At 34.4% G+C, this 68,141-nt stretch overlaps 2 protein-coding genes across 2 annotated transcripts in view; one reads left to right on the top strand and one right to left on the bottom strand.

The window, feature by feature from the left end:
• The window catches only part of LOC136033906 (ribonuclease H2 subunit A-like), a 21,309-nt gene extending 19,504 nt beyond the window's left edge, over positions 1–1,805 (top strand). The window contains exon 7 of the mRNA XM_065714909.1: positions 1,612–1,805. Coding sequence (XP_065570981.1) covers positions 1,612–1,759 — 148 coding nt within the window. The 3' untranslated portion in view covers positions 1,760–1,805. The remainder of the gene's footprint in view (positions 1–1,611) is intronic.
• A 6,151-nt stretch (positions 1,806–7,956) lies between these two features.
• LOC136033905 (CD63 antigen-like) lies at positions 7,957–61,408 on the bottom strand. The gene is made up of 5 exons (XM_065714908.1): positions 61,141–61,408; positions 55,847–56,035; positions 45,289–45,465; positions 12,359–12,598; positions 7,957–8,243 (listed from the first exon to the last, which is right to left on the bottom strand). The coding sequence occupies exons 1-5, from the start codon at positions 61,198–61,200 to the stop codon at positions 8,178–8,180; spliced, it is 732 nt and encodes a 243-aa protein (XP_065570980.1). The 5' UTR covers positions 61,201–61,408; the 3' UTR covers positions 7,957–8,177.
• Positions 61,409–68,141: the final 6,733 nt, after the last annotated feature.

The raw sequence follows: 68,141 nt of genomic DNA, 5'->3' as shown, positions 1-68,141 counted from the left end.
ATTTCTGTTAAAGAAAATATTTAATAAGAATATTTCCTTAATTATAATTATATGGAGTATATCGAATATATTCTGTATGCTGAAGAAAGTGTGCTGTTACATAAAATTTGGATAATTTGGGATGACCGAATGTCATGAGCTTTTATTTTAGAATTCTTTGTAACAGTGTTTGGTAGTGTTTCCTGTATTTCTGTTAAAGAAAATATTTAATAAGAATATTTCCTATATTAATTATAATTATATGGAGTATATCAAATATATTCTGTATGCTGAAGAAAGTGTGCTGTTACATAAAATTTGGATAATTGGGATGACCGAATGTCATGAGTTTTTGTTTTAGAATTCTTTGTAACAGTGTTTGGTAGTGTTTCCTGTATTTCTGTTAAAGAAAATATTTAATAAGAATATTTTCTATATTAATTATAATTATATGGAGTATATCAAATATATTCTGTATGCTGAAGAAAGTGTGCTGTTACATAAAATTTGGATAATTTGGGATGACCGAATATCATGAGCTTTTATTTTAGAATTCTTTGTAACAGTGTTTGGTAGTGTTTCCTGTATTTTTGTTAAAGAAAATATTTAATAAGAATATTTCCTATATTAATTATAATTATATGGAGTATATCAAATATATTCTGCATGCTGAAGAAAGTGTGCTGTTACATAAAATTTGGATAATTTGGGATGACCGAATGTCATGAGCTTTTATTTTAGAATTCTTTGTAACAGTGTTTGGTAGTGTTTCCTGTATTTCTGTTAAAGACAATATTTAATAAGAATATTTCCTATATTAATTATAATTATATGGAGTATATCAAATATATTCTGTATGCTGAAGAAAGTGTGCTGTTACATAAAATTCGGATAATTCGGGATGACCGAATGTCATGAGCTTTTATTTTGGAATTTTTTGTAACTGTGTTCGGTAGTGTGTCTTGTATTTCTGTATTTTTGTTAAAGAGAATATTTAATAAGAATATTTCATATATTAATTATAGTTATATTAAATATATCGAATATATTCTGTATGTTGAAGAAAGTGTGCTGTAGCATTTACAGCAATTGCTGAACTTACTAAACTAGTTTACTCTTTTGTTGCTGATTATTCTTTACTGTAATTAATAGTACAGAAGAGGAGTCTTTTGCCAACTGGGAAAATTTTCGTGCTATGATGAAAAAACTTTCAGGAATAGGTCCACAAGCCAAGTTAGGAAGCGGGATATGTTGTCAAATTCCGTCCTCCATTCCTTCTCTAGTTTTAAGCCTTGACAGGTTGTTTGAAGACAGTTCTGAATCTGTATTATATCTGCACAACAAAATGTCTGGGATTTGAGCTAAATTATTATCATTTTTTCATGATAGGACCTCACAGGATCTTTTAAGGCTTATAGGTTGCAAAAGTGGGAGATTTCATTCAATTTCATTCATCTAGTGGAATTTTCCTATCTGTGAGAGTTCAGTGTTCTAAATGGAAAATAAGCGAGATATTAGCTCTAGAACATTTGCCGTCTCTAATTCGGGTTGTTGACCCATTCCTGAAAGTTTCATTCACGTCGCAAATCAATTGGAAGATTTTCTGTATTTTCACTTATTCTTTTTCTTCAGGGAGAAAGAAGAAGAAACTGTAGAATCAACGCCGTCTGTGAAGAATTTTTTCCTCAAAAGGCCAGCACCAGGAACTTCAAATGGAGCACCAAAAAAACGACACCGTTTCTTTACGGAACGTAGCCTTGAATTTCTTACATGTCTTTGATATTGTCAATTATAAGTTTTGGATAAATTTATTTTCTACTCTTTTATATTTGTTATTCTTACTTATAGTCAGTGTAAAAATTTCGATAGTGAAACTCGCTATATCTGGGATAGAGCTCCATCCTTCATCCCCCCCAACAAAAAATGAGAAAAAACTATTATATAGCCCATGTCCCTTGACTATCCATATATAGACCCCTCTTTCCCCCCCCCCCTCGATAAAAATGCTGGAACTACTCCGTTGCATAAGACCAAAGGTTTTCAACGGTGTTTGCAGAAAAACTTTTCCTAAAAATTTTAATACGAAAACCACCTGCAAAAATTACAATATGCAGCTGAATGGGGTCTAAATAAGCTTAGGAACTTGTATATAATATTATGGGCTGGTAGTCTCCAGGTCGGGAGGCAGTAATGCAAAGGGTTGTACAATTGTAATAGATTCAGCAGTTTCCTCTGACCTGTACATGAGATACTTACTTTTCTTATCCAGCTCTTAATTTTCTTTTAACGGGATTCCCTTTTTAGATATAATGAAAGCGTGTTTTTTGTTTTTTTTTACAGTTATGACAAATTTCTGGTCTAGGTTATCAATTAGAAAGGAATATGGAGTGCTCTGAAAGCACAGGTATATGGAAGCAGACTATTGGATACGGAATGTTCATAGCTTTTTCTTTAAATCTGAAATTCAGTACAATTTTGTTGACAAATTCATTTTTGAATTTTTTCCGATGCAAATTAATAAAATTTGCTTCAATATTTAGCGATTTTTTTCGGTAGCCAGGATTCGGACCTTCATCGTTTATTGTTGCATAAATGCTGATGTCCCGCGACATAGTCATCTCTTCTTTTTGCGACTTTTAAGTGACTACAGATTTTGCTCAGACATTCCTTTTCAACTTTAAAGTTTCACACCTTTCAGAAAATCCGCATCAAATTAAAAATTCAAAACTGCGGTCCATTATTCTATGCCTGATTAAGCAAGAAAAACATAGGAAAGAAAAAGGAAGGAGATTGTACATTTTGTAAATGGTATCACTCGAAGCGAGATTCGCGCAACACGCGCTAAAACTTATATTTGGTACAAATCTTACCATCGCAATGCTGGTTGAAGGCGCTGAAGCATTTTTTGTGAATCAAAATCTGTCCTATTTCTAAGAGGTAAGCTGTATCCCTAGAAACTTTTCTATGTATAAAGACCTATTAAACTAAAGGACTCTTAGGAGACAATAAATGAAGGTGTTTTGAAGAAGGTATTGAAGGTCATCTTTCAATAAAATTATGGTCTACTTCCGTTGTTCCTTTATTGTGCAACAAAATTTTGCTATTAGATAATAATGAATTGGTATTCCTTATCGGATTTGTTCTGGTGACTTCATATCTATTTACACAATTTTTATTACCTATGTCGTATTTTTATTACCTAGTTGTATTTTTCTGTTGTTTTTTTTTTTTTTTTTTTACTATCGTTAGTTTTACAAGCAAATTGTTTTTAACTTAAAAAAAAACTAATTATATAATATGCAACTATATTCAACAATGTAAGTTTTTATGGGTATTTCAAATTCATAAAATAATGTTTAATCTAATGCTCACAGGTTTTCTATTATTATTTTCTAGCTTCTTTCACCAGAAACACCAAAAATTCCTCCCCCAAACAGGAAAATGTTATCATGACAAAACGACTAGTGGCGACAAATTGCAAGATAGCTCTTGGATTTAGGAGAAAATAATATTTTATATTTAAAAAATTGCTGCTAAACTTTATTATCACATTCGAGGTCATGGAGGAGAATCTTCGGTCCGACCTACATCGCCAAGATCCATTATTTTAATTCCAGGAACAAAAACTAAAAGCCAAAATGTCGGGTCCAGGACAAAAAAAAAAAAATAAGAAGTCACTTTTTTACGTTGGCCCCCGAATTTTAACAGTTTTCGAAACGAACATAAGATACAACCTCACGTTTTGGACATGACTAGGTACCTACCATGGAGAGTGGAAGATAGGGAGCGTAACCCCTCTGCCGAAAAAAATGTTTTCGGACTGCTAAAGAATGAAGAAATTTAAGTCTTTTCCTAATTCTTATCTTTATTTTGACAAGAAATCCCGGTAATTACAAATTGGCTCCTTGAAAATGTGTATTTCTGTTATTATTGAAAATTTTGCACCTAAGAAATTTTTATAAATATATTTGAAAACTTCACAGTAGAATGTACTCCTAGAACATAATGTAATAGAATGTACTCCTCCACTCAAAAAGAAAGGGTCGTAGGTTTTTAAAGCTAGAAAATAAGGCTTGAAGATAGCTTTAAAGGTATCTATGCTTGTTCTATGTGAAAAAGAAGTAAACAGCAACATTTTTGAAGACCAAAAAGCTCTTTTTACAGGTAGGAAGACCTTTTTAATAGCGTGTCTAAAGTTGTCGGTAAAGGTTCAGAAGTATAAATAGCTGGGAAAGGGCTGGATCACTGGTCCGTTCAAAGAAAGTTGGATATTTTTAGAGCGCTTGACATACATTATGGCCGATCCAAAATTCAGAATTTGATTCGTCAACGCATTGAAAAATTTGGCTTGAGCTATGCTGGGGCTAGGTTAAGAAAAGGTTAAAAAATAGACTTAACTTATTTTAGATGAAATTTTTAGCAGTGCCTAGACTTGCAAAACTCGGTTTTAAAGGACTGAAATAAACTTTGTTTATTTGCCTTATTGTTCCGTGCATTATCTGTAGTTTATGACCCGATTAGTTTTATTAATTATTTTATGCTAGAAAAGGGAAATATTATGCAAAAAGTTAATAATAATAGAACTCGCACAACAGAGTTAGCATTTATCTACTGCGAGAACAAACAAACCGTTCAGAGCCTAAGTCGATCTATCCGACTGGTAGGACAGTATTTGGGCCATTGAATGATAAATGCGTTTTATAGAATCTATTGTGACTGGCTACATCCATAAAGGTACTAAAACATTCTTCATAACACTCTATAATTCGTTTTATAGACTTCATATTTGGCAAATAAGCCGCTCAGATTTTGTAGGTATGATTGGTTACCCCAATAAAACGTAAATATTTTTCGTTGTGTTTTGTGATAAAATACGGGAAAGAAATAAGTTAATTAGAAATAAATTAAAAACAAGAAAGCAAATCAGATATATGCTGGATTTTGTAAGCAAAATTATGGCTTAAGTCAATTGTGTTGCGAGACTAACACTTTGGTTTTGTCCCGTTTTTTTTTTTTTTTTCCTATGCCGCCGATCTCAGCTTATTCCTGGAAACTGGTAAGGGTCTAACCTTTGCGGTTGTTACGGAAAGTGTGAACCTCAGGCCGGATTGATGAATATGACATTACATTTGGAAAGCTCCGCAGAACTCTTGCCTGGGGCCAAAAGGGATGGTTTTTGCTTGTCCACGAGCCAGAGCCTATGGTGTGCGAAGTGAAGTGGAGCTATATAGTCTATGTCAGAGAGGAGTATCTGAAGTTGTGCAGCCAAGCTTTCTTTTCATCAAAGCATGTTTCTGTTTTCGAGTGGAAAGCTCCGTTCTAGCAGGCAGGCACCACTTTCAAATTGAAGATGGACTAAAATCTATTAGTGTTAAATATATGCGGCAGTTACCCGGCCCCACAGCCAATATATCTTCTTTAAGTGATAAATAGAAAAATTTACAGAAGCAAAAATGTGGCATTTTCCCACGGGTCCGAAAGTACTGCCGTGATTTCGGCTGGATTTATCATTTGTTTTTTCTGACTTGGGATTGAGGTAGAGAAATACTATCAGATTTACCTCTTAAACTTTAAAAGTTCTGTCATTGCTAAAGAAATTGGAGCTTATCCTTTGCTCCTGTCTAAGTGGTGACGTTAGAAAGTTGGCCTATGGCAAAAAAAATCAACTTTTGAACTAAGACAGATAGAATTTTTTTTTTCGACGGCAATCGATAGCTCTTGATGAGCTGATCAAAGTATATGTCATCCTTTTTTTGGGACAAAAATTCCTTCATGTGATATACTAGTTTGAAAGTTTCAAGGGGTTGACAACTTCAGTAGTAGGGTACACACTGAAACCAAAAATAGGCCGACACCAATTGTGAGACATGTAGGGAACTTGTAAGGAAAGGTCGGCTGTTAGCTCATAATCATCTTCGTCAGTGAGGGGTTGGCAAATTTTGCTATTTGGTGTACCTATAATTTGTTTCCAGTGTATTTGATTGTAAGACCGAGTTGGTTCCAGCGGTAAGACATGTAGAGGACTTGTAAGTAATAATCGTCTGTTAGGCTACAATCATCTTTAGTGAAGAGGGGTTTGTAACTTTTGCTAGTTGGTGTAGCCTACCGATACTCACTGTAACCTAGAATTAACTGTTTACGCAACGGGTACAAACGATGATGTAAAACAACAAGGCAGTTTCGTAATAATCAATAGAGTGTCATCTATGGTATTTTGATCCTGAAAATTACGGATAGCGTTATAATACCAACTACATCATATAAGATAATGTTTCAAGTTTTCATCCGTCATGATGTCTACGATTGATAAGGATAACGCTCAACTGGCTACAAAGTCAATTTAGTCCCTTCTTTCGACATTCTTTTGTTATTGTTGTTTTTTCAACGCTGAGGAATAGCCTTTGATCATGTGATTACTGATCGCGTTCTTCTTTGAACATGACGTTTTAAAAGCTTCGATAGGCTGACAACTTCAGCGTTTAACCGATAGCAAAGAAACAAAACCAAAGTGTTGCTCTCGCAACACTTTATTCGGCGAAGCCGGACAAAGGTTGCCGCAACACTTCACGTTGCTCTGGCAACGTAGGTCTAGTTATATATTGTCTTATACCTTCAATAAATCAATACTGAAGGTATTTTTTAAGACCCCAAGATAGAACCTGTCAACGCCGATATAAAGTCCATCCTCCTTACACAAGTAAAAGAATAGGCCGCCGCACGATGTCTCACAGAATTTACAAATTTCAGTCTACTAATAGAAACACTTGAAAAAATAACATTATATTCATCCCTTCTTTAACACAGAAATAAGTTTATTTGATATCATAGTGCAACCAGTAAAGTGAAAAAAAAATACGTGTAATCTGACAAGCTATGAGCTTGCTAGTCTTTTGTGCAACATTGCCATTCATATGAAAAACTAATTCAATCCTGAAATATAGACTGCGCTCCTCTTTTGGTTCATTTCTGCTGATTCTCGTACAGCTGAAACCTCGTTTAACTGAACCTCTTGCAACTGAACCTCAACGCCCGTTTAGCGCCCCCCCCCCCGTGCAACTCAATCCCGTTAAAGTCAAGCCCCGAGTAATTCAACCTAACTGAACTTTCATTTAACTAAACCTCCGTGCAATTCAGCCCTTAGGTTAGGTTATATTGAGTTAAATATTAGATCTTCGTATTCTCTCCTTTGGAGATAATTCAAATAATCAAGACATCCTACATAGAAATGCGCATATTCTGCAATGCAATATAAGAACCTCTTAGAAGCCGACAACCATGTTTAAAATTGTTTGGTGTTAGCCTCAGAGCATTTACTCGACAATTTCGTAGCGGACTTTATTCTTGGAAATATGATTGCGGTTGTCTATAGTTAAGAGACTTGGAAAAAAAGACTGAAAAAGACTTGGAAGCTCTATCTCTGTGAACTTGATTCTTGACGCGTTTCTTAGGTTCAGTTTAGAAAGGAATTAGTTAAATTGACTTTTTTGAATTGAATTGAGAAATATAGATCTTTCCTACAGAAGGATTAACAACAAAAAGAAGCTTTGTTGTTGTTGCTAAATCAGTTTTAAATGCTCCTTCTAAACTCCTTTGAATAATACTCGTATTCCCAAACACATAAATAAGCACATTGTTATTTGAAAAGTATCACCAACAGATGATTGGTACGCAAGAACAAAACCATGTAGGGGTTTGAACAATCTCTACGGTCCATATATTGAACTTGCTCAAAATGGCCACTGTACATGTTCATCTAGAAGTCGTAGGTTCCCAAAACATACTAGGAAGAAAGGAAAATGCTACTGGGAAGGTTATGCGGGACAATGACAATTTTTAATAAGGATTCATTAATTGTTAAGACAACTGATTCTAAAAAATTTGAACTCATGAGCAGATCCTAAAAAGTTGTATTTCAAAGATTGTGATGGTTCTAAAAGATTGGGAACCTATGCTATAAGCAATACAAGATTAACTAGATCAAATATTAAATGTTTTAATTAATAATTGTTATATAAGCTCTTACATAATCAAAACGAAAAAATCACTTCAAAGTTAACATATTTGCGCCAAGAAGAAAATACTTCATATCTTTAAAGAGCGATTGATTGAAAAATAGGCGAAAATCAGTTTTCATAATAACACACTTTGAAAAGTTCATATTGAGCCATTGGCACCATATTGCAAATTTCCTGGTCACTTCAAACCGTCTCGTAGGTTTTTCGAATTTCCTGCGCCAGAAAGCACGCCAAAAAAATCCCAACGGCCTGCAAATAATATGAATAATTACTAATTAAGCACCTTCATAGATTCTGACACTGTTCTTTATGGATATGGTGGTTTGATTCTACTCAGCATGGATGCAAACATGCCAAACCCGTGAGGGATCCCATGGCTTTTTCTGGAATGTCGTAAACACGAAAAAGGTATATTTTTCTCTGCATTTTTCAATCTGTCGTAGAGCGGGAAGAGGGGATCAATATATCAGTTACCCTGCTCTAAGTCCAGTATACCACTGAAGATGTGTATTATAAAAGAGTAGTCTAAGACACTTGTATGCGTCATTAGGACGAACCTGTGTACCAAGAACTGATTTTTTAACTAGACTACAAGTGAAATGATAAAAAGACTGGTGCTGGCGGTTCCAGGGGGCCGGAGGAGTCCAGGTCCCCCAAGATTTTTTCTGGCACCCTCACTCCTTGGTTTTTCTATTTTTCACTCTTTTTTTAAAATAATTTTGTCAATTATTGGTGCCCTTGTCACACTACCACCCCTAGGATTTTGCTCTAGATCCACCTTTGAAGGCTGGGATTAGACTGTGATGAGATTATCAGACATTGCCTGTAATCTTTCGAAGCTTTTTGAAGTGTGTCCCAACAGGGATTTTAACCATTGTGACATAGAGGAGCCATTGTTCAGCCTCAGATTGCTTAATACTTAGAAGAATTCATAGCAATCGCGAGCTTTTTCCATATTATTTTACATTGTTTTTATGTTAGTCAGAATCACTGTCCGACTTTCGAAAATAACCTTGTAAAATAACCCGGAGCAATAGCAAGTTTTTTCCATATTATTTTACTTTGTTTTTATGTTAGTCAGAATCACTATCCGACTTTCGAAAATATCCTTGTAAAATAACCCAAAAACAAGTACCAAGCCTCAAAAACCATTGGCTCACATAAAAACACAAAAAGCCGACAAATCCTTCCTAGAAAGTATAGTAGAAATATAAAAAATATCGGAACAAATTATCATAAAGACGGATAATAACAGAACTCAAACCCTTCCTGTATTCACAGATTGAAAACATTCAACTTTCCGGAGAAACATTGATATTTAGAATAAAATAAGTGTTTGGATTCTAAAGACCTGGTCTTGAGTGGTCTTGGCCATGTTGTTGGAAAGATTCATGTCAATAATGCAGCCGGAGTTCATTCTAAGATAACGACTGAATATCAGAATAATTGTTTGTTGTTTCTGGGTGGGAGAGGGGCGGGGTCTGGGGGGAAACAACCCACTTTTGGTTCTGGCTGGGCTAAAATTTTAAAAGAAGAATTATCCTCATAAGAAAAGCAGAATGTAAAGCAAAATTTGGAAAAAAATGTGGGGGTGAAGATTCTTGACGTATTTCTTGAATATTTTAAGAAAGACTGAGTGATAGATTTTCAAGGAGTATCATTGGGAGGGAGAGTACACAAATAATGATGAATGGGGAAGGGTTCTAAGTAAGGAAAAGCGAATCAACATTTTGACTATGATTTGACCGAAACAACAAGGCTTTAAAAGGCGAAATTCAAATCCCAGGAATTCAAGTTCCTTTCAGGATCACTAATTATGTTTCTGGTACTTTTGAAAGGATTTACCAGCAATTTCAGATCTCAAACGACTTTAAATTACTCAAGTCTAAGCCATATTGAATTTTACATTAATGAGTGGTTTACTCGAGGCAACCTCTGAAACTTTCCACTGAAATTGTCGCTTTATGTCTTTGAAAGTTGACTAATAGATTTAAATTATTTCCCTCAATCAGTTTAATGAAATTGGTACCTTATCCCTATATTTCAGAATAAACTGAACTAGGATATTAAAACTACTTGTATGTTATTTTAAACGTTAGATTTTTCTTCTTTAACACAGCTGACTCTGTTTCTAAATAATAAACTTTTAATTTGATTAAAACGCGTCCAGTATTACTTCGTCTTTCTAAAAATCACTAAGTGTAAAACTTTACTAGTGATTAAAAGTCTTTACCAAATTCCAAAATAAATGCGTAATGCTATTTTAAAGGACTTAAAGGCAATATATAATTATATGCAATCGATTAAAAAGAGTCGTCTTTCTAAAAACGACTAGGTGTAAAACTTTACTAGTGATTAAAAGTCTTTACCAACTTCCAAAATAATTGCTTAATTTTCTTAAAAAAAAAAAAAAAAAAAAATCAAAGTAATCTTACAACCCCATAAACCACATAAAACCTCTGAAATTAACCAAAAATATTGTTAGCTTATATTGATAGATAAATACTATAAGAATTTTCTATCTGTAAAAGAATAAATTATAGCTTACTGAAGTCTGAAGGACAATAAGCATGCATAAGTTTAGATAAGTGCTTTTGAACGCGATTCAATAACTGCAATTGCCTATTTGAATGCCAAAAATTACAAAAATCGATTGCGACAAGCATATTGAACGTGGAGCAAGACATTGGAACAAAGCGTTTGCAGAAAAAGCAGTTAAGTCGCTTGTTTTTGCCCTTTTTTAGGGGTTTTCAATAAACTTATTGATACATAAGCACTAGAAATCAATCGCAGTCTCGTCGTATCAGAAGCAAATGTTGTATTTATTCGTTTTCATAAAATAAGTTACTGCGCATACAAGAGTCCTGATGCGAATCTTCTGCATATGGCACATTTCCAGAGGCACATTAAGGTTTCAGTTTCCACAGCTCAAAGACTACGTTATGGAATTTAATGGCATTATTATACCAAATTGGGGCACACATCATTCAGCTAAAAGTCTTGTTTTAACACAAGATTTGAAGAGTTCCGTGTAAAAAGTCGATTAATTAATAAATAAACATCAACCACGAGTGCTGCCAGGAAATTTTCTCAGTGGAAAGTGTGTGTTTGTGTGTGTGTGGGGGGGGGGGGGTGTCAAATGTGTTCTTACCAGGATATGAATTTTTTTCTAATTTTTGCTCTTTTGGCATGTTTTTAAATATTTTTTTTGTTTCCTAGGAGGGAGGGGCGTATCAGTCCCCCGGCAGCGCACTTATATCAAATGTAGAACATCCCGTTCCATTGCCATAATTTTACTCTCAAGTAAATAATGAAAAATGTTGGGTGCCCCTTTTAGTTCTGGAGAAAGTATATTGTAACTTAAATAATTTCACAACTCAGCCTGATACATTTATCCATAATTTATAGTAACCATTAAAATGCAATTAAATTTCGGGTATATCAGCACCGTATATGTAAATATCATTTACGACCATAAATTTACTCAGCATGTCAGTATTACAAAAGTATCAAAGAGTTAAAATCACGGCAAACAAGATGACACATAATTTTCCAAAAAGTTTTCTAATGGTTTCCATATAAAAACACCTCTTAGAGAGTGGTATTCAAAATACAAACATTTCCTCTGTGGTAATATCAAACTAGAAATGAAAATACTAAAAGCTTTTAAGCAAAACCAAGGATTTATTATTTATTTCTATCAAAACGCTGCTATTATCTTGGACTTTTGCACTAAAGTCAAGAAAATACGATGTGAAAACGTCATTCCTAAAACACGGCTTAATGGAAGTTATCTGTAATACTGAAAAGATCACGAGGCATACCTTTTTTTAATATAATTCTTTTGCTATATTATATTTTTATAATCAATGTCAGTAGATAGCATTACAAAAGCTATGAAAGAAGAGGAAACTTCGGAGTAAATCTCTCCATGATGTTTCATGACCATGAGGTGCAGTAAAGAGGACTTGAATATTAGATAGCTCTCATGAAACCTCGCTAGATCTAAAAAATTGCAATTAAGCATTCTTTTGGCTTCCTACAATAATAAGTTCGAAAATATTGACCACTGGTATAATTTAGTCAAGGTAATTAAGCGCTTTGAAAAAAAAATAATAGTTGGGATTGACAGCTTCTTTCTGTGGGTTTTCTCCTTTTTCCAAATAAATACAGATAGCGAGTGCGCGAGTGCGCCTTTTCACCAAGTACCAAAAATGCCTTGACGATGGCTGTTTCGACGCAAATACGCTGATCTCGAGACACACCCCTTCCCTGTAGACCCCATACCTTTACCCAATAAAGGGGGATTAGAGGGGGTATAAAGCATGCTTGATGTCAATAGCTGTTAAATTAAGGTTCTTTACCTGAATAACTGCAACACCGATTCCAACACCAGCGATAATTCCAGCATTACTTTGTATCGACTCTTGAAGTTTGACAGCACAGCCGTCAGTAAATATCGTATCATTCGGTCTCGGGGCAGTGATCATATTCTCCCCACAGTGTTGAGTGATAGTTTTGCAACAGCTGTCTGGGACATTCACCTTATTCATAACGTCTATACTTCCCCAATCATTGAAACCGGCAACACCACAACAACGGAACTGCAATTAAGATTGTTTCAATACATGATGAATAAAAACTTCACTTAGGCTACGCTTAGAATTCCAAAAATGTCTAGGCTTAACTAAATATACAAAAACACTAGATAATACATAGTTCAAAACATTTTGAAAATTTATGAATAGACCAAATTTCCGTTAAATATAGTCTCATTTATATTAGCTAATGTATAGGAAGATTTAGATTGGATTGTTCACCAGATGATAGTTTATATACCCCAGATGCTAAATTTGTATTGGGAGGCAAACTTCATGCCTAGCAATCGAGAAAGGAAGTGGGAAAGTATGGTCTCCCTAAAATAAGTCCTGAGTACCTTCCCCCACCTCCAATAAAAACTGAAATACTTCGAAATAAAACTGCGACTCCTTGACCTCCCCCCTAAGAGACGTCGGATCTATGTGTAAATATTTCGAAAAAGCCACAACAAAAATCCAAAGTTGGAAACAAAATAAAGTTAGACAACAAAAAAACAAACCAACAATTTATTACGAAAATGATACGAAAAAAAAGGGTTAAGAAAGCTTCGAGGTGATAGTGGAACATCTGCAAATATCAGGATTGTACATTCCAATACATGGTCTGTTTTTTACATGAAACTCTAGCACTCCACTGAATTCGGTCTCGTATCCTTTCTATAAGAGTATCAAGGAATACTAGTTTGCGTACTTCATTATTATAAATTATGTATTAAATAAAGTGGATGCCAGTACAAATAAATTGGGTCTAGTAGCCCAGATTTTTTTCCTCATAGGGGGGACTCTGGTAAATCCTATTTTTAAACTAGGGCTGTAGATATGCATGGGAAATGGTAGAGATCAGATCACTATTACTAGTACCATATTGGGCGAGCTCATTGCTATCTATTTCTGCAAAAAAAAAAAATAATTCCCTTAACTGAGGAGACATGTCATTGATTCATACAGTATGAAACCAATCATCTCAGGGTAAACAATCACTTTCCGGACAAACTTCCTTCGATATTGTAAAGATAGGCAACTGAGTCATACGAATGGATTTTAGATATTTGCATAGCTTTATACTTTCAATTTTTACTCACCTGGATCTACTATGTTTTTAAAATATTAAAGAAGTTTGTTCAAAAAGTGATAGTTCAATCTCAATAAAAACAGCGATGAACTAAGCAGTCCAATTTCCCTTTAGTATCAGAAGGAAATTCACTTCCAAGGAAACCGTTTGTTAAAACGATACAATTTCAAAAAAATTAATGCGACCACTTGTGCTTGATTTCTGTGTATTGAGTATAAAAGTTGCAATCGAGGTTCTTTTGTTTTAATCATCAACTTGTTCACGAAACTAGAAAACTAGAAAGTAATTTTGAACAAGTTCATTTTATCATCAGAAAAAAAATACAATAGATTTTCCTTATAAATTTGACATTGACAGATATAAAATGAAACCAATAAACTTAAATGGAAAAGAAAAGTGGAATCGTTAACAATAAAAATGCTCAAAACTCATCTAAAAAGCAGTTTGGTGTCCCTTATTGATTGTTCCATCTTAACCATCAGATTGTCTAGTCCGTGAAAGAAAATAAAAAGAAACAATTTGCCTAGACAATTTTTCAAGCTTAGCGCTTGGATCTGTCAAAATGTGAACCTTGCAGTTACAATGTGATTTTCACACTAAGATGTGGATATGCCACCATCTTTGCAACTCTTTTCTTGCACATATTTCAAATTTTCACTCGTGACCAAAGCCATATTTCCTCAGCTTTTGTCGCAGTCGGCTTGTAAAGAACAGAATTCCTTCACGAGCCCTGAATCATAAGAGAACAAAATATAATCTCCATCGTAGAGGTAACAAAAGGAATACTTGTAAAAAGTCTTGTTACTTAAACCTTTTTTGCTTTGTTTGCTGTTTTAAACATTTCAAACAGGGGCACAGAAAAAATCTATCAATCGGTTTTCCAATTGGAAAAAATAACCTGAAAGCCGAAAATTGAAAGTGAAAATGATGCATACTTCGGATAAGAGTTTCCATCAAATTATAAATAAAACAGCTAGAATAAAACTAATATCAACAGCTTTACCTTATGAATATAAAGGGATCAGTTCAGTTTATTAACATCAAAATAAATGGACAACAATAACTTTCTACCCCTACAAGGCTCCATAACCCATTACATAGGGGTTAAAACAAAAATAAATACCAAATAAAGAGTCTCATAGTCAACTCCGTATCCACGGGGGTAAGAGATTTAAGCTTCCCCTTCCCCATTCGAAATTGTGGTCTAGCTCGTAAAAAGTAACAAACAACACATATATACAAATTTTTGATACGTTAAAAAAAATTATGTACTAGCATTATTGCTAGGTAGTATTACCTAGGTAGTTCTACCTAGTATAATACTAGGTAGTATTACCTAGTATTTACTTAGCTAGTAAATTCAGCTGATAGATCCCCATAAAATGCAGAGGTTTCTTAATAAATTAGGAATATAGCAAGGAACAAATAACTAATATAATAAAAGATATCCTCCGGACCAACAATGTAATAAAGAATATTGGAACCTATTTCTAAAAGCTATAATTATGCTTTGAATTCGTTATAATACATGAAGTGTTAACTGTCGCATTTTTAATTGATTGTCCTACCAGATGGAAGGGAGCATTGAGCGCAATGCGCATAGACAGGAAGGTTAAAGAAGATCAACAGGGAAATAAAGTGTCTTCGGATGAAGTGATTTTGCTAAGAGTGTTTTTGCTGAGTGACATGCGAGGATCATACCCATCGTTAAACTGGGACTATCGCCACCACCTACCTGTGTCCCTGGAATAAATTCCGGTCAGACGGGGAACAATCCCTCTCTACTTGGAACTCCCTTTTAATTTTTGGTGGAAAAAAAAAAATAATTCAGATTAGTGATGTTACGATGAAGATTTGAAGGGGGTTAGGAGATGAAGATCTGAAGAGGGTTTGAAGAAGAAGAAAAAGACGTACACCTTTTGACAGAAGTTTTGACTATATAAAAGGCCTTGAAAATTTGAAGAAAGTGAAAATATATCTTACCAGAAGAAGTTAAATGTTCCAGTTGATTAATAATGATGATATTATTTGTATTAGGTCAAGATTTACATACAAAAGGGAGCTTTTAAAATGCATTACATAAGCCCTAATGCATCATGAAATTGTAATGTAAAAATTTTGCCAGAATTTACGTTAAGAAAAAGGAAAAAACTGTATGAGCCCCCAAACCAATTTATTACAAAACTTATAAAGAGGCATGCCATGAAAGTTTTGTAATTAATCTACAAACTCTTTTGTGTGCTACTAACGGAGAAGAGAATATCTAAATATGAGATTCATATTTTCCCTGAAGTGAAGCAGTTCTTACAACGCCAAAACTTCCCATACGACTTACTTCTAAAATAAAGCCTTGAATTTCTACTGGAAGAGAATTCTAGTGCAACTGAATTAGTAATCTAGTACTTTAATCTAGTTATGTAAGCAAGGGTCAATTTAGATTCTTTTCGCCAAGCATTTCATTTCAAATTTGAATATTTATGAATCGATTATGGTTCCTACAAAAACTATTTGCTTCAAAAACATGTATTTCGCCACTTTGAGTTGCCAAATATTAAAACTTAAATGGAAAGACTAGTCCCAAGACTAATTTGTTTTGACTAAAGTTTATGAATAGTAATAAAAAAGAGTTGAGTCAACATAATTTTAGAGACGGGAGGAGACTAGGATTAATTCACTTGGTGTGAATGAACAATATTATTTCCTGAGGGATCAAAAAGCAATCAATCAGCACGACTGACCTTCTCCAAAAACTGGTATCTACACACAAATTCAATCTTCAGCTAAGGATGGACCTGCACCAATACCGAACTCGAAACGGTGAGTCCGATGGTGCAGACATAATTTGTCTATTTGTCAACTTTCTGAGATGTGTCCTAGTATCTACAGGCATAAAACAGATTTTCGCGGTTTTTGATGGCCATAACCTAGCGTGGAGATAGTAGAATTACAACCCCTGTATCCATGACCTATAGAAAAGGGAGTGACATAAGCAAGAAGAAAATTCAAATTAAATCTTCATGTACATCTCCTGTTCCAAAAATAAACAAACTAATGCGTAAGTTTCGAGGAACAAGGCTTGGGCATGCTCAGCCGGGCTATTTGCCTATCACTAAGCAGACACTTGAAACAAACACATTATCTTTAGAACAGTTAAATCTACTGAAAGGGACAGTGCCTTTGATTACCGTTTTTGTTGAAATACTTCAAAAGACGTTTTGGGACATTTTCTGTAAAAATGTATTTATATACCACTCTATTAAACTGATTGTTAGACTGATTGGCTTCATTCAAGTTTCTACACATTATTTGCGTGTACCGAAAATTAGCGGCTTCTACTTTTTCCTTACATCTCCTTTCCTAAAATGTAGAGTCGAAATAAGGAACTTGGCAACATGTTAGCCTTACCCTAAAGGCTAGATAAAAAAAAAAAATGTACAACAGAGGCTCATCAAAAACAATCAGAAGCCCAAAACTTACAGAAAGAACGCATTTGAACACCCAAATTATCTAACGCCCCATAAGACTTAAGATAAATATAGGAAGGAGTATGGGAAGGGGCAGGAATTAATCTCTCATCTGCTTTAATTTAGAGTAAGCCTGAATAAGAGTGCTGCGGGGTGATACCTCCCTTCTTATTGCAGAAAAATGTTTCTGAAATTTATTTAAAAGCTCCATTTAACTAAATTAATGTTCTTCTTATTTCGTAAAATTATATACAATGATGCGTAAGCGTGTATCTGCTATTATAAAGAAGGGGCGATAAACCATTTTGTAGGCGTGGAAGGGAGGAGAAATCTCAAGAATGTGCTTTAATGTCCAAATATCGAAACTCTCATTGAGCCTCTCATTCAGATAAATATAGAATGAGTTTTAGGAAAGGGAAGGTGGGGGGGTGGGGTATTCATATACAATTTCTCTTGATTCCTTGATTTATGTCTATGGCTTTTTATTGGTGCTATGAGGAGGGGGGTAATAGTACCCCTCCAACTGCAACAATCTTTTTCTATGTAGCAAAAATTACTATATTCATATACCCGCCAGAACAGAGATGGAAAAGGCGAGGTGGCGAATCTTGAGCCTCACGAGGATTTTTTTGGGAATGAAGGGGTTGGAAAACATTACTTTGACCTTTGTTTTCAACGATGAAAAAAAACTAAAGGCTACTTCGGACGGAAAAACTTGACGTACGCCTAGAGGACGATACCCGATGCCTTTTTATTAACAGGGTTTGATACATTTTTGAAAACTTTCTTTACTTAAACTATTTCTTTCTTATTTGAAATAAGGAGGTCTGGAAATTTAAAATTTTCTTGATGAAAATTAGGAGGTCTTGAAATGTCAGATAAAATATGGGTATTTAAAACACTTAAAACTTTATCAAAATCTTCAGCACTAATATATAGGCTAAATCTTAAATAAAATAGAAAAAAAAGTTCTTTAGTTTACCAGTGAAAATTCAAAAACCTTAACGGCCAATATTAAAGTGACCTACATTAAAATGACCTAAATATTCTACAGTTGTTAGATTATTTGATATGCAAGGAAGTTCCTTCTCCTATAACATTTTCTTTTAATTATTAATTAAGGAAGTCAATGACATATCGATTCTACGCAGCTGAACTTTACGAGAAAAAGATTAAATGAAAGATAAATGCTACAAATTCAAAATTCAAGAGACACCCTTGATTTATAGGCTGTTATTCCCTAACGATTTAAAACAGACGATTCTTAAGCTTTAATTATGTTCTTCAAATAAGATGCTCAAAATAGTCCCTTGCCCCTTTTGAGGATTGCCCCTACCAACAGTATCGAGGGATCAAACCCCAGGTCCCAAGTTGTATCAACATTTCTACTAGAACTGTTGCTTTAAATCTCTCTTTAAAACCCCTTTTATGTTTTTCATCGCCACTCACTCTTTCTTGTGGAACTTCACAGTTCTAAGGGGCTCAGGTACAGTGTTAAATTTGGACAAGGCCTATGATTCCCGTGGACTAGATGAAATTATTTTTTACAGGACTGGATTATTACCTTTCGGGTGAAGGGACCAACAAAATTATCTGGCTCACCTCAGCAAGTGCTGACTCAGCAACTAGAAAACACAGATCTTTGGTCAACAAATACAGACGATTTGCATTCGTTTTGTCACAAATCAGGGATCATTTTTTAAGTTCAGTTTTCAGCCCTTTGATTTTTTTTTTTTTTTGCAATTTAATCATTCAAAAACAGGCCTGCAGGTCATTTTAAAAATGATGAAACGAAATAAATTGAAACTAAAATTACAATAATATTAAAAATTGTGAGGAACCCTCAAACACAAAATCCTAGGATGTAGCCAATATGATTCCAGGCTGTAGTTGTTTGTTTCCAAAATTACACTACAAATACAGAAAAAAAAAATTAAAACCATTTGTCTATTTGCCAATCTATGAATTTAAAAATCTTAGAAGCATATGCTCCAGCAGTCCTGTATACTCCTCCCCGTGAAATACTTTTCATTCCTACTTGAATTGAAAACTATAACAGCTCGACAACCTTAACTAATGCCGAACCTAAAATGAACATAAAATGTATGTGCATACTATAATAGAAAGAAATAAAACAAAAAGAAATAATAACGAACAATAAAACCAAATACCAAATAGCCACAAAACAGTGGTGGTCTCAATACTAAATCCTACCCCCCCCCCCGCCAAAGGCATGAGCGTCATTCGTGCTTTACTCTTTACTAAATATGTATTTATTTATATAGTTTTTATAACATAATGCTGCACGAATTTCCCAAAAATATTTTCATTATATTAACATATTTTTCTCAAATCATTTAATGCAATTAGTCTAATAAGTAGTAAGTTTTCATCAATATTTTAACTGCATTGAAGATCAATCGGAAAAATTAAATTTCCTATCTAAAGAATTTATTTAGTTTCCAGAAAAGCGCAAATGACATCCCAGTCTTACAGAGTGGGAAGACCTCATTACCTTAACACACAGGATTTGGAATAATTACTTCATTTTTATTTTATTCTTATTCAAATGTAGAGAAAAAACGGTTGAAAAAAAAATCTATCTTGAAAATCTATCAAATGCAACAATAGCCTTTTTTTAGGGTAGGAGGGGTGATAGGTGGCAAAACAGCCCTTATTTGTGAATTTTTGTGTTTTTTAAAAGCTAGCTTTAGTGTTCACTGTAATTTTGGCAAATTTTAGGGTTAATATCTTATATAGGCTAATTTCTGATCGTTTCAAGTTTCAAATTCACCTTTTGCATTTCATGGAGAAACTTTTGCATTTTTAAATTCAGTTTTTTAAATCGATTTCTTAAATTGAACTTCCCACGAAAAAAAATAATGAGTCACTAGAAAAAACAAATATGACTGCAAATAAAAGTATCCAAGCAAAAAAAAAAATTTGCTGCAAACATTGTATACGTCTTTTAAATCACGTCTTATCAATGATACGAAACCGAAAATGTTGACTAATGAATTTTATTAGCTCATTTTAAAGAAAATATACAGTATAAAATTGAGGAGCTAGTATATACCTCCTCAACTGGTTTACAAATAAATTTTAGCAGAAATAAATTCGAACAGTGTATTAACCACACTACCAGCAGAAGTTAGATTTGAGGTACTGTGATGAAAGAAGCCCAAGAATTCAAGTGTCTATGCAGAACTCTGTGCGTGCAACAAGTATTCAAGTGTGACAGTAAGACCATTCTCCTGATAGTACTCATAGATCACAGATTAGCCACATACGCAAGGTGGAGAAATTTGAACCCCCAACTCAGAAGTTCAGACTGATTCAACTTGCGTATCCTTAATCTTCCTATATTTCATCTGGGTCTAGACGTTCCCCCCTCAGATTATTCCCCCAAATGCTCCCCAAACGCATCAAATCAATGTTTTAGATGACCATTTTGTTCAAAATTCTCCAAAGGTCAAATAACTATGCCTCTGGGTTTGACAAACCCTCTTCCAGCCTCCGGGAAAAGGGCTGTAAGCTATGCAAGTTGCCCATTAAGATATAAGGTTTTTATTGGAAGGGTGGTCGTATAAACTTTGATGGGGGGGGATGCCTCAAATGGTGTATTTTAATGTTAATGCTCGAACATCCTAACTCTTATTGAGCCTTCAGGTAAATACAGAATTAGTTCTAAGGAAGGGGTGGATTTAGAAATTGATATCTAATCCCTCTGGATTTCTGTGAATATTTCTGGTCTACGCTGTTATTATGAAAGTAAAGAATAACAATAAACCCTAAAATTAGCATAATTTATCCTGTAAGGGAGGGGGGCTACCCATTCCTCATCCACCACTTCCCCCTGGTAGTTGTCGAAACTTCGGAAGATGCCCGTTCGATCAAAAATTGGGAATTCTGGTCCTTTTTCATAAGTGTAAAGTGATTGGAAATCAACCAGCCTCTGTCCCAAAACTGTTTTTATTTGATCCTTTTTGTTACCCCTTAGAATATATAATCGACATTTTGAGGTACCGATTTTATATTTTCTCAGTGGCTGCCTGATTTTTGCGTTTGGGGAAATTTTCCATGAGGAGAATTATCCGGGGAAACGCTGGCTTCCATTTCATCTGTTCTTTCGTACGTCCATGCAACAAGTGTCTCTTTAGCTTATGCTACACCTGTTTAATAGTAGGCCTACTATCCTTGTCTGCATTAATGTGGTGGCCGTCCTGGCCGAGTGGGTTAGGCCGTCCTGGCCGAGTGGGTTGGTGCGCTGGATTCCGGATCCTTCGTCTGAGAGGACGCGGGTCAGTGGCGTGACTCTGTAAGCTTAGCCAGAGTCGACCCAGCTCTAAATGGGTACCCGGAGAAATCTGGGGAAGGTAAACAGGAAGGGTGTGCGAAAGCACAGGATGGCTGGCCCCCAACCCCCCATTGCACTTCCTGGCTGAAGGGCCAAAAAACGGAGATCAGCACCGCCGGTACGGACTGTAAAGTCTAATGCCGTATCCTTTACCTTTTTTTTACCTTTTTTTTTAATGTGGTGGCAAGACTCAGGAAGTCCGTCGGACGTAACTGAAAAAAGGTTCCACCAGTTGAAAACAACTGTTTATGCAAAACACGTATGGATGAGTGCCAAATATTTGGCTCAGGATCTACAACCACCTATGATCTATAAAATTCGATTAAAAAAAATGGGAATATTCGTATTTTATAGTTCAAATGAAACAAGGAACTTTTCAATGACTTTAAGAGCTGAATTCCTCCTACGCCGTTAGTACGAGAAGTAAACAATGCAATATATATTTCCTTTTGCGTGAAATTGAAGCCCCTTTAATAATCAATTTATTAATCTAAAAGAAAGACATAAAAAGAAAACAGACTACAACACAGTCCCCTGCATTGCTCTACAGCTAGGAAAAGGAGAAGCTGTTATCTTTGATTCAAGACTGCTCGATGTGGAGCGCATTTATTCGATGTGGAGCGTAAAGTACCCTTTACGCCCAAAGGCGTAAGAGAAACCATGTATAAACAAATAAACAACAAATTGGCTTCAAAAAGAAAGACGTAGAATTAACAGTTTTGTCGTTGATAGTTTTGTTACAATAGATTTATTAGGAACTGTATCAAACTGCGTCTCACTGAAGCGGGGCAAGTTAAGGACACTAAAGGGGCTATCCAAGTCTCCAAAGTAATTATGTGATATTAGCTACTTTTAAAATAACCATGACGTTTGCTTAAATTGTTTGCTGAAGCGAGCTAATTTCGGTAAAGGACGCCTTATTTGGGAATTATTTCGAACTGTGAAGTATGGACACTAAAAGAACAAAATTAACAAAACTAAATTAGCATTAACAAAGCTTTATTGAGTTCTCGAATGATATCCAGTCTTGCAATGGATCTCCATGGAAAATCTTATAAAAACAACAACATAAGAACAAAGACATAATGACTATTAAAAACACAATGTACAGAACGAGTCAAACACATAGCCAGCATAGCATTTAGAATATCGATTTCAAAATGCGGAACAAACATGATCGGTAGTATCTATAAAAGCTAACGGCTCCATCCTTTAATATATTTACAGGTTCAAATATCCAGATTTTTCTTTAATCTGAACGTCTTTCCAAGTGTTCAAGAATTACCAGAAAACTAGCTAAATTAAGTTTTACCTAATACGACGCTAATTTTTTTTACAGAGTCCGGTGACTTTTGAATTAAAATCAAGCCATGACAAATTGTAGAAAAAAGCCAAGACAGATAGTCTGAGTGAGAGACAAAGCTGGTATAAGCCTAGAGACAAACCTGGTATAAGCTGGTATAAAGCTGGTAAGATCTCTCCTAGGGTGGAACTAAAGGTGAACTCTATTCACATTTTCACTAATCTTAATTTCTTTACTATCCTTTCTTCTCAACAAAACGCTGTTGTGATATAAGTTCATTCGTGTGACCTTTTTACTGACATAGTAGATTTAAATGCTGCAGCATTCTATTTGTGAATTTATTTTAACATGAAAATAAATGCCCTACGTTCTTAGTACTAGCTGTTTAAAACTTTTGATGATTAGAAGTAACCATTAAAAAAGGAAATAATATACCGGATATAGAAAGTAGAATAAAATCATTCCTCCATTCATCATGCTGAGATTAGATGGAAAAGTCTAGTTATCTCAATAGCTTTGTTCCTATGACCCGGACATAACGGAATTTATAAGAGCTATTTCCACGGCTAAGGCCACGAAGGATAATTAGAAGGAAAATCTTTTCTTAGTCCGCACTGCAATCCCGTTTATAAATATAGATAAATAAAAATATTTAATAAAATACTATAATTCTCATCTTCTGTTATTATAGACCTAACTTAATTTTCCACTGAAAAACTCTTTGAAATCTGACCCTAATTATCAGATTAATAACATTTATTTTGCAGTTCAATCTTTTGTATTCTTTTTCAACATCTTTATTATGCTGAAGCTTGGTTATTCGGCACTTTTCCAGAGGCGACGCTCCGGCGCTGTCTAAATAAACAGTCATATGCCTCCCACATATCATTTTTGGGGTCGTAGAAACTTCCGCGCGAGTTCATTCGATTTGAAATTGGGATTTTATTCGATTCGAAAATGCAAGTTCTAGTAAACTTTTTTTCATTTGAAAGAGATAATGGGTCAATCAGCCCCCATCCCGTGTCATTTCTTGTAACTCAGCCTCATATAACCCTCCATGATACCAGACCAAAATTTTGAGATGGCAATTATTTTTAATTTTTCAGAATGTTCAGTAATGACGCCTTCGGAGATGGGGACAACCTCTTCTCCCCTGGGGCAAGGATCGTAAAATTACGCAAATTGCTAATTGTTAACAGATAGGTTTTATCTTTGTATAAAGAGGGGCATGTTCGGCTCAAAATTTTAGGGATAATTCCCTGGGCAAAGGAGATCAAAGATTTATTTAGTTCGAGTGGATTGCTAGGAGGCCTGGCAACTGGCAAAAAAAAAATTGTCCCTGGTCAGTCTGAAACTTACAGCCAGAACTCCTTGGGCAATTAGGAGCCTATTACGCAAAAAAAGAAGAAAAAAATTGGGACATGATCACTACCACAAAGGAGCTCGAAATGGCAGAAATAACTTTTTCTAATCTGCTTCGAAATAATGTTTTCAGGTCCTTAGTTCAGGAGGACCTCAAAGCACAAGAAAAAAAAAGAAAAAGAAAAAAAATATAAAAAAAAACCCCCCCCCCCAAATTACAAGTGTTATAAATGATAATTCAGGGAAGAAAAAGAAGTTTTCGACCCACCACATAAACGATTAACGAATCTACAGCCTGGACCATCATGTAAGACTAGACCAATATGGACAGCTAAAGCAAAGGGCTGAAATTAGTAAACTGTCTGAAGTAATGAAAATCCAAAATAAAGAAGAAAGAAAAATGGGATTAGAAGATAAGCGACAGCGAGAATCAAAACGTGTAAAAATTGAAAATGATAGCGATGAGAATTAAATGATGATTCTTTGGAACCACCTGAACTATAAAACGTGATAAGACCAAGAGAACAGCCCAAAAAAATTAAATTCACAACGAGAGAAAACCAACAACCTGGAATATAAAATGAGACAAGACCCAAAAAATGGAAATTTAAAGTGTAATAAATGATAATTCGTTGGAAGAAAACTAAGTTTTTGTCCCACCACCTGAACAATTAACAAATCTACAAGATGGACCGTCACGTAAAACTAGACCAATCTGGTTAGCTAAAACAAAGGGCATTCGCAAATTGTCTGAAGTAATAAAAATCCAAAATGAAGAAGAAAAACGGGATTAGAAGATAAGTGACAGCGGAAACGAAACGTACCAAAATCGAAAATGGTAGTTGTGATAATTTGATTTAGGATTTTGACAGGGATAAAATCATCAATGTTACCATTCCTTTGTTTAAAAATAAAGCCTCGGCAATATGTATTTCATAAAGACAAAAGACAAGTCGGGGCAAAAGTCCGCGTTCAACATTTTATAAAAGCTCCAAGCGATGAATAGCTATAAATAATGGCATTAGAGTTTATAAGGAAGTTAGCCAAGAACATGATACTGCATTAGCCTCTGGTAAAAAAAAAAGAAAGGTTGGGTGTTATGTTTTTCATAATGACAAAAGACAAGCCAAGGCAAAAGTTAAAGGTCCAATAAAAAAAAAATTGCAAAGACCCTAATTCTAAATTAAGGTCGATTAAAATGTTTAAGGGGTTGATTGATGAAAATGAAGCACAGATAAATGTAATTAGAAAACAAGAGCTCATATGGCACTTGTGACGAGGTCGGAAGAGCCAAGAGCTCATATAACATGAGCTCTAGCAAAATTCTAAGAATCAAAAGATTGATTTAAAAGGAACATCAAAGGCTTAATGCCGGTCGGGATTTAAAATAAGAGCTCCGAGACAAGAGGTCCTTTTAAATATCAAAATTCAATACGATCCGATCATCCACTCGTAAGTTAAAAATAGCTCATTTTTTCTAATTTTTCCTCTCCCTTCAGCCCCCCAGATGGTCAAATCGGGGAAGACGACTTTATCAAGTCAATTAGTGCAGGTCCCTGACACACCTACCAATTTTCATCGTCCTAGTACGTCCAGAAGCACCGGACTCGCCAAAGCACTGACCCCCCCCCCCCTGAACTCCCCCAAAGAGAGCAGATCAAGTCTGGTTACATCAATCATGTATCTAAGACATTTGCTTATTCTACCCACCAAATTTCATCCCATCTCTTCACTCTAGGCGTTTTCCAAGATTTCCGGTTTCCCCCTTCAACTCCCCTCAATGTCACCAGATCTGATCAGGATTTAAAATAAGTGCTCTGAGACATTCCTTAGTTCCTTCTAAATACCAAATTTCATTAAGATCCGGTCACCCCTTCGTCAGTTAAAAATACATAAATTTTTCTAATTTTAACGAATTAGCATCCCCCCCACAACTCCCCCAAAGAGAGAGACTTCAGTCCAGTTATGTCAATCACGTATCTAGGACTTGTGCTTATTCTTCCCCCAAGTTTCATCCCGATCTCTCAACTCTAAGCGTTTCCCAAGATTTCCCATTTCCCCCTCCAGCTCCCCCAATATCGTCCTTCTAAATATAAACTTTAATCAAGATTCGACTACCCATTCGTACGTCAGCAAGTTTTTTTTTGAAGCTGCCCTTAGTACTCCCTGCATCGGGGTAACAAATTAACAGTACAAACAGTACATTTTTATATTTTTTTGAGGCTATCCTTAATACGGGTAGCACACGGGGTAACAGATTAACAGTATATATATATATATATATATATATATATATATATATATATATATATATATATATATATATATATATATATATACATATATATATATACAGGGAATATAAATGACGACCGGGACACTCAAAGAGAAATTACAAACTGGGACACCGGGACACAAATGACGACCGGGACATAGGGAATATAAATGACGACCGGGACACAGGGACACATCATTAGAATAATGAGGCATAGATATGAATACGGATTGTTTTTCCCATGGACAATTATATGTTGCATGTTCAAGAGTCAGTAAACCTGACAATCTATTTATATGCATAGACAATGGGACAGCGAAGAATGTTGTATATTCGTATGTTTTACGTAGTTAAAAACATATATATATATATATATATATATATATATATATATATATATATATATATATATATATATATATATATATATATATATATATATATATATATATATATATATATATATATATATATATATATATATATATATATATATATATATATATATATATATATCTATTCATATATATATCTATTCACAGGTGGGACACAGGGACACAACTACAATGGCACGTAACTAATATGGCGCGTAACGACTTACGCGCGCGGGGGAGGGGGGCTTGGGGGGCGCGAAGGGGGGTGTGAAGGGGGGTGGGGCTTGGAAGGCGTGAAGGGGGGAAGCTTGGTGGGTGTGTGTGTGTGTGTGTGTGTGTGTGTGTGTGTGTGTATAGATAGATAATTGAAATCCACCTTAAAAGAAGACTATCAGGTTGTGATTGTGCAATTCATGGCGTAGGAACATGCTTGTAAAGTGCCTAATTACGAAAACTAGGAAGAAAACTTCATAAGACATAACGTCAGTTTCTTCTAACTGACCATTCTAACAAGCTCAGAACTAACTATATTAACCTCCTAAAAAAATTCACAAAACAAATAAGAATATACAAAAAAGTCTGAAAACATATTTATTCTCACTTTGTTAACTGTAAAATGTCTGTATTTTCTCTATGGGTATTTGATCAAAGACAAAACATGACATTGATATTTTCTTTCCCTAAAATAACTTCCCCAAATCAATTTAAAACACCAAGATAATCTTTTATCAAATCTTCCATTTCTTCTTTGAGAGGCCACTCAATCATACACACAGAATTTCTGATGCGATACGAGATTAAAGGACTAAGGAAAATGATTTTCATCTTAGATTCACTTCCTAAGTTCGTAGTGTCTATGGCCCCATGATTCTCATTTAGGTCTCTTCTCAATTCATTTCCAACAAATCAATCACAGAAAGAAAGGAGTCTATTTCCAATAGAGAATTAGGCGAATAGCCTCTCGACTATTGACTTAGCCTTGTCATTACTCAATTTTGCTGAAAACTAACATTTTTCTTCTATGGATCCAACAAAGCGGCTTTCTCGTCTGGAACTCTTCTGGTCAAGGAATGTCAATGATCAAAACCTGACCAACAATCAGACAACAACTCAGAAAAAAATAACAAGGAACCGGATTTGGGCCCGTGAAATTTGGAAGGCTGAGCTGTCTATCAACGTATAATCAACGAGTTGTCTAGCACAAAAAATTAAAAAATAAATAAAAAATAAAACAGGGGAAAACTACTATAAAAAAAGCTCCAAATATTGCAGATTAGAAGGGAATAAAAAATTCAAGGACACCAAAACTAAAAGACAAGGAAAACTAAAAGAAACTCTAAAAATAATAGAAGAAGCATGCTAAAAGAAAAAAAAATATGTGAATATACAAGCCAAATACATAATTGAGGTATCTTACTCCTGCCTCGTCAGAACACAACAGAACACTTCAATTTTGTCTAGTTCTTCGGTGATTCTTGTTTTTATTGTCTTGATTTTCCTTGTTTAAGTCCGCATAATTTTGATTTTTGTTTTTAGTTTCTTAATATTTATTTTTAATTTAATCTTCTTTTTTTGCGCTCGGCAAATCTTGTTGATTGTGCAGGCGAGATATATCCAGTATATTTTTCTTCTCTGAGTTTCACCGGCCTTAAGTCTCGTCTCTTAATATTTATTTATTTCTTTTCTTCTAGGTTTTGTCAAAACATATACGGCACTAAAAGGTTAAAGATGCGTCGGAGTTTATACTTGTCTCAGTCTCAATTAGCATCTCCGGCAATACTTCAGGCCAAAAATTCGTCATTCTTACTTAGAAGCAGGGATGTTTCTTTCTAATCTCATATGAAATGAAAAGATCGAAGAGATACAAAATGTTACGTACAATTTAAGAGAACATTAAAAGCATTTAACATGAAAACATAATTGACGCAACGGATTAATAATCAAAGTTGATATTTTCCTTTGTTTCATTCCTGAAAAATATTTAAATTAATGGTTAGAAAATATTATTCTTGTCACTCCTTAACGTCAATTTCAAGTAGCAATAGATTGATGCGAAAAGTTATTTTCTTCCAGCAGAATTAAAATAAATACAGAGAATTAAAAAGAAAAATAACGATAATACGATCACAACCCAGTTATTTTACGATTTGAAGCTCCCCCTCCGCTGCCCATTCGTTTAAATTACCGGTACTTGTCTGTTATCCACAACACTCAAGAAGTTGGCTTTCTTTGATCTGAGGAAACCGGTTATTCTCTCGCATTCGGTTATAATTAGCTTATTCTTGTGTGAAATAAACTACGGTGCAGGTATATTTTGATTAAATATTTAATATATAGGTGTTTAGGTTGGGTATTTAATATGATGTGTTCTGGGCGGCCTTCTTTCCACAAATCTTTGTTGTAATTTCCATAGCTTTGTAATTAAAGTATCTAATTTCCATGATATTTTGGTAATTTTCATCACGATTAACCTAAGTTAACTACTTGAGTGTGTCCTGGATAACAGACAACCACCAAATTACCTTCAAAGGCGCACTTTTCGGTAATGTAACGAGTAAACTATCAATTAAGACAACCCTACCCCTAGTCGACCAAAATTCTGGGTACGGCTTTGCCGACATATTTAGATAGAAATCAATTTTTTCATCAGTTTTTTTTCTATTCCCGAAAAATAATTTATTACTAAAAACTGTCCAAACAAACTGGATTTTTTTTTTTGAAAACTTGTTATTTTGCAATCTATCCCGGTTTCCTGAAATTATGAATAGTAAGCCTCGGAAGCCGGTCCGAGGAATTGAATAATTCTTAAAAACCACTTATACAGGGCCTCTCAAGAATAATATCCTTATCTATCCTCATAAACTTAAAGAAATTTCCAAATGAGGTACAAAGTACAAAGCCTCTTATTTTTTCAACATAAAATAAATTCTAGAATCTCCAACAGAAATTTGCATTTTTTCCAGATAAATATACAAATTTTCCCCTTGTCATTTTACGACTTTTCTCTTTCTTCTTCTTTATGTTGAAAAATCTATGTTTATGACAAATGAATGTGACTTTGATTCGATTACAAATACGAGAGTTTATGCTTCCGTAATAATCTATAGGTGTAGGATGAAGATCTATAAGAGCTAATTTGATAAATAGCCTTGTCAGCTGACAGCAAAGAGAACTCAAATTGACAAGGACGTAAAATGATTTTATACAAGGGGAAAAGATGGAGATCAACAGTATGTATATATTAGAATATCACGGTAAAGTCTAGAGAGGGCCATAAGCTCCATTAAAGGGTCAAGTTTTTCTTATCTGCAGCTTCTTCACTTGAATTCACTCAAGTAAGGGAAGGGCAACTTCCAAACTAGCTTTGTTCAAACTCTATTGCCTGATTAGCATTGCAAAACCATGCAATGCTAGTTTCATGGACGGCCTAATACCGTCCGGAAGAAGCCGACCATAGGACGAGGAACAATAATTAGGACTGTAGAAGCATCCGTAAGTTCCAATCTATCATTTGGAGCCAAAATGTGGCCCACAATGGCAGCAATACTGAGCCAACTCAATAGCTCCCAGAATAAATAACTCATTCAACCTTTGGGTCTCTGGAACCGGTAATATCCATTCAATAGCCTTTTCCCGCTCAAGTTACCAAGTAGACTTAGTAGGTGCGAGCATCTGCAATTCTGTTGTGACACAAAATTCGCATGCTGGTCAAACTAGGCTCAGTTCCTCTAGAATGGATTAATTTCAAAAACAAAGTTTTACAGAATATCTGTAGAATTCTTACAAATAGCGATATACAGTAAACATTAAAACGGACTTTTTTCTATAGGAAAAACTTTGTTTTTTATGGCACTTGCTATCTACCAAGTGACATAGCGATCCCAAATTTTGTCGGTCGGTCTGTCTGTCCCGGTTTTGCTACTTTAGGCATTTCCGGGTAAGCTAGGACGATGAAATATGGCAGGCATATCAGAAACCAGACCAGATTAAATTAGAAATTTTCACTTCCCTGATTAGACCATCTGGGGGGGGACCTAAAATCTTGGAAAACGCTTAGAGTGGAGGGATCGGGATGAAACTTGGTGGAAAAAATAAGAACAAGTCCTATATACGTGATTGACATAACCGGAACGGATCCGCTCTCTTTGGGGGAGCTGGGGGTTGTTAATTCGGAAAAATTAGAAAAATTGAGGTATTTTTAACTTAAGAACGGGTGACCGGATCTTAGAGAAATTTGATATTTAGAAGGAACTTATGTCTCAGAACTCCTATTTCAAATCCCGACCAGATCTGTTGATATTGGGGGGAGTTGGAGGGGAAAATGTCGTAGATACGTGATTGACGTAACCGGACTGGATCCGCTCTCTTTGGGGGAGCTAGGGGGTGGGGTTCAGTGCTTTGGCAAGTTTGGTGCTTCTGGACGTGCTAGGACGATGAAAATTGGTAGGCGTGTCAGGGAGCTGCATAAATTGACTTGATAAAGTCGTTTTCCCCGATTCAATCATCTTGGGGGGGGGGGCTGAAGGGAGAGGAAAAATTAGAAAAATTGAGGTATTTTTAACTTACAATTGGGTGATCGGATCTTAAATTTTGATATTTAGAAGGACCTCGTGACTCAGAGATCTTATTTTAAATCCCGACCGGCATTAAGCCTCTGATTTTCCTTTTAAAGCAATCTATTGATTCTTAGAATTTTGCTAGAGGTCATACCATATGAGCTCTTGGCTCTTCTAACCACGTCAAAAGTGCCATATGAGCTCTTAGCTCTTGTTTTTATTGAGTTTTGTTCATTTTTTTGTATACACACAAAGAAACTAAAAAAAAATGTTTGTTTAATGAAACTAAAGATTCCAATATGATTTTTTTGTTGTAAAGGACATTAAATCTAGGTTTTACTTCTGAAATCTCTTAAATAATCGGGCAAGATGTGTAAAACTTCATCACATAAATGTAACACCTCGGGGGTATGTCATTATCCATTATTTTGAGAATTTGCAACATGAAAAATTCAACATTTTCATAAAAATGGAAATAAATAGTCATTTATTTATTAGGTAGTTTTTTCCACAAACCATTTTTAAAGTATTTACTTGATAAAAGGGGTTAGGGGGGAGATAGAGTATAAGAAGGAATTGTGAACCTTCGGTTAAGGGTGGTCAACCTTGGAGATTTTAATAGAACCCTCGTTATGGTTCTCAGACTTTTCACTCCAGAAATGGCACCACACGAGTCTCTTTGACAGCTTCCTTCACTTGGATCTAGTTGAAACATTCAGTCAAGTGTTTTCAAACTCCCCCTAGCCAATATCAAGATTGTCAACCTTCAGGGATCTCTAATTTCATATGATGGTAGCAGATTAAATTAAAAAAAAAAAAAAAAGACATGGTTTTTTTCCAGACAGGCGGCTAACTGTAGGGTTTTATACCATGAACAAGCAATTGGGTCTTCTAAAATTTGATTTCCTTAGTATTTTGACCCTCTTTGGGCAAAACTTTATGTTTTATGATACAAAACGACACAAAGCGCCACTCTGATGTGGTTTGTCAACATAGGAGTCGAGGGCCAAAGCTTCTCTTTATGGTTTTAGGCCATGGAAAATTGATTGGAAATCATAGGATTCCCATTCTAGGGTATTTTGGCCCTCTTTGCATGAAAATTGACGATTTATAGCAAAAAATGATAGGAAACACCTCTCTGTGATGGTTTGCCAAGATGGACGGCTCAATAGGTCCTGCTTACGGTTTTAGACAATGAAAAACTGATTGGCTATCTTAGAATTTCTATTCTATAGGATTTGATGTTTTGTGACACAAGGAGGCTTTGATGTGGCGCAATCTCTGTTGCTACTTAAAAAGAGCACTAGATGTGGCGACTTTCTTTCAAACGAACCATCTTCCAACATGGTACGACGACTGGTTCCATATGATCATTCCTAGGGGAAAACAAACCAAAGGAGACACATCAGCGCTTCCCGTGGAAAAAACCAATCTTCCTTGTTGTTCTTAGTGTGGATTCTTCCTTTAAATCTACTGTGAAGGGTTTTCAGTCATGGCGATCTCAACCGTAGACTTCTTATTTCAACCTGGCGTCATTTTGGAGGGGGCTCAGGCTCTTTTTCAAAATCCCTGTAAATTTATTTTCACACTAATCCTCTAATCAAAATAGTATTCATTATTCTTCAATCCGATACAACTGACAATTTCTTCTCATTAGACCGTTTTTTCCCGAAACGTGTTTTTCACTTTTGGTTACTATGAGTCGTGGTTCGTTCTTAACTAGATTGCAGCTATCGCAAAAACCATGAAACATCGAAGCGGTAACGCAAGTTCGGGTAGAGCGACAATCTCGAGAGATGCCTCAACGAGAGGAGAGAAATGACGAAGCTGTCAACAACCAATGGGAACGAAGACTAAGTCAAGTAGCTCTTGTGAAAACATCGCCACCTGTATTCTTTATTACTATCCTTGGGCCCCCTGGCACATAGATGCGTACACGGGGGGGATGGGATTTAGCCCATGACCCTCTTGAAATTCTGAGATTTTTCAATTAGTTCCTAAAATGGCCCGTGGAATTTTATTTTTGGCAACTTTTCATGTCTTTCACGTCCCACGATTTACTGTTTTCTGCAATTTCTTATCACTTTTTTTTTATTATTTCTTCGACTTTGTACATATTCTTAGATAAATCCTGTATATGCGGTTGCATACTTTCAACATTGCTAAATTCTGCATCTCTAAAGTTGACGTATGGCAATTAACTTGCCAAGCGGTATGAAACTAGGTCAATTCGTTAATATTGAAAAGAACCTAAAGGCACAAGAAGTATATTTAAGGCAGTTATGTTCATCTAGGAGGGACAGTGCATAACTCCTTACAATTCACTTCCTCTAAAAAATGTCATTTATAATCGTCAAACATTAAATCTCGATCACAGTAGATCTATATAAATTAAAGTATATAATGAATAATATATAGATATAAATTATTTATATACAGTGATCTTGATAGTCAAAATTGATTTCTACATCCTGAAACTTATCTAAAAAATCAATTTGCCCATAGCCAAATAGCAGATATTCAAACTTAGCAGAACAACAGTCGCATGACATTGTGATCTTGAACTACTTAACAAGTGCATATTCTAATCTTCTTATATACAAGCTTATAATACTAATCTGCTTTGCGAACCGGACCTGAAATTTGCAAATATACCAGTTTTGATGTCAAATACCTGCCTAGTTAAAGGTTTCATAATCCTTGAAAATAAAAAAAAACCTCACCAGCTTTAGCACAACGACCGGTTTCTTACTGCTTGCACAAGAAACACATCCACGATGAGATTTTACTAATAGGCCTACAAGAATTAGCTAGCGCTAATTTAAGCTAATCAAACTAAAATGTTTCGATTGGCTGAAAGATTCTATGGAAAATTCTGATTGTGATAAATTAGCTCTAACTAAATCACAGTATTAGTAATATCTGCAAAATGAAATCGAAAAACACATTTGGCTTGAATGAATAACCTCAGTTAAGATATTCTACTTATTAAGCATTAACTCCCTATTTCATGTTCGAAAAGCTCTCTATAAAAAGACCCTATCCAGGAGGGGGGTGCTTGGTTTGAGCCCCCCCCCCCCCCAAAAAAAAAAAATTGTCCGGCTCTTAAAGAAGTAACAAAAATACACATAAAAATTGTTTTATGCATGTTTGATTGTTTTTGTAAAATACACTCCCCCCCCAAACAAAGATTCTGGATACGCTCTTGTTCCTTAACATACTTAAAGAGCTTTTCACATTTTTTAATATATTTTGAGAGCTTCAATGGCTTTCACGTGTTCATTTATTTCTTATAAAGCTAGTTTCACTACGGCTACTGCTTCATAGGAAAAAGGATTTAGGTTCACAATATATTTTTCAACAGACACAGTTTACAAGTTGTTTTGTTTTGAGCCAAGATCAAAAACCAGCCACACCCACAGGAATCTAACCAATTTATTCTAATAAGTCAATCAAAAGCTAGCATTATTTAGATGAAAAGACATGTTTTGTAATTATTTCCTTAAAAGCTCACTGATCTGTGACGCAGTTGACTGTAAGTATTTAGTGTTGCGTATCACCGTTCTCGAAATTAAAAGGTTTGACCCACATGTTCCCAATTTTTAAGGAGAGCAACGATTATAATTTTAAAGCCATACTTAAATGTATACTTGGGTTTTATCACTGTAAGATACTATTTGATGCCGTATTTATGTATTATCTTTTAGCACATAAAAATCATTTAATGTAGGGTCCAGAGCCATATCCGGTATTTTTGTTCAGGCGAGGGTGTATTTTTTTCGGGGTGGTTTTACAAAAAAAAAATTAAAACGCTCAAAAAGGTATATTTATAGATTTTTATTACATTTTTACGACTTGGACAAACATTTCAGAGGGGGGATTCATACCCCTTAATCCCTTCCCTGAATACGGCCTTGGTAGGGTCCCTCCTGGAAGAGAGAAAGTGGCGCTTGAAAGCCATCTCGAGAAGGATGCTACGCTGTTTTTGGTCGTTCCTGGAAGATCTTTGATCCAAAACATTGAAAAGGTCGTCGTGGACAGGCACCGTTGTCAACTTATGCGCCAGCCAGCCTGGGAAGGCCTATGTCTAACTGGGTTTTCTACAATGATGGATTGATTGGCTTGCTCAGAATCCTTGTATACAAGACTTAATTTTTTGAGAGTTTTCAGGGCACAGACACTGCAAAATCAAGGATGAAAGAAGAGATTATAACAATTGGTACCGCTACCTAAAATGTGATTGAAGCAGTTAAGTAGACGTCAGTAAAAATGTTCTGATTCCCAGTCCAGGTACAACTGATTTTGTTATTCAAGACATTCTTCTTCATGTCTGTGGAGCTTATGATGCAGACAGAATAATTACTATATGTAACACATGTTTGCTGCTTTAACTGGACAGGCCTATTACTTAAAGAAATAGCACATTTGACATGTTACTCGCATCTTTTTATCAATTTTATATTTGGCGCGCCGCAGTAGGTAACTCACATCCACCGCTGACCAACTGGTTCGAATCCGAAGCCATTAGACATAGCTTGTCAGACACTGAATCTGGCACATGCAAAATGAGCGGTCCAAAGCTAAAAACAGATGAATATATGCTACCCACTGATCAAGTAGAAGGATTGCTGGTTTGCATTAATAATTGATATAGTTAAGTTTGTACCCATACATCTTATATTTCTGTCTTTGCAATGCATTGAATTGAGAAGTGAGGTATTGAATTCTACCAATATAACGTGTAATATATATCTTTACTACATATTCGCGTGATCACAACTGAAAAATCTTGCTAAATAACATGGATACTCCTTATTTGTCCTGTCTTTGTTCTTCTTTATCCCTGTTTTATTTTGTCTTATTTATACCTATTCTGTTTCGTCTCTGCACCGTTCTGTCATTGTTATATTTCTCATGTACCGTACTGCAATGGAATCCTTCTCCGTGTATCGTCTAAACACCACTTAGAAAATAATTTCCAAAACCTCATTATAAAGGATTTGACAATGGCAATCTATAAAGGAAAATTATTCCCATTTTGATAAGAGAGAAAATTTCCTATTGGTACAATTTACCCAGGAAAGTAATCCATGGAGCCCACAGTGAATTCTAATTGCATTTCAGATACTATTGACCCCCCTCAAGCGATATCGATGGTCTGCAAAATGCTGTCGGACGTGATCTGATTTCACAACAACTACATTTCGAAGTACTATAATAGTAAACTTTGGTGCTTTCTAAGTTTAGTTTCTAATTAAAATTAATTATATTTTATATTTTTACGTAAAGAAGTAGATATATGTTTCCTTTTTTATTTGAAAAACAAGAAAAAATGACATTTTCACAAGATAGCAAACGACGGAGTAAACTGACAGTGAATTCTAATGGTATTTGAGGTGCTATTGACCACCCTCAAACAGTGCCGATCTAGTCCACAAAATGCTCGATGAAGTGATCCGATTACGCGGGTATGTTTAGTTATGTTAAGACGTGGTATAATTAGGGTCACAAACGTAGTCCACCAGTCCCATGGATCGCACCAAGTTGAAACAGGGAAATCATACGTAAAATATAGATTTATCAAAGATTATAATTTTTGGTCGTCCATCTGAGGCCAAACAAGAAGCAGGACATCATTGAATAAAACGGCAAAAAGTCATTATGAGGGATTTAGAGTAAATTAAAACTTCACGTGAGGGGATATAGAGTGAAACTTTGAACAGATTGACGTCGATGAGGAGCGTGTACAGCTGTGTTGGCCTTAGGCCGTTCGGTGCTGCAATGAAATGTTGGCAGCAGTTGTAGTACTACATGGAATTATAGGGAAAATACTGAGATTCTGCGGAGAGGCATCTGCCAGCTTTCCTCAAAATGTAAATATCAGGACGGCACAATAGCATGCTAAAGAGCAAAATAATCCATTACAGGAAGCCTGACTTCAAAAACTAATAGACTTTTATACGGTTGTTCGACACCAAATTGGCTGGGCGCGACAAAGAATTACATTGGTTTCGTTTTATACTTTTCTTCCTTGGGCCTGGTCAATTTGGTCTAGAAGCCACCTAGGTTAGTCTAACAATCACCTTAGACCATACACCAATTTAAATATTCTTATTATTCTGGCATTTTTGGCCCGACTCAGGCCAAAATTGTCACTCTGTGGCAGAAGCACAAGCTTCTTAAGGCGTTATTTGTTTTGCTAAAAAAGGACATTAAAATTGAAAAAAAAAATATTTCGATTGAACGCCTCTATTTCCTACTAGCGTTGGTTTGTCAGGATCACTCCCGGAAAAATTACACACCAAAAATAAATTCTGGGGGAATCTGATATTCCAAAAGTGAGTTTGGAAACCATCATGTTTATAATTGACGGGGATAATAATAGCTTTTGAAGAAGATTAAATAAATAAAAAACAAGTTTTTTTAACTGCAAGTAAGGAGCAACATTAAAACTTAAAACGAACAGAAAATATTCCGTATATGAAAGGGGTTGCCCCCTTCTCAACGCCTCGCTCTTTACGCTAAAGTTTGACTCTTTCTCACAACTCTACTTTTTAAAACAATAAAAAACTTTAAAAAAAACACGCATCCGTGATCTGTCTTCTGGCAAAAAAAAAAATACAAAATTCCACATTTTTGTTGATAGGAGCTTGAAACTTCTACAGCAGAATTCTCTGATACGCTGAATCTGATGGTGTGATTTTCGTTAAGATTATTTGACTTTTAGGGGGTGTTTCCTCCTATTTTCTAAAATACGGCAAATTTTCTCAGGCTCTTAACTTTTGATGGGTAAGGCTAAACTTGATGAAACTTCTATATTTAAAACCAGCATAAAAATGCGATTCTTTTGATGTAACTATTTGAATCAAAATTCGATTTTTTAGAGTTTCGGTTACCATTGAGCCGGGTCGCTCCTTACTACAGTTCGTTACCACGAACTGTTTGATAAGGATTGTTCCGTAGAATCTTAATTTTGGGAGCTTACAACGGCAATCAAAGGAGTCAAATTAACCTTGACTGGGATGCCCACTTAATTGGATAATCTGTCTTGGCTTTTTTCTACAATTGGCCATGACTTTGACTTTTCTCACAACTATTCCCTTTTTTTTAATTCTTTTTAATTCGGATTTTCATCATCGTCTTACTCTTTCTGCATAAAAGCATACGAATATTATCCTGTATTTCATATTTAAAATCTTTCAACGATAAGGGAGGGGATTCCCTCCTTTCAGCAGCCATCCTTGACCGTGTCCGTACGCAGGAATCTATTTCGGAGAGGGCAAACATTTGAAAAAACAATTCGAGACAAGTTAAAAAATGTAGACCAAAAATACCCTCTTGCTGTAACCCTACTCCCCCTCAAAGAAAAAATATATACGGAGCCCTTTTAAAGTTTGAATGAAGCAATGTCAGAATATACATAAATAAATGAAATATCCAACGAATCTACTAACTCAAATGAACCTATCAATTACTGCCTCTCTTATCCGTTCATTTACTATGGCTGGCGTATAGCTTGTTTTTCTTAATTCTAATACTAATGTGTTTCCAGGTTTAGCTGCTAAGACCTAACAATAAAAGATTTTTCAGAAGAAGAAAGTTCAACAAATTTTGTTTTATTTATCTTGGGTCTACCCGCCCCCCATTTTTCTCAAACGCATTCAATCAAAATTTTGAGATAGCCATTTCGTTCAAAATAGTCCGAAAGTCAAATAACCATGCCTCCGCTTTTGACAACCCCTCTTTGCAGCCCACTGGGCGAGGGTTGTAAGCTATGCAGTTGTACATTGTTAAGGTATGAGCTTTTTATGGGAAGGGTGGTCGTATAAATTTCGGAGGGAAGCCGATACCTCAAAGGGTGCCTTTTGATGTCAAAAATCCTAACTCTCAATGAGCGTTCAGGTAAATACAGAATCATAGTTGTAAGGGAAGGGGGTTGAGGTAGAAATTGATATTTACTCCCTCTTGATTTCTGGGAATAATCCTGGTCCTAATCCTAGCTCTAATTGAGCCTTCAGGTAAATACAGAATTGGTTCTAAGGAAGGGACGGGATCGAGGCAAAAACTGAAATTTAATTTATCTTACTTTCTGGGAATATTTCTAGTCTACACTATTATCATGAAAGTAAAGCGTGACATTAAACCCCAAAATTTATTCCCTATTGAAGGGGGATGCCATATCCTCATCCTCAACCTTCCATCGTGGTCGAAGAAACTTCGAAAAATACTCATTCAATCGGGAATTGAGAGTTCTAATCCTTTTTTTTAAGTGGGAAGTGATTGAAGACCAACCAACCCCTGTCATAAAACTCTTTTTGATATCTGGTTCTTTTGGACATGTGATCGGCATTTTGAGGTAACTATTTTGTACTTTCTTTGTAGTTCCTCAATTTTACGTAGGGGAATTTTCCAAGGGGAGGGGGGATTATCTGAAGGAGGAATTTTTCACGATGTGTGTGTGTGTGGGGGGGGGGGAATTTTCCGGTCGGAAACGTCGTCTCCGGTTTATCTTGTAGGTTCCCAATATATAACATTTTATTTAGTCTAACATTCAAGATTTTGAAGTTAGCCCCCTGGTCTCAGGAGGGATATTGTTAAGCCGTCCCCCAATGATAAAAATTCCGGAAATTATTTACTTATTTGATCCAGTGCTTGATTCATAAAGTCCTCACTTGTCACAATTAACCCCCTTACCTCCTCCCTATGTAAGCGCCGGTCTATGAACCCCTCACTAACATATACGTCAAATACAACGTTTTTATCAACAATTGCCAAATAATCCAAATCTCAAACAGTCTGTCGTAAAATTCTTACGACTAAGACATTTTTAAGAAGAGTTCTTGAAAGGAAATCGTTAATCGGCTTTCAAAAGAAACAACTATCAATGGCAAGTTACACAATCGAAAAAGCTGTCAAAGAAAAACAAATTGACAACTTAAGCATTATTTTAAGCCTGTTTTCTGAAAAAAGAACCAATAATGAGGATATAATAGGAAGAACAGGGTCTTATCATCATAGCAATAAAGGAGTAAAAGGCATAACTAAACTAGAAATGGCATCAAATTCAGGCTACTTCAAATAAAGCAAGCTAGATCCAGAGCAAGCAAACTAGATCGTTAGCTAGCGGGCCAGATCTACTCAAGCTCTACTTGTCACCAACAAGTTCATAAGTCCAAAATCTAGATGGCAAGTGAAAAAAAAAAATCAGGTGAACAGGGATACATCTACAAACCAAACACTGATATTTTATTTCAGAAAAAGCTACCTTGACTAGTTTTGAGGTGGATAACAGGCAAATACAAGCGACAAAGTGACGATAAGGAGAAAATTTGCAAGAATCGGAGAACTTGCGGTAAATTCAAGGATCACCCTTTCTTGTCCATTATAAACGTTTGTGTGTGCAATTGATAGGGTGATCTTGCCACAATTTGTAGAGCTTGGATAAAAGATCAGAATAAACGACACAAACTAAAGGCTGATACCTACTTTCCCAGAAATTTTAGAAAAACCTTTTAACTTCCCCCGTTTTTATTGGAAACAAGAATATTTGCTTTTAATGATATTCACAGCATGTGACTTTTGAAAGTGGGGCTTTTGTTTTTAGAGTAAACTGAGCAAATTATGTTTTAAAGTTCAGGAAAAGGCAGCCCCTGCAAATATTCCAACATACCTGCTAGGAAACCACTAAAATATCAGCTTCAAGAGTTTACTTCTATCAGCTGAACCAAACGCTTGCTCATAATCTATAAAACTGTGTTCCAGCGCTATTTAAGACGAAGTCCATCATAAAGATCCATACCTGAATCATTTTGAACATAACCTTGATTAACTCCTGATTTAATATGAATCCAGCTACTAACCTCATTTCCTGCCTTAACCGCAGCAGTGTTATTCTCGCATATATCACTAATCACTTAATGTATTTGTCTGGTATAGCATACAAGGATAAGACCTTGGGTAAAGCTCTTCTATCAGCTGAATCGAAAACTTGCTTATAATCAATAAAACTGAGGACTAAAGGTGTGTGATGACTCAGCCACTTCTTAAGTATTATTCTAAGAGTAAAAACTTGGTCGAAACATCCTCTACCCTTCCTAAAACCACGCTGTTTCTCCCTGAAAACTTTATCTACAGCATAAAGCATCATAAATTATCATAGCAAGTCCAAAAAGTATCATCAAACTAGGTAATTTGCGAGCTCCAGAAAGCAGGCTACTGCCTATATAATTAGTACACTCACGCTTATCACCTTTCTTATAGAGGAGTTTGATTAGAGTTTTACTAAAAATCGCTAGGTGTTGCCCTTTTTTCAAAATTATATTCATAATCTCCAATTACTTACTTATAGCCTCAAAACCACCATATTTAAGAAACACATTTAGCACACCATCAGCACTTGAGACTTTATTATTTTTTTAATCATTTTTTTAATTAATATTTTTTTAATTTCTTTTAAATTTTTTTAATTTTTATTCGTAAAATAAATCTTCTTTTACATCCAAAATGTTCCTAACTTTTTCATTTTTTACTTTTTCACTTTTTTATTTGCTCAGGATATGGGTATTGTTCAAACGGGCAAAGTACGTTTAGAGTATACCTTTGCCCGGCCATTGGAGGATATTATAACATTAATCTCGCTTAATTAATTGGGAAACTACCCCTGATAGTGGTGTTCTATTAGACTTGGCACAATGAACACAAATCAAATAATCAATGTATTCAATTTGGATCCCTACATGTCCAAATATAAATCCTATTCCATATCCTCGTATTTCCACGGGCATATTCAAAGCGTTAACAATACCCTTATCATTGTTAATAGTAGCCCACCAAGCGTAAAGACGAGACATCGGCTATGCATCTTCACAACTTGAAAAATATTGAATTCTTGAAAATATTCGATCCTCTTGGCTTACCATATGCTTTCTACATGCCTCACACTGAAAACTTTCTTGAGCAGAGTGGAACATCTACTATTCAAAACCGGATGCGAGTACAAAATTGATCAACCAAAAGCTGTGATTTTCAAGCACCATTAAGTTTTATTTTTCGACGTCGCGGATATACTTACAGCAAATTTCTTAACATTTACAGTGACATTCCTCGATTGAACCACTTTCTAGTTGAAAATGCTCTTTCCTACCAGTATAATATAAATTTAAGTGCCCGAAGAGTGAAATGCTTGAAAAAAGTTTGTGAATTTGTTTATCAATAAGACTTGTAGGTACATAACTCTGTGTCCTTTATATTTCGTCTTCTATGCATAAGTAATCATCAAAAACGGTGAGTGGAAGCAGCTCATCAGGTTTCAACTTGTATCCATCTTTACATGCAAAGTCAGGGTCACATTTTCAACAATATAATGTAACTCGATTTTTATTATATCTCTTCGGAAAGTCAATACTACTATTTTTATTCGTATTATAAAATTCACGCGTTTCACTTTGCTTATTTGAAGCAATGTAAAACACGACATTCTCATATGATGAATCACTTTCTTGAACAGCCAAATAAAGTAGGTGTATAATCATAGTAGCGAGTATCTTCACAGCGATGCCGTAGAAACCAGACTCTCTTATTATTCCAGCAATTGAAGCGTAGACCAGGTTCTTCCTCCCAAAACAATTTAAAACCACGATGATACCAGTCGCTTAAAAATAAACTGAAATCACGTTTAGAGTTTTTGTAATCATACCATTGTAAGTATTTTCCCATTTATCATAGTGAAAATTGCAGCATAGGAGACGTCTAGTGTGAGTCACAAATATCTTTAAAGCATGAATTACACTCTTCAATTTGCACTGCGTATCGTCTATACAATTTACATGGATTGCATAATCTACAGTTTTCATTATACTCGTCAACAATAATACTATTCTCACTGGATAACCAGCTGCTCAATGTATAAAAACATAATGGACATGTTTTAAACATTTTTCAATTTTAACTGTCTCACTTCCAATTAAGGCAGCGCACGCTGCCTAAGTAAAGAGCGATGTGGGTAAATTGTCAAAGTAACTTCGAAAGGGGTTCATTCAATTGGAAATCGAAAGGGCTAGTGCCCTTTCTAATAGTCGAAAGGGATTGGAGGGCAATCATTCCCCCACGCCCATAATTTCCCCAAACACATCCAATCAAAATTTGATCAGAAAAGTGCAAATTATGTTCTGGTCTTGAGAGGCGATGGGGGGTTGTCAGTCCTACTCACGTTAATTTTTGCTTCTTTTGAGTTGGATTCGATTATTTTTTGTAATTTCTGTTCGTTTTGGATTTCATTTATTTATTAATGGTAATTAGTGGTAGTTTTGCACTTAGAATATAATTTGACTTTTTTTTTTGGCTCATTTTTGGTTTAATGGATCTCTTTACTTATCTTTGAAAAAGTGTGGTGTAGAAAGTTTTTAAAATTAATTTACCAAAAAATGGCCAAATAAAGTAGCATTGGTGTCAAAAGATAGCGCATAATATTCAATTTCAAATAATTTTCCAGAACTTTTCTTGCAGTGCCCAATAGTCCGGATTCCTTTTTCCCAATACGTTATGCAGAACGTCGTACATCACGAATGATGTTTATTTATGCGTTAATTTAAATAAGTTCCGCAGTCAACTAACCAGCATTATAATGATCTGAAGGCATTCTTGCAAAGTGCAACTATTGGAGTAGGAGCATTACGGAAGCATGTGGGCATTACGGAAAAAATTGTAGGTTTCAATTATTGTCAAAATACCAGGTTTTATTGAATGATGCAGTAAAGAAAAAGGGGAAATATTTTGAAGCCTAACAGTGCTAAAATTAACCTTGACAGGGCAAATGATATTTAAAAAAAAGGATCAGGATTGCCAACTTCCAATATTTCAAAATTAATCGGAGTCTGGCATTTTTCCGTCCTTTTGTTTATTTTTCTCTTGAAAAAAATTCTTATTTTGTTTTCATATATGGATACTTACGGCATTCTCAAACGGAGAGATTCGTTAAAAAGGCGGGACCATAATTAAACTTGCTATTTGCATACAAAAATACTAACACTTATCAAAGATATGGCAAAGACTTGGCTTTTCATTGGAGCTGAGAATCTAAAATGATAGTTTTATTTTGCAACCCTAATTATTCAATAAAAAGACAATCAGCTTTACCAGCTCTTTGCCAATCAAATATTTTGCAAAACAGATGTGTCGTAAAACGAAAATTATTTGAATCTTAAAATCAAAAGTTCTGCATCAAGCCCTTTCCCTTTACGTTTGCAAAAACTTCTAAGATGCAGAATAAGCTGTTATTATATAACTTTTACAATTTATTTTAACTGGTTCAAAAATACCGAATGGGTATTAATGGGGAGAGACCAGTTGACACCACTCTCCTTTGAGCTTCAAAAATAAAATATTTACCAAAAAGGAGAAATCCCTGTTAAAAAAAAGTAAGTGAAAACAAGGACTTTTCGCCCCCCCATCCCCCAAAAAACGTCTTTTTTGCTTTTTACCAAAAAAATGAAATGATGTCCCAAAAATCAGATTCAGAGTTTTTGCAACAGAGGAATGGGAAGGGAGAGGGTAAAACGTAAGTAAAAGGAATAATTTTAGACCTCAAAATCTCCGAGGGTCCCTAAGACTAAATTAATGGGACGTGCTATCCCCCCTCACTCCCCCTGTGTGCAAATAAGAAACAAGAAGTCAGAAATCTTAATGCATGACAAAAGAGCTACCACGAGAGGGTTTGTGAAAATGTCTCATATTAAGTCTGATGTCGAAACAGCAGATTCAAACCGTTCATACACCTCTGGTACATCATAAGACAGTCCAAGTCTTTAGACTTGTCACGTATTGAAAATATTGTCTAAACGGCCCCAGCAGCAGACACGAAAAAAAGACACGATTCCACTAACCACCTTTACGACGGGTCTCTAAAAATTAAGATGCTTTAGAAAGAAAGCCATACCTCATGCTGAAGTCCGTCCCAAGTTTTTGTTACTCCTTCATGTCCTGAAAGTGAGTAGACATCCATACTCTTGCGCATGTTCATTTCTACAATTGTCCCAACATCACTTCTTAAAACATAGGCAGCAATTCCTCCAGCAAGTCCACATACAAGGATTATACCAAGCAAGCAGGCAAACTAAAAATAAAATAGTTAAGTCAAGTTAAAATTGTATTGTCATTCGTCTAAAACTGAATCGCTTACTCTTTCTAGGGGCATGTTAGATATAACATTTTTAACGCAGTAAAATTTCCACTTGTGTGATTTCCATACGGATAGCTATTGAAAGTTTATTGATAATCGGCTTATTTTTCACACGGCGGCTATTTGAGTTTTACTACGTTATTTGAGTATGAATTCCCTTGGGAATTGAGAATACCTCCGCCAAGTCGTCCTCAGTGCTAAAAAAACTTCTTCATTTGGTAACTTCGTTATTCATTTGGTATCTTCTCTTTCATTGATCTCAGGTTGGTTTTTGTTTTCGATTCAGTGTCTTTTCTCCTCTTGTAGATTTTACTTCAGAAGATTAGATTTTGTTGTTGTTTTTTTCCCTCTTTCTTCTTTTTTTGAGCACTGAGGACGACATGGCGGAGGTCCTTGTCGAAAGTGCCATGTCAAGAGAAAACATAATAAAGAATTTAATGGAAAGGATTCAAAGCATTTTTTTTATTTTTTATGTTGATATTATACATATCCTTAATCTTAAGTAATCAAATTTTATTCATAAAATCAAATGTGTTTTAACTGTATGTGTTTTTATTTCAGAACTACATTCCAAGTTTCTTAAATGCTAAAATATTACTAATATTTTTAATGAAATAAGTTTCCCAAATCTTGTGTAGTATCATCAAAATCTCGACAAATATAACGAAAATCCTCTATTGCATTATCAACACCTTACTTATCAACACGTGGTATTATCAAAATCATGCGAGTTATTAACAAAATCTTGCATGATATTATCAAAATCTTCATTGACATTAACAAAGTATCTTCAGCTACAGTTAAAAAGTGTCTACCATTACCAAAAATATAATATAATGCTATCAAAATCATTTCCGCTATTAATAAAATTTGACATAGTGCTATCAAAATCGTGTCAGTATCAAGATTGTCAAAATATTGTCAAATATTATCAAAACCTGTCTGATATTATCAAACATCTTATATTGCAGTATTAATTTCTACCAAATCTTGCTAGGTATTACAAAATCCTGTCTTGTATAATCAAAGTCTTGTCAGATATTATGAGTATCCTTTGATATTACCTAATCCTTGCTATTTATTAAAAAATCATTGATGATATTATCACAATCTTACCTGATATTCAGGCACGTACGCAGGAGTTTTTTCGGGGGGGGGGGGCAAAACCTTCGAAACAGCAGATATAAAGTAGCAATTTTCTGTTTAGTAACTAAATAAATGCAAAAAGCCCGTGCAACGGAAAATATATATTAACTATAATCTGTAGTATTGTAGCGGATGGGGGGAAGAAGACTGAAGCCTCAAAAGTACGTTTTAGGCTCAAGTTATGTTCATATCGAATCAGAACCAGTGATTAATCTATTATATCCCACTGAAAGGGAAATTTTAGGGTTAACAGTGCAATATGGATGCTGTGGGGGGTAGTTCTTCTATTGCAAAAACGTCGATTTAAATGAAAAATGATAGTTTCCAAAATTGATCCACTAAAAGCTCTAGTTTATCCAGAAAAGGGGGGATAAACACCCTAATATCAAGGATAATTCTATTTTGCTGTGGAAAGCAAACTCTCTTTACAGAAAAAATAACACTACAATCGCTAATTACTTCAAAGAGGGTAAAAAGTTAGGCAGAAAATGGGTCAGTGACTTGACCTGATAATTGCATGCTGTAAAATCCAAAAAAAAGGCTTCACACATGTATCTAGATTTTTAATAAATACCCTACTTTTGCCAGAAATCCCAAGAATCCATGGGAAAATTAAACATTTCAGAAAACTTCGAGGGGGCCCGAGGCCCCCCTAAGTACGTGCCAGCAGATATTAACAAAAATGTTCTGTTTCTATCTGATAGCCTACTATCAAAATCTAGCATAAAGATATCAATTTCGTGTCTCTTATTATCAAAATCATAGCAAGTATTATCTCAATTTTGCGCAACATTACAAAATTTCGTCAATTATTAGCAAATCTTGACAGACACAATAAGAATCTCCCACATGGAATTAAGAAAACTTGTTTCTGGTACTATCAAAACGTACCAAATATTATCAAAATCTGAAATGGTGTTATCAAAATCGAGTCTGTACTTATCAAATTTAACATGGTGCCGTCAAAACATCTGTCATTATCAAGATCTTGCCAAGTTTTCCAAATTTTGTGTGATATTATCAAAATCTTGATAAGGACAAACACAATTTGATAGAAATATGTTAAATTTTATAATAGCAGACATAATTTAGATAGCATCATGTCAGATTTGACAATATCAGACACGTTTTGATATCACCAGAAAAGTATTTTTGTTAACATCAGGTAGCATTTTCATTATATCATGCAATATTCTGTTTACAACTTGCAAGATTATGATAATACTATGTAAAAATTTAATAATATTTTAGAGGATTCTAATTATATCATGTGGAATTTTGATAATGTAGCGCAAGATATTTGATAAATTCAGGCAAGATTTTGATGTCATATAAGATTTTGGTAATGTTTGATACTATTTGGATAGCATTAGAAACGATTTTGCTATCATCGTTCTAGGTTTTGATAATAACTTGCAAGACTGAGGCAATGCCACAAAGAATTCTCACAATATATCACAAGAGTTTGAAAATGTAAGACACAATTTTGTAATATATAACAGGATTTGATAATATCATGCAAAACTTTCATAATATCATATAACATATTGATATTTGACAAGATATTTATAATCTCGAAAATAGTAAACAAGATTTTGTTTGTACTAAGTTAAGTTTCGGTAATAGGTAACCTGATTTTGATAGCAACATATTAGGTTTTGGTAATAGCGGAGACGTTTTGACTGTAGCTGAAAATATTATGTTAATAACTTACAAGATTAAATGATAATGCCATGCAAGATTTTGTCAATAACTCGCATGATTTTGATAATACCCTGTATGTTTTTGATATTGTCATAGAGTATTCTCATTATAATAGTGGAAATTTTGATAAAGTAGTGCGACATTATTCAAAATATCAGACAAGGTTTTGACAATAAATATCAGACAAGATTCTGATATCACACAAGAGTTTGGTAATACTTGGCAAGATCCTGATAATCATGATAATGACAAACACGATTTGATCGCACTATGTTGAGTTTGATAATAGCAGATACGATTTAGATAACATCGTGTCGGATTTGACAATATCAAACACGTTTTTATAGTACCACACAATATTTTTGTTAATATCAGGTAAAATTTTCATAACACCATACACGATTTTGTTAATAACTTGCAAGATTTTGATAATAATAGGTAAAGTTTTGATAATATCATATTTTCATTATACTATGTTGGTATTTAGATAATGTGACGCAACATATTAGATAATTTCAGGCAAGATTTTGATAATATCACATATGATTTTGGTAATAATTGATGATATTTTGATAGCACCATACACGATTTTGCTAGCATCATTCTAGATTTTGATAATAACTTGCAAGATTTAGGTAATACCAGAAAAGATTCACAAAATATATCACAAGACTTTGAAGATGCAAGACAAGATTTGTAATGATTAACATGATTTGGTAATATCATGCAAGACCTTGATAATATCATGTAAGGTATTAATAATATTTGCCAAGATTTCGATAATCTTGATAATAGCAGAAAAGATTTTAATAGCACCATGTTAAGTTTTCTTAATAACTAACTTGACTTTCGATAGCACTATATTAGATTTTGATAATAGCAGCCACGTTTTAATTGTAGTTGGAAATACTTTGTTAATAACTAGCGATATTATGATAATACTATAAAAAATTTGTTAATAGCTTGCATGATTTTGATACTATTAGGTATGGTTTTGATATTGTCATATAGGATTCTCATTACATTAGTCGTGATTTTTATATTTTAGTTTGAGATGACTCATAATATCAGATAAGATTTTGGTAACATACAAGAATTTTGTAATAATTTGCATGGGCTTGGTAATACTTGGCAAGAATTTGATAATAAAGAAAATGACAGACACGATTTGATCGCACTATATTAACTTCGGAAAACGTAGACACGATGTGGATAACATCATGTCAGATTTGACGATATCAGACATGTTTTGATAGTACCAGAAAAACATTCTTATTAATGCCAGTTAAGATTTTCATAATATCATGCAGGGGTTTAGTAATAACTTGCACGATTTTGATAATACTACGTAAAGATTTGAGAATATCGTAGAGGAATCATTGTACTATGTGGGATTTTTATAATGTAGCGCAAGTTTTTTGATAATTTCAAACGTTATCTTGATAATATTACACAAGATTTAGAAACACTTGGCAAGATTTAATAATTAACAGATATGATTCTGACGGCATCATGTTAAATTTGATAATAACAGACATGATTTTCCTAGCACCATTTCAGATTTTGGTAATATCAGGCAAGTTTTAATAGTATCAGAAAATGTTTTCGTTAATGCCAGGCGGAGGATTCTTATCGTGTCAGACAAGATTTGAAAATAATTGACGAGATTTTGATAAAGTCGCACAAGATTAAGGTAATACTTGCTATGATTTTGATAATAAGAGACACAAAATTGATATCATAATCCTAGATACTGATAACATCAGATAGTAACATAAAATATTTTGTTAATATCAGGTAAGATTTTGAAAATAATAAATCAAATGTATTTTAAACGTGTGCTCTTATTTCTGAAAGTAAAACCGTAGTCCCTTAAATGCTTAAATATTTTAAAATAAATGATATGTACTTTAACTGTGGGTCCTTTTTTATAAAAACTTCAATCTTACGTGGTATTGTCAAAATCATGCAAGCTATTAGCAAAGTCTTGCGTGATATTATCAAAATCTTGTCTGATGTTACGAAACATCTCACGCCACTGCATCAAAATGTCGACGGATATAATGAGAATCCTCTATGACAGTATCAAAACTTGCATGATAAAAATCATGCAAGTTATTAAGAAAATCCTGCATGGCATTATCATTTAATCTCGTATGTTATTAAAATAATATTTTCAGCTACAATAAAGTGTCCGCTATTACAAAAATCTAATATGATGCGATCAAAGTCATGTTATATATTAACGAAACTTAACATAGTGATATCAAAATCGTGTCTACTGTTATCAATATTATCACAAAATCTTGTCAAATAATATCAATACCTTGCATGATATTAACAAAGTTTTACATGATCTTATCAAATCCTGTTATATGTTAAAAATTGATATTTTATTACATTTTAAGGTGTTGTGAGATATTATGGGAATCCTTTCTGCCTTACATAAATTTTACAAGTTAATATCAAATCTAGAATGATCGTAGCTAAATCGTTTCTGATATTATCAAAATATTATCAAACATTACCAAAATCTTATATGATATTATCAAAATCTTGCCTGAAATTATCAAAATCTTGCCTGAAATTATCAAACATCTTGCGCTAAATAATAAAAGTCCTACATGATATAAGGAGAATCCTCTATGATATTATAAAAATTTTTACATAGTATTATCAAAGTCTTACAAGTTATTGATGGAATCTTGCATGATATTATGAAAATATTACCTGATATTAAACAAAACATTTTTCTGGTAATATCGAAACGTGTCTGATATCGTCAAATGTGACATGTTATCTAAATCGTATCTGCTATTATCAAATTTAACATAGTGTTATCAAATCGTGTTTGTCATTATCAAGATTTTGATAATATCACAGAAGATTTGGAAACACTTGGCAAGATTTTGATATTAACAGATATGATTTTGCCGGAACCGTGTTAAATTTGATATATATTAACAATGTGATTTATATTAACAGCACCATTTCAGATTTTGATAATATCAGGCACATTTCGATAGTACCAGAAATTTTTTTAATGCCAGGTAGAGGATTCTTATCAAGCCTGAAAAGATTTGCCAATAATTGACGAGATTTTGATAATGCTGCGCAAGATTGAGATAATAATTGCTATGATTTTGATAATAACAGACCCGAAATTGACATCATCATGCTAGATTTTGATAATATTAAATAGTAATAGAAAATATTTTTTTAATATCAGGTTAAATTTTAATAATACCATGCATGATCTTGTTAATAATTTGTAGAGGATACTCATAATATCTGGAAAGACTTTGATAATACAAGACAAGATTTTGTAAAACCTAGCAAGATTTCGTAATATCATGTAAGACATTAATACTGCAATGTATGATGTTTGATAATATAAGACAAGTAATATAATATAAGTTATATAACATATAAGTCATATAAGTTATATAACATAATATAAGTGTTTGTATAACATTTGACAAGATTTTGACAATCTTGATTATAACAGCCATGACTTTGATAGCACCATGTCAAATTTGGTAATAGTGAAAATAATTTTGATAGCATCGCATTAGATTTTGGTAATGGTAGACAAGTTTTGATTGTAACTGAATATATTTTGCTAGTGTCATTTGAAATTTTGAGAATGCCGTGCAAGATTTTGTAAATAACTTGCAAGATTTTAATATTATTACGTATGGTTTTGGTATACCATAGAGAATTTTCATTCTATCACCCGAAACTTTTATATTGCACTGCAGGACGTTTGATAATATCAGGAAGGGTTTTGATAGTACCACACAACATTTTGGTAATACTTGGCATTATTTTGATAATAGCACACACGATTTGATAGTACTACTTCAAATTTGGTTGATAGCAGATATAATTTTGACAACACCATTTTAGATTTTAAAAAATATCAGACACGTTTTAATAGTACCAGAAAATATTTTGCTAATGCCAGGTAAGATTTTGATAAAATCATGCAAGATTTTGTAAATAAAATGCATGATTTTGATAATACCACGTAAAGTTTTGATAAGGCATTAGAGGATTCTCGTAATATTAGGCAAGATTTTGATATTGTAGCGCAGGATCTTTGATAATATAAGAAAAGATTTTGATAATAACATACGAAGTTTAAAAACATTTTATTAAAACTATTTGATCATTTAAGAAACTAAGGTTTTAATTTTTGGAAATAAGAAAACACACGGTTACAATCTGATTTATTAGTAATATTTAATCATTTAAGATACCTGGGTTTCAGTTTTCATAAAATGAATGCAAACGGTTAAAATAAATCTTGTTTTATGAAAAATATTTGAGCATTTAAGAAAACCCTTTATATTTCAGAAATAAGAACACATACGTTTAAAATACATTTGATTTTATTAATATGTGGTCATTTGAGAAACTTGAGGTTTAGTTTTCATAAAAAAGAACACACATAGTTAAAACACATCTTATTTTATTTAAAATGTTTGAGCATTTAAGAAACCACGGTTTAGTTCTCAGAAACAAGAGAACACACGTGTAAAATACATCTTATTTTATTACTAACATTTGATCATTTAAAAAACTTGGGTTTTAGTTTTCATCAAAAAGAGCGCATGTGGTTAAAATATATTTTATTTTATCAAAAATATTTGAAAAGTTAAGAAAATTGGGTTTTAGATATGACAAATAATGAGGTATATAGTTAAAGTGTATTTTATTTCATTAAAAAAAATATCATTTAAGAAACTAAGGTTTTGAATTTCAAAAAAAAGGAACGCACACGGTTAAAATACAAAATACATTTGATTTTACTAAAAATATTTGATCATTTAGGAAACTTGGGTTTTAGTTTTCAGAAATAAGAACACACATGCTTAAAATAAATCAGATTTTATTAATAGTATTTGATCATTCAAGAAAGTAGGGTTCCGGTGTACTCGTTTAAAATACATCTTATTTTATAGAAAAATGTTGAGCATCTGCAAAACTTTGGGTTTAGTCTTCATGAAAACAAAGGTACACTGTTAAAATACATCTTGTTTTATTAAAAACATTTGAACATTTAAGAAACTTGAGGTTTAGTTTTCTGAAATAAAAACACACACAGTTAAAACACATCTAATTTTATTAACAATATTTGAACAATTAAGAATAACGACATGTATTATATCAACATAAAAAAATTAATGTTTTGGATCCATTCCATAAAATAATTCATGTTTTCTCTTGACATGGCACTTATTCCAGTTTGGGGTCATATACAAGTTGTTGAAAAAATTGCCAAGTCCCCCAAAAAAAATTGAAAAAATTTTTAAGTTGGAAAAAGTAAGTAAAAAAGAACAAATATTACTAAAAACATTATTTTTCTAATAGGAAAAATCACGACTTACATACATATAAATATCATCTTCATTTCGTATTTTGAAAATATCACAAGTGAATTTTTTTTTGTTCTAAGTATGTTTAATGTCATTATAAGACAAAAAAGTCGAAAAAACTGCCCCCCAAAAATGTTGAAAGAATTTTTAAGTAAAAAAAATTGTTTTCAAAGTTCCAAAAAGAAATAATTCTAAGTAAAACAGAGGGAGTTGGGTGGGGGCATTTGAAATCAAATAAAACGGTTTACTTAAGTGGCCATTTTTCTAATGACGCTGATTCTACCATTCCATTTGAATTGAAATAAACCGGTTTACTTAACTGGTCATTCCTGTTTTGAATATATGTTAATCATGTCTTGGCAGGTATATGTAAATGAGGCGCCAGCTGAATGCAAAAATGAGGTTTAGAGTATATACATTAAGTTCAAATGGCCTGAGGATTGGTGCCCACTGGAGTATTGCATAACACACTACATTCACTTGCTAAGCCCATGCATAAATTTGACTCTTTCAATTCTATTTTATTGAACAGTAAAAAACCTTAGCGTAAAGAAGGGAACGTAAAAAAAAGCGTAAAAAAACTTTAGCGTAAGAAGTTGAGAAGGGAACAGCCCTTTTCATACACTGAGTAATTTCTGTTCGTTTTAAGTTTTAATGTCACTCCTTGCTTTCAGTTAAAAAACTAGTTTTTTTATTTAGTTTCTGAACGTTTTTGAATTAATACATGTTTGGTTTTGGCTCTCCGCACATAGATATTAAAATGAAATTAGTGTATTAATTCTTGTTTTGGCTAAATGGCTTTCTCTTAGTTTTGATCAGACGATTTTGAGAAAAAAGGGGTGGAGGAGGAGGCCTAGCTGCCCTCCAATTTTTCGGTTACTTAAAAAGGCAACTAGAACTTTTAATTTTTAAACGACGTTTTTATTATTAAAAAATATGCGTAACTTAAGAATTAACTTACGTGACGAACTTCTATATTCATATATTTTTATAATGTATATGATGAGGGTTTGTCCCCTCGTTAATACTCGCTCTTTACACTAAAGCTTAAATTTTGTCCCAATTCTTTAAGAATGACCCCTGAATCAGAAAGACCATAGAATAAATAGTTGAAATTACTAGAAATACTTTAGCGTAAAGAGCGAGGTATTTAGGAGAAGAATCCCTCACATGCGCAATAATCTCTGTTCGTTTTAAGTTTTAATGCTCCTCCTTACTTTCAGTCGAAAAAACTTTTATAATATTTATTTTTCATTTTTTTTATAATAATGCTAGAAAATCCTGCACCCTCTTCGTTGAATTTTTCTTCCCCCATGACAAATTCCTCCAAGGAAAGATCCTCCCACATATACCCCTCCCCTCGGCCCCCTCCCCACAAACAAAAAAATCCCCTTGCAAACGTCTGAACACTTCCCAGTAACCATTACTGCATGTAAACACTGGTCAAAGTTTTTAACTTGCAGCCCCTCCCTCGGGGACTCTAGGGGAGTGAGGCATCCCCAAAGACATAGTTATTATGTTTTGCGACAATACTGAACAAATTGGCTATCTAAAAATTTGAAGCCGTTGACTTTGGGAAAAAATGAGCGTAATATGAATATAATATGATATGTAATGTATGATACGTAATATAATATGATAATACGTAATATAATATGAAAAATTAGAGTAATAGACCAGGGAGAAACATGTAAGTACAATTATAGGCAGAAAATACAGGCTTTACACTTTGGGTAAGATTTTTTTCCGAGGGGAATTTATCGGCAAATTATATCAGTATGAAACAGATCTATCAGTGTCAGACCCCAAAAATCCACATTGGTCAAGCCCTGAATACAACTGTCTTTGCCAGCGGTTCCAATTTTTAAAAAATCTAGGGGGAGAAGGCGGTTTTAAAATCTACAAAGGGATAGTTTTATTGTTTATTTTTTTATAAAAAGACACAAAAAATATGTTTAAATGAAAACAGCAGAAAAGGTATTATTCAAAATCTAGGGGAAGAGAAGGGCATGGGGAATCTAGTAGGTCTTCCTCCCCCTAATGGGCACCCCTGTTCTTTACTATATAATTTCCTAAGTACTCACAGTCAGGATCATACACGAGTTTTCCTTTGATGCACCACAGCAACCAAAGAATGTGACAAAAAATATTATAATACCAACAATGATAAAAAGCATTGAAGCAGAGAGAAGTTCATTTCCAAGGAAATCCAAATATTGGCTGTAAAAACTCTGAACAACAGCCCCAGTTACAATCAATGCCACACCTGTTACCTGAAAAAAAAAAGAAATCAAAAATCAGTCCCCATAGAGTAAGATGAGTAGAGGACAGAAGGTACATTACTATGTTTAGAACAAAAGACATGCACCACTTGAGTCTTGGGGACATAATCACTATAAAAAGGCCATCTATCACACCGAAATAGCACACTATTTACTTTGCTTGTAAGTATTAGATTCCAGAGTGATACATGACTTCTAAAACATGGAATAAGGTCAACTGAAACCTCAACTGCCTTCTAAAGTTTTGTATTTTATATGTTACAAAATACATGAATTTCACCCATGTAATAAGCCTTTTCTTTGGTTAGTTTAGTTGGATATTTTTATATGACAAACACATTAGCACCTAGGTTTTTGTTAATACTTGAAGAGAGAAAGCCATAGAAAGTAATACATGAAAACAGCTTGGCTTGACTCATAGCACATTTAAGCAGGATAGTATTTTTTGTCCAAGAATATGATCAATAACAGTTTGGCACTAATAACATTTCGTTTTCCCAATAGAAAGCTGCAGCTATATATATAGTGACTAGTATTATATATATGAGATTAGTTTGTTTACATTAACTCCTATTTATCTGATATTTATGAAACTGTATATGTAGCTGCCATATATACTGCCATAAAGTGTTTGTTTTGCTGTTTTGCTCAAAGAAGTTTTGCTGATTTCAAAAAAAGCTTAGAAGTAATTTTGAAAATAATTTGTTGTGGAAATGAATGTCATATTTCAATTCAGGATGAAATTCTGATGCTAGTGGTAAGGTTTCCACTCCCCCCAGAAAAATGAACAATTCAAATTGTTTAGTAAGGGTAAGTGGTATATGCAGGGATGGGGTATAAAGTGGGACACAGTATTTATCTGCCATCTAGCGTTCTTTAAAAATCCAATAAAGCCACCTAGTATAGTTCATTCAATGACGGACATGACAGTTCTATCATTTTGGCAAGTTGCTATTTTTGTTTTTGAGAAAAATCGACTTCAAAGTTTCAGCTATACCCCCCAAAAATATTTTTGGCAATAGTTTTTTGTGCTTTAATGGTTTGCCGAAATTGTGTGTCTAAGATACCAAACAAAAGCTAAAACATCAGGCCATGTCGTGTGGCCATCTTGTGGAAAAATATACAACAATGAAAAAGATCAGGCACAATTTGCAAGTAGAGGTTGCTTGGTATATAATGGGACAAGGACAAGTGGTATGTAGTGGGACATGTCCCAGTGCATACCACACAAATTCTTATAGTTCAGTCCATACACTGCATCTTTTCCTATCTGTTTTTACTTGTATCATAATGATAAAAATAGCTTATACATCTTTTTTTACATCAATAGAAGAAAATGCCACAATTACCAAGTATTGCATCAGATTCTTGAATTGTTCTTGAAGCGTCAAGAACAATGCTTCTTGACTACTAAGGTCCCTGCGTCAGCCCTGCAGTGCATTGCTGCACCATGATTTGATCTCTGGGTCCCGTATTACCAAGCTAAGGTCAAACCCACTGCGCCACCATAGGACCACAATTATCAAGAGCTATGTGAGAGGAATATTTTAAATCGGTTGCTGAAAAGAAAGTTGACCAGCACTTCATGATTAAAGCAGCTACTGTACACCTAGAGGCTGGCTTACCAATTAGGGCAGGGGCAGAAAAACATGGAGTGTTGTGTTCAGCCCTTCACAGAGTATTCAAAGCTCAGTGATGACAAAAAAGCAAAATACAGTGGTGCCCAAAAGTTCTGATTTGTTACTATTTTTATGCCTGAAGAAGAAGCATCATATTGAATTAAAGTTCAAAGAGCTAACAGCTAAATAAGTTTTGATTCAATCAGATAAAACACATGCTTAAATCTCAACAGCTTGCACAACCAACTAGCTTTAGCTGCTACTGTATATGAGTGAATTGTTATAGCAGCAACGTCAGAATCTTTTAATTAGAGACTTTTGCATGCAGGAAACGCAGGCGAAAAATGTTAACTGAATTTTCTTGACAAATCTAGAGCAGCTGTTTGAAGTTGGGAGGGGCGTAGGAATACAAGAAGAAGCCCCCCTTGCAATATACAAGTGTTTTCCTACTAGTTGACTTTGTTGCCTCTGGAGCTATGCAAGCAGGAGATAGAGCATATGCTCAGTTTCGATACTACAAACTTTGGCCATGTAAAATCATATGAGTGATATGTATCAAGGACGGTGGCTGTAATTATGAGGTTACCTGGTATGGTAGTGATGAAGTTAAGATCCTGACATCAGAGGATATTTGGTGTTACTTAACAAAGCATGCTGCTGCTTTAAAGGATGGGCAAACAGGTAGATAATGAGTTTGTAAAGTTAGACACCATGTCTCCACAAGCTTACAAATGAATTTTTGGACACTATAACACAGGCTGTGTATAAAGCCATAGAACTGCAGTTCCAGTCTAAGTTCGATTAAATTGAGAAAGGTCTTAACAATTTCAAGTGCAAAATTGCCCAGAATGGTGCTAAAATTAAAAAATTAGAAACAGAACTCAATGATCTCAGCCAGACTTCTCTTTCTTAACAAGATCATTGTTTCTGGGATTGAAATGACTGCTTGGGACCTACCTACTCTAGGCAAAAAAGTCTTAGATTGTCTGAATGCACAAATGGGACTCCATCTTAATAATACTATGCTCAAGACTGTAAGGCGTCTAGGGTCTCTTGACCAGTCTCAGGTGCCAATTGAATTTACCTTTGTATCTGAAGTAACATCTGTCAAATTCCTGTGTAATTGGAAAGAGCTCAAAGGTTTGCTTATTTTTGTCAACAAGGCCCTCACCAAAGAAAGGCAGGAAGTTTTCAAACTAGCATGCAACAAATTCAACAAGAAGAACATGTGGACCATGAGAGGAGTTATTTATGTGGAAAGTGGCTCACAAAATATTCTGGGTGAATCAATTAGTGATGTAGTTGAAATCCATGATTTTGCTAATGAGCTGTTGATAGCATAAATAAATGGTGGTTTCTTGTCTTCCTTGTGACTGTGAAGTATAGACTGCTTCCAGATTTTCTTGGATTCCCATTTAAAATTAGATACAATTTTGAATACATCTATTGGTGGTGATAAAGATGTACCTTATGCTAAAAATTTGCCCAACTGTGATTTTCCTTCAGGAGGCACTTTAGAGTGTGAGCCTGACAGATGTAAATTCCCAGTCACAGTGCTTCATGTTAATGCTCAAGGTTTACAAAGTGCATATAATGAACTCAAGTTTTTGCTATCATCTAGTCCAAAAGATAGTGTGGCCATATGTGAAACGTTTTTGTCTAGTTTTTCACCTATGTCTATGTTCAAGGTTTGTATGATGAAAAGTGTATCTTGCAGTAGGAAATTGAATGCATGAGGTGGACAGGTGATTTGTATTTGCCAGGATTGGTCTTTTTGCATAAAAGAGATTAGATAAATTTGGGAAGAGGGTTTATGTGAAATGCTATTTGTGGAAATTAACCCCATGAGTGGTGATTTGTTTATATTTGGTTCATTATATAGACCTCCATCAAGTAGCCCAAAAAGTTTTTTTGAGGTTTTCAAGTTGGTTCTTTTAAAATTCAGCAAGTCAAAGAAACCAGTTATTATATCAGGGGACTTCAATTTTGATTTGCTGAATTTAGATCTTAGTACTCATAAGGAATTTTTGAATATTATGCTGTGTGCTGTTTTTCTTCCAAGCGTTTTTCTCCCAACTAGGATTACAAATACTACAGCTATACTGATTGATAATATATTTTTATCTGTTAATTCAGTTAAAGCACAGAAGGCCTCTGTAATTTTATCTGATATGTCAGACCATTTCCTGGTGAGTGTTCTTCTGGATTTAGGGGGAGTTAATATTTGTTTTTGGGATGCTAGAGATGAAACTTCACATAAACAATTTGAGTGGATTGATTTTAAGCTACTACATAAACTAATTAATAGTAACAATTTGAGTCTAGTTTATGGTTCAAATTATGTTAATGTTGCATTTTCTAAATTTATTTCTGATATGATGTTCATGGCTGGTCTAAGAAAGTGGAAGTGGCTGGACCAAGAAGACTCAATATTTTATCCAAGGGAAGACATTTAGAAAAAGTTGTTGCCTCCTACCCCAGCACCCAGTATAGCTTCCAGAGGAGCATCATACTTTATTTTTGCTGACAGGCAGTCTAGTCTTGTGCCTAAGATATTTTTACTTTTGAAGTTGAATTTTTAATGTAGTTTTATATGATGAATGGTCAAAGTTTTCTACCAACACATGAATCTTTTTACTATGTCCCTGGGTATACCACCTTGTGTCCCAAGAAATACCACCCCTGGTACTTAGTTGGACAAATGGTATAAGCAGGATATCCCCTTTTTTCTTCTAGCTATACAAGAAAAATCTGGAAAAATCACAGTATATGCAGCAGTTTTTGGGCTTTTATTTGAGCCATAAACCATTTTTCTACTTTAATGTTAACTATGTATTTTGGAGGTTTTCCAAAATCTGTCCCTCTATATAGCCTACTACTCTCCCCTAGCCTATTTTTTCATAATAAATAAACACCCAACAAAATTTAGTATTTTTCAAATCAGGGCTTTCAACAAAATTTAGTGTTTTTCTAATCAAATTGTCACAACAATGTTTCTGTAAAAAAAAGAAAATTAAAGAAACTTAAAGAAGCTTATTAGTTATTTTGAAAACAATTTGCAACAGAAATGAATGTCATAGCCTATTTGGATTCAGGATGAAATTCTGATGCTAGTGGCAAGTATTTTTATCCATCTGATTAGTCTTTTAATGTAAAACTAATCTATCTAAAACTAGGAGCATACTGTCTAGGTTATGTTTAGGGAAGATAATAACCCACTTTTTAAGATTAGGCACTAGCCTATACAAGTGACTTATGTCTTGTATTGGTGGGTTTACCTTGCCCATACATAGATCTACAATAATTCATTTAGGCTAACCTAGTCAGACGCCCAAAAGGTCACCTAGGTTATATCTGGCCTAACGCTTTGACCACAATGTGGCAGACATGAAAGCCTAGCTGCTAGGCTGGACATCTCCACATCTATGCACTCAGTTGATCTTATTGGATTCATAATATAAGGTTGAGATTACTTACAGAAAATATGAGGTTGAACAGAAAAAGCAAATATTTGATAAGTTTCATGCCAGGATTCATGTTGGCTTCAAGTCCTTTATGTTTGCTGATTACAAAATAAACAATATATGATACACCAGGTTAGCTTTGCCAGCTCTTAAGCATTTCACAAATACTTTTCTTCTGTTGGATAGATTCAGTAGCCTTTAAATCTTCTATATTTGAGAAACTGTGGCCTACAAAACACAAAATAAACTGATGTTTGATCACATAGAAAAAATTTAGCTGTAGTGCATACAATGAGAGCCCTCTCTTCTTGGCATTCGATAGGTAGCAATCAATGCCATAACAGTCTCTTAAGTCACCTTAAGACCAAAAATCTTGCTTTTTGAAAGTCATCAATGAGCTCATTAGGGACTGATCTGTCTAATGGCTTCGTTGAAAAATTTTTGACCACCTCAGATCTCGTATCATTAATTATTTGTCCCAAAAAAGGCACCATTTGGTAAATTTTGATGTTTTTTCTAACGTAAATTTCTCATAACTTTCTCGATTCTTCTGCTATGAATGCTTGAATATTTTTCTATAAATAATTATCTTCTTCCTGCCAAAGAGTTATTTCTTGTGTTTTTTTCTCAAATCAGTTGAAGTGAATCAGCCTTCTGCTATTTAAGTAGTATTTTCATTGACAAGAATCACAAAGCTTTGAATATTTAGCATTTACTGCAAGTAAATTTTCTGCATTTACTTGATCATCTGCCGAAAATAAACAGCTCTTCCTTTAAAGTTTTTAGTTAAAATTGTTAACGGCCTTTTAAACCTCATTATTTTTTTAATCTTAATATTGTTAGACGAGGAGATATTGAATTAGTACCAATTTAAATTTGTTTACTGTTAATATACATTCAGGAGTTTCTTGTACATGAAGATTGTTTGTAAAAGGGCGAACTTGTCTTCGTTTTGAAGCATTTTGCTTGTATAGTACTTACAAAATATAAATCCTTCTAAAAAATTCTCCCTCAAACCAGAAAAAAAGCGAATATCATGTCTCTCTTCTTTAGGTAAATATTTATCGGTTTCCTCGAATAAAACATTAAACATTTCATTAGATCCAGTTCCCTTTGAAAACTCGCTGGAAAGCTAATTGCTTTTTCTGTTTGCATTGCAACTTACGGTAAAAGAGGAATATATTCATAAATGCAGTTTGGAGTTCCTGACTTAGAGCCTAAGAAACTTATCACACTTTTTGCAGCAGATACATGTTTAAAAGACACATTTGCATCCAGAAATTAAAAGGTGTTCCAAACATTTTGAAAATTAAAGTCATTTTGTCAGTAAAGTATTTGAAACGAGGTTAAAAAACATTTTCATAAACTTTCTCATTTAGAGTAAGTAAAATGTGAACTCTACGCCTGTATTGATTTATTTGCCTCGAAAATCTAAATAAACTAAGGCTTGGAATGGAAAAATGAAAAAAAAATCCATAGAATATATCATTTTAAATATTACACAGAAAGAGAATGATATGGAGTTGTGCGCATATTCCTGAAAATATAAAAAGTAAATGAAGTAAAAAGCTTTTACTGGAGGAAATATAATATAAAAGTTGTCTGTTAAAATTAAGTTGTTACAAATCTTAGTAAAGATTAAAGCAAAATAATTGCCATTGGTGAAAATATGAATAGAAAAATTAATAGTCAATTTCTATTTGGTATAATCAGTCGCTTGTGTTGAGCTATTTAGAAATAAATCCAATATAGAGATATATGTTTTGAATCTTACGGTGTTGAGCTACTGTCTTTCATTTTTACCGCTATTAGCTACCATTTTATTTATCATAATTAATCACAGAGTCAAATAAATCACAAAAAAAAAAAAATAATCAGCCTAGCTGAGAACTTGTTTGCCTTGTCAGACTGTAAAACAGGTAATCTAGACAGGTAGACAAAACGGTAACCGCCTACTCTAGAGGCATTTCATATGTGATGCATTTATATATGTGCATTTTATATGTGATGAGTTTGCGTCAGCCAATGATATCGTGTTCAACACGACTAAGACCCAGTGTATGGAGTTTATTCCCTGGGGAACTCCTTTGAAACATATCCTATGGCTTGGCTTTCTGGAGTGTCGCTATCTTTCGTTGGATCCTACAAATATCTTGAATTCACGGTGGCTCCAACTCTGAGTGATAAGCTTCATGTTAAGTTACTTTCACGTTCGCTGTGCTGCAGGGCTAACTTACTCATTTGTGAGTTCAGGATTTGCGACCCTTCTGTAAGATGCTTTCTTTTCAGAGCTTACTGCTCTCCGTTGGACGGTCTAGTTTTTGTATTATCTCTGTCTGTTAAGTGTGAGAATCCTCTTCGTGTTCTTTATAACAATTCTTTACGGTGGCTTCTTAATCTGCCTTTGAACTGTAGTGCATCTAAAATGTTTGTTGGTGGTGGCCTCCCATCTTTTCCTGAGCTGAGTAGAAAATCTTCTCTTTCTATCCAGACAAGGATATTGCTTCGGATAACCCCCTCATTTTGGTGCTTTCTGAGCCACTTTATCGCCTCTCTTTGCCACTTTGGCTGACTTGGTCAAGTGTGATTTACACATAACAATTTTGACATGTTTAAATGTACCATTGTTAATTGAACGAACTGTTTTTTTTTTTGCTAATTGTTTTTTGTGTGTTAGTGTTTCATTTGTTTTTGTTCTATGTAAGTGGCCCTAAATGGTCTTAAGTTTAATAAATATTATTATATTATTATATTATATGCACTTATCAAAACGGATCCGACTATGTTCTTCGAATGAGAAATAACAAGGCATAGCCCATCTAGCGGTAACATTTTTTGCTTTTTCAAGTACCTTCACATTATTTCCTACAGAAAATTCTAGGTAATGAAAAAGGTATGTTACGGTGACCATATAGTTCTCACACTAATGAACAATGCGAAACAACCACCTTGTCTATTTGGTTGAGATATAAGCTTCAGCTTAGTCGCAAAATTCACTTTTTTTAAAAACAGTTTTCTGACTAAAGAAAATTTGGAACCAATTTCGAGAATGTAATGCGGTGAATTCATAAAGCTAGGTCTAAGCTATCAAACAAGACCAAATTTGTCATCTTTCGTTCAAACTTAAAGACGGTAAGTAGTCTGTTCAAAAACGGATAAAAACATATATGGTCAATATAAACATTAAACTAGCTCAAAACAACAAAGATAAGAATAGAGCTAAAAGAAAAAACAACAACAAATATCTCAGGAGAGACTAGAGGGGCGAGGGCTGGAATGTGCAGAGGAGTACTAGGAACCCTAGGAGAATGACTTATCATTATTATTTTACATTAGGGGTAAAAAGGATATGTAAGTCTGATAGAGCAGATTATAGAGAAGGGGGGAGGGGTGAGAGTGCGCAGCTCTATTGTGTCTGTTACTGGGACTAGCTATAATTCATTCTTGAAAAGAATAAAATTAGACTAGAAAAGAGCGCTGAAACTCAACGGAGCATAGCTGTATTAGGGCCCGGAATAAGGATTCTGGGCTAAGAGCAGAAATTCAGCCAATGTGTTTAAATATTTGAAAAACTCTTATATGTAACCACTCCTCTTCTTAAGATGTTAACTAAACATTCTTTTTGGAACGGAAGTTCTTAAGAAAATTAAAGGGTCATGTTAAAGTTACAAAACAGAAATAAATTTCTAAAGTAATTCAAAGCGAGCAATTAATACTGTTAAAATAAATGAAACTCAAAGGAAAAAAAATAAAATAATTATGAGAAAAAGAAATACTGATATAGATGAATAAATATCCAACGAGTAAAAATGAAAACGAACAGAGATTTCTAAAAACAGGAGTTTGTTTAGAGTCCCCTTTCCAGCCCCTGCCCGTAAAAGTTCTTAAGCTTCCCCGGTCATTTGGGTTTTATTTGAAAACAACATTACGTTTTGAAAAGGCGAATTATATCCTGGAAGAACTGGCCTGTCTTGACTTAAAAATAATGAACCATAGACACGGGCCAAAATTCTTATATGTGCTTGGAGAGGCGAATGTTCTCGGAACCAGGAACCAAATTCAAAAGCTCCTGTAACGTCTAAAAATAGAGCCATATAATGTGGAGCATAAGACACATTTTTTTTTATCTGCGCTGTGAATAAAATGGAAAAATAACTGTTTCCTTGGGAAACTTGATACCGTGAGAGGTGCTCTGATAAGTCTCCGGAGATAAGAATACCGGATAGGTTGATAGAATGCCCTCTACTCTGAAGAAAAGACTCGGGCATTGAATGGTATACCAGGTAGGTGAATGAAAAATGCTATCTGTCAATATATCGTTTTGGTATGTAACCTTATTCTAAAATTAAACTAGGAAGTCAGGTTAATAGTTGTTTTTGTGTATAACCGAGATTTAAGCAGTCCTCTTTATTGTGTTGCGAGAGCAATTGTGTTGCGAGAGCAACACCTTAAACTTTAAAAGTTCTCTCATTGCTAAAGAAATTAGAGTTTATCCTTTGCTCCGTTCTAAGTGATGACGTTAGAAAGTTGGCCTTCGGCAAAAAAGTCAACTTTTGAACTAAGACAGATAGATTTTTTTTTCGACGGCAGTCGATAGCTTTTGATGAGCTGATCAAAGTATATGTCATCCATTTTTTTGTACAATAATTTCTTCATGAGATATACCAGTTTGAAATTTTAAAGGGGTTGACAACTTCAGTAGTAAGGTACACACTGAAACCAAAAATAGGCCGATACCAATTGTGAGACATATAGGGGAGTTGTAAGCAACAGTCAGCTGTTAGCTCATAATCATCCTCGGCAATGAAGGGCTCGCAACTCTTACTAGTTGGTGTACCTATTTTTTGTTTCCGTTGTATTTGATGGTAAGACCAATTTGGTTCCAGTGGTAAGACATGTAGGGGACTTGTAAGTAATAATCGGCTGTTAGGCTACAATCACCTTCAGCGATAAGGGGTTTGCAACTTTTGCTAGTTGCAATGAGGGGTTTGCAACTTTTGCGAGTTGGTGTACCTATTATTTGTTTCCGGTGTATTTGATGATAAGACCAATTTGGTTCCAGTGTTTGTAAGTAAGACATGTAGGGGACTTGTAAGTAATAATCGGCTGTTAAGCTACAATCATCTTCAGTGATGAGGGGTTTGAAACTTTTGCTAGTTGGTGTACCCATTTATTTGTTTCCGGTGAAATTGATGTCTTATCACGGGAGAGGGACTTGTAAGTAAGAATCGGTTCACTTTGGGCTAGAAATTTGTGCAAATTGGTGCACATTGTATTCGATCTATGTAAATCTGACGGCAAGAAAGTTTGTATCGATGGTCTATCACTCACTGTAACCTAGAATTAAGTATTTACGCAACGGGTGCAAACAATACAATGAGGTAGTTTCGTAATAATTAATAGAGTATCATCTATGGTATTTTGATCCTGTAAAGTTACGGATAGCTTTATAATACCAACTAGATTATATAAGATATTGTTCCGAGTTTTCATCCGTAACGATGTCTACAATTGAAAAGGATAAAGTTCAACTGGCTGCAAAGTCAATTTAGTCCCTTCTTTCGATACTATTTTGTTGTTGTTTTTTCAACGCTTAGGAATAGCCTTTGATCATGTGATTACTGATCGATAGCGAAGAAACAAAACCAAAGTGTTGCTCTCGCAACACTTTAGTCGGCGAAGCCGGACAAAGGTTGCCGCAACACTTCACGTTGCCCGGGCAACGTAGGTCTAGTTTTAAACTAAGCGAAATCACATTCGAGTGTGTATGGTATCTCGTTTTTCGACAAGGATGATGGTAAACAAATCGACCTACGATTACGATATTAGTTCATATCATTATACTTTTAGCTACTGGCTATAAGAAATGACCACCAAGAAATCAAAATGATGCCCAAGTGATAATAAAGTCGCGACTGCTTAAAAAATGCTGAGGTTATGCATATTCAATGTTCTTCGTTGATTTTAATATGAAAGTAGAAGTACAGGACCGTGAAATTTAAAAAGAAAGAGCGGGGATTGAAGTGGGCGTATATTAACTTTGATTTGTTCCTGTTCCCTCCAACCCCCAATACGCATAAAGATACCGAATAAGTATTTTTGAACTAAAAAGGCGGATGCGCTAACCCTTGGGTCTCTCTGTTCTCACCATTATTTTTTTTTAGCCAGACTGGCATGTTATTTTTTGGAAGCAAAATGACACAAAGATAGTATCCCGTACAGTTAGAGCTGTAAGGTACGTCTGTCGTCCCTTTAAAATCACTATGGCAGTCCTAACCACCAGTTCACCATAAAAGGATAAGACATTATGGATCGTTTGGAAACAGAATCAAGCAGAAAATTTCCACTGGTGTGAATGAATAGCAAAATTTTTCAATTCCTGTAATCATGCAAGGATTTTCAATATGCATTGCAAATGGAAAAATCATATCAGCGTTCCTTCCAAAAAAAGGGGAAAATAGTCTTATTCCACTAAAACTCTTAGCAAGAAGATAGGCTTACCTTCTTTGAAGGGAAACAACGCAAGAGTCCTCAATCGACATGGCTGGAAGATAAAAAATTGTCTAGATGCCCCTCTATTGACCTTATCAATCTCTTAGTGCAAAATTAAAGATACTACAGAACCGAAACTTCTCCAAGATCTCAGTATCTTTTGTTTTAAACTTTTCAGAAAAAATGGTTGGCATGCTCCTATTTTTCTAAATTCAAAAAATGCAATGAATCTTGCTGTAGGTGATTTACAACAAACACTGACTCCGTGACCTCTCTTATATTCCCAAATCATTTCTCCTATTGTTTTAGCAGAAAATGAGCACTGGCTTGCATTTTGTGTGAAGGGAATCTTTCTAATGCTCACAGTTGGAGACTTTCACTAAAGTTTAGGCAGGAGAGAAGAGGTTAAACTGTCTTTTTTTCAATAGGAGCCAACTTTTCCACAATTTGAATAAAAACACCAAAAAGGGCAAATATTTAGCTTTGTAGCATATTTAACGATGGTAGCCAAGTTATTTCCTT

This window comes from Artemia franciscana, chromosome 12 (genome assembly GCF_032884065.1).
Source record: "Artemia franciscana chromosome 12, ASM3288406v1, whole genome shotgun sequence".
Taxonomy (NCBI): domain Eukaryota; kingdom Metazoa; phylum Arthropoda; class Branchiopoda; order Anostraca; family Artemiidae; genus Artemia; species Artemia franciscana.
The sequence above is the reverse complement of the archived record's forward strand: the minus strand, read 5'-3'. Positions and strand labels throughout refer to the sequence as shown.

What these genes read in the sequence shown, in the direction of transcription:
- LOC136033905 (XM_065714908.1), bottom strand. Translation starts at nt 61,200, where the DNA reads ATGAATCCTGGCATGAAACTTATCAAATATTTGCTTTTTCTGTTCAAC. An exon ending in TGTTCAACCTCATATTTTCT is followed by an intron (nt 56,036 to 61,140) that starts GTAAGTAATCTC and finishes TTTTTTTTTCAG; the next exon opens with GTAACAGGTGTGGCATTGAT. An exon ending in GGGACGGACTTCAGCATGAG is followed by an intron (nt 12,599 to 45,288) that starts GTATGGCTTTCT and finishes TCTTAATTGCAG; the next exon opens with TTCCGTTGTTGTGGTGTTGC.